This window comes from Lytechinus pictus, chromosome 2, assembly GCF_037042905.1.
Source record: "Lytechinus pictus isolate F3 Inbred chromosome 2, Lp3.0, whole genome shotgun sequence".
Classification (NCBI taxonomy): domain Eukaryota; kingdom Metazoa; phylum Echinodermata; class Echinoidea; order Temnopleuroida; family Toxopneustidae; genus Lytechinus; species Lytechinus pictus.
This window is the reverse complement of record NC_087246.1, coordinates 60,142,868-60,202,146: the sequence shown is the minus strand read 5'-3', so window position 1 is coordinate 60,202,146 and position 59,279 is coordinate 60,142,868. Positions and strand designations below refer to the sequence as shown.

Here is a 59,279-nt window from a genome sequence, read left to right as displayed (position 1 = left end):
TGTTTTCAACCAAAAATCATAAATGTATGATTATTTTTAGTTTTGCTGGTCTAAATGTATTTATTTTATGCTGTTTATGATCTGAGAAGAGTCCCCACCAAATTTCATTGAAAAAACAATGAAAAACAAAAAAATACATAAGAAATTGCAATAAACAATATAATATTTAAGATATTGATCTGATATTGCAATTTTTTCATGTACACAGGCTAAGAACACCACTAAGAGTTCCATACCAAAAATTAGAACATTTGGAGCTTTATTTAGAGAGTTAAAGGGAAAAGTATGATTTCGTATACTAATTGCGCATAAATTTGCATAATCACTTAATAGCAATTTGCATGAAATAAACTACTATAATATTTTGTGGATTACGTTCCCAACAACCTGCGTGCCAATTTTCTGCGCGATCGCGCAACCAACGACCGAGATCTCAAGGGGAACCTGGGAGGGCCCCCCCCCCCCCCCCCCCCGCCATATGAACTCCCAAAATACCCTGGCCTAGATAGGGATAATACCAAAAAGTACAAGCATGTCGACTTTGACCCGTTCTGTTTTTTTTTTCTCATCTAATAAAATTATCTTAATGGGGATACTAGAAGTGGTCTTGGAAGTGATCTTATGTGGTCTTCCAAACCAGTTTGAAAAGCTTTAAATGTTTTAAGCGTAGGTGAAGAGACAACCGTTCTTCAGGAAGCAATCTTCACACTGAAGTACGAGAGTGTGTGCATGTTGGGCGCGCTACTTAGTACAAAATGTTTGTAGAATACCTACACTGCGGTTTCAAATTTCTCACGGAACATGTGACTCCACTGAAAGCATTACCATAGCAACAAGACTACTTTATGTGAAGTGATTCTGGAAACCAGTTAAGGAGATGGTGATGAGGAAGGTAGCAAATGATCTTCTAAACTGGTTTTCTGTTTTGGTTTTAGAGGTATTACCAGTTCAAGAAAATAGATGAAAACCAGGGGCCTGTTTCATAAAGAGTTACAACTGTTGTAACTTTGCCATTATGGCAAGTACCATTATAATAGGGCTAAGCAGCCAACACAATCAAGGTTACCATGGTAGTTGCCATAATGGGAAAGTTACAACAGTTGTAACTCTTCATGAAATGGGCCCCAGGTCATAGACTAAGCCACAGAGAGACTATGCAAATCATCTGTACATACAGTCTGTCAGCTCAAGAACATGGCTGTGAGTTGTACATACATATGAAGCAAACTTTGTGAAAACAGGTAGGGCTCACCAGATTTTCATCAAAGGTCGCTCTCTCCTCCAAATTTTGTTCCTAACCCACTTGATCTAGAGGGATGGCAGGAGAGAGTTCTTCATGACAGGTCAGACTGGAGGATATGGAATTCTCTTTTACCTGGAAGACCAATAGGTGGTTTCAAACCGCCTCGATCATAAGAATCCCTGTTAAATTACGAGAACTTTTTTAGGCTAAAAAATACCCATTAATTATTCCTGCATTCACACTGCCCCGAAACATACCCTTCGGGATAAGTTCCTGAAGTTACGAGCATGTGCAGTATGGTCTGTATAAGAAGGCAAGGTGCGAGATTCAAAATCACTAGCCCAGCAGCCACCCACGGCGCCTGCGCCCAACGACACGCTGGGCTAAAAGTTCCCGTAAATTGCTTTCACATTGCCAAAATACCTGCGACCTTGGAAAAATCCCCGCGAAAGTTCTCGTAATTTCGCCAAGTACCTACTATTTAGCGGGTATTTTCTTTCGGGGAAATTACGCGTAGTTTGCTTTCACATTACCAAAATACCTGGTATTTTCTGATCGGGGTAAATTTCCCGATCAGAGAATACCTGGAACTGACGAACTTCGAGGCGGTCTGAAACCACCTAGTGTGAACACAGATTATTCTCCTGTTAATGCATTTTCCTAAAATCCTTGAGCACCTATTTTGGACTTTCGTTCTTTAAATCACCCCTGAAAATTGCAATAGCATATCCCTTGGGAAATTGTGAAGAAATTAGAGGAATTTGATACAAGGCTAGGAGGGAGACGCCAACACATGTTTGGACGAAACAAACTAAATTGGTCTGAACTAGCAGACTACTGGAAACTGAATGGGAATTTTTGATATTGTACATGCATGGAAGTGGGAGGTTAGAATGTAGCTTCTACATTTACACAGCACAGTGGAATTTGTACTAGTCTTGTTTGAAAACCCACTTATTGTTAAAAGTCTGAAATGCAGACTAGGAGGGATGAGGATATGGTAGAGATGGGGAAGGATGTCATCAGGGGCCTGTCTTACAAAGACTTACGATTGATCAAATTAATTGTAGCTCTATGGAAATCCATCAGTGTCAAAAAAACTTCAAAAGGAAATTTGCAAAATGTCCTTTGAAAACAAAGGAGAACACACCAAACTGTCAAGAAATCGATGAATTTATGAATATACATCATATCTAGAATTTTTTTTTGAACAAACATGCATTTTATATGTTGACTTTGCTGGCTTTCCATAGTTGCGATTGATCAGATCAATCGCAACTCTTTGTAAGACAGGCCCCAGATGTGTGTGTGGGGGGGGGGGGGGGGTATCCTTCATACATGTATGTCATGTGATAATATATTAATTTGATAATCAACATAAACTGAAATTCACATTTTACGATGGATATAATATGAACTATCCCATCTGTCCTTTCCATTTACCATGCAATATAAGGCACAATAGTGTATTATTAGCTGCTCCTGGTGAATCAGTTAAATGAATAGATCATGAATCTGTGGTTTTAATCTTGGTGATTTGTTTTAATAAAGTTGAATTGTTTTACAGGATGTGGGTGACAAATTGAAATGCATCATGTTTCACGAATTGGAGAACTATTCTCCAATTAAATTAATTTAACTTGGAGACAGATATTCCCAACTGGGGCATATTAGAGGTCCTCTTTCTGTGTCACTGTAGCCTTGTATTTGAGCTAAAATAGCTATTTTTTTCAAGATATTCTAGTTCTAGTTTATGTTGTGTAGGCTTACATGTGACGTTTTTTCTTTGAACGCAATTTAGTGTAATGGATTCAAATAAATATAGCCATTTAAGCATCTCTTGCAATCATAGTTGCAAACCTTTTATCATTCAAACAGGAATTGTTATTCATTGAGTTAAAATACCCTTAAAATCTCTGTAAGACACACCTTTTCAGATTATCCATTTTATTTTCTTCACTTCTAACACATAGAGATATCATAGATATCTTTTCCTGCTAGTTTGAATCGATGAAATCTAATAGCCTTGGACCACTTTTTGCCACATTCTATTTTCAACTTATTTGGCGCAGCTTTTCAAATCAATCTGCATTCAGATTATGTGTAACAACTCTTCCTGACATAGCAGCTTAGGCCCAATAAGAACAAAATAAAGAAATCACAAAGAAATTTGTGAAGAGTTGTAGGATTCCATCAATTTGAACACTGAATAATTTTCAGTGCCATTTTCTTCTGCAAACTAAAAAAAATGAATTCATAATTTGAAAAGCAGAAAAATCACTCAGCGTTTCCGTGTAGAAACCTCAATAAGGAATCACAATGCTTCTAACGTTAATTCAATGTGAAGTCTCGGTCTTGAGGCAGGTGAAAAGCACAAGAAATCTTAATGTCAAAACCCATTAATTAAAGCAACAGTGCTGTTAAAGATAAATTCCAGTTTTGGTAACGATCTCAAAATGACTTTTTACAGAATCTAATATAATGACCACCCAAGTGTCTGTTTGTATGAATACAAAATATGTGCCAAAGGATTCTGGAAGAAATTGTGTAATTGCGGAGAAATAAGCAAAATAAGCGCGGATTCTGTCACTTCCGTCGGGTCTTTATTCCAGCAATAATAATACACTGTCCCACGTGCGCTTATCTGTGTTGGTGATCTTCAGTGTGAACATTTTTCAGCGTAGATTTCAAGATTTCACAGAGTTCCGTTTATGTAACTGTACCAGATCTAGATCCTCGATGATATACTGACAATTAAGCCTGGTTTTACAGACTTTCTAATGAAATCAGTGTTTACTGCAAATACTGGCATTTCTCTTTAAGCAGTGAATATGCATAAAACTTACATTATTTTAATATGTAGCTTATATATTTCTCATTTGTCATTTTCACTTTTAGCCATGTTCTGGGTCTTAAAAGGTATTTATTAGCAAAGATAAGACTAAATGGATCGGGGGGCGGCAGAAAGAAACCTCTCTTGCAAACCCTCTTCATAAAAAATGTTCCAACAACATTGATTTTCATGTTCGCTATGAGCCTGCTCTCCATACATGTAGTCTTGACCTCAGGCTAAAGTGTGCCACACTACTACAGAGAGAATACTACGATATACACAACAAAGGAAGGAAACTGAATTGTGTATTAAGGAAAGCCCTTGGAATCATGGTTTGTATCTATTAGTTTACATGTTCATCGCACTTTTCTCATATAAATATGGGACATGGGTAAAAAAACTAATACTGTTCCCGTTTTACGAATGTTCTCGTTCTATGTAAGTTTTATGTAACTTGTATCCTGCAAAAAGGAAAGGTTTGTGACGTCACCTATTTACTCAATGCATTCATTGTGGCATGTGTATTTCTTCAAGTTTTTGACAAACTAGAAATTAGATAAATAACTATGTATTATTTTTCATCATGTTATATGAAATTTCAAGCATTTTTCTTGTTTAATTTCATGTATTCGATTACTCCAAACCCCTCCCCCTTGGGCTACCAAGTCAAAAAAAAATGTGCATTAGAAATTGGCATCATTATGTCCAGACCCACATGATATTTTCCTATAGCATGAACCGCCTTTTATGGTCTCCATTGCATTACCTATTAAAGGGGGTTCAAAAAAGCAACAAAAAAATAATAAAAGCTGCCGCTCTGCGGCTCGCGGATGATGGTCCCCTGGTCAACTCCACCCTCCTTGGAAAAAGGCTAGATCCACCCCTGAGACCTATAATATGCACATGCTGGTTTCTCCCATTTTCATATTAATAAAGTTTTTAATTAAATTTTATTCCTCTCTGAACATGTGTACTTACTTGTGGACTTACCATTAATAACAGTTTGTGGTTTATTCAAGTTGGTTCTTTATTGTCAACTATGTAAGAATCTGAATATTAAAACAATAAAAACAAAAGAAATAATCAGTGAGTGATATCATTGACTGTCTCATTTGCTTATCACAGAGTTATATCACTGTTTTGTGAAAAATATAAAGCGAAACCTTCAATGGTCATAACTTTCTTATTGTAGATCAGTTTTGATGAAACTTTCAGCATCTTGCTTGTTTGATCTTCAAATCAACTTATTTCTTGGGTGGACTTGACCTTTAATTGTACTCGAGTATTATCTAACCATGGAGCTATAACATTCCGATATTACAAGGCATGTGCATTCATATAATCTAGTATTATGAGTTGGAATAGTGAGTGCACTTTGGGGGATTTACCAAAACAAAAGATAAGCTTTTACGATTCAGTGTACCCGTACATATATAGGAATATGAAATACCTGTACTTTACCAGGGGTATATGTCTGTTTCTGCAAAGATGAGAAAGCGCTGTTCTTACTTTCTGCTAGGCCTGTTACCAAGGACGTTTGGAGTCAGGGTCGGAATGCAGCTATTGTTTGATGAATGACTTCATCCTAGATAACTGCCAGCTGATCGCTGCTATAGCTTTCACAGGTGGCCAATTAATTTCTAATTCTATTTCAAGAATAGGGCATCAAAGTACTTCCAGGCAAGCTAGGCTAAAGAGACATGGGGAGTGCTTTATAAAGCACCTTGTCAGTGATCTTGTCAGTGAGTTTCACTTAAAAATAAACCAATGAGGAAAATATTTCAGTAGCTTATAGCAGTAGTCATTGAAACCATTGAAAATGTTAGAACAACAATTGCTAGTAGGTCCATTGAACAACCCACTATTAAACAGTGCCAAGAGCACCAAAAGAGACAATAGAGAGCCTTAAAAAGCAGTGAATGAAAACCGCGTACTATTTGACTGACCATGTGTGTCAATGTTGTCGTCTGCCCATGTTCACTACAGATATAAATATTTTAGATATCAGTCAATGCGTACATGTACGTGTATGAACCTCCATGTGAAACAGCGAGATAGCGAGCAGGTAGTCTGCAGGCACAGACCCTGATTGGAACTTTGATCAACAAGTGTGCCTCCACGGCCACGCAAAGACTAGCACATACAAAACTTGCTGTTCCAATACCTGAGCGAGAGAGCCTTCAGTACACAAGGCATGAGTAGGCTGCACATTCAGACCCTTAACTGGAGTGAAGGGTTTGCCCAGCAGACTAGCGAGCAGGCCACATGCACATCGACTATTGATGTAGAGTTCCGCAAAAAGATGGTGGCGAGGTTCTCAATTCCAATAGTCAGCGAGGGTGAGAACGTGACGCATGCACAATGCCTAAAATTACGTCATCTCATTGTCAGTGTATGTAAGGGTGTGTTCAATGTTGATTTTCAAATTTAAACAGCAACATGAATCATGATTGAAAACTCAATTACAAAATACTGAATGCAAACACGATCAGCTGTGCACCGTTCAGTGAAGCCGTTTATATTTGTGTAGGCTTCCATTGTGAGAGCAAAGTTAAAGACGTTACAATCAAATAGTTACAATACTCAATTGTGTTCAATGTCGCATTCGCGATGCTCAAGGTCGTAAAATTTGAGCTGATCGCGTTTGCATACGCATCTTTTTCAACGTTTATTTTTTCCGCAGAATCATGATTTGAAAGACGTTTACTCATACGACCATGAATGGAGGACATTGAACACATCCTTTGTTTCTCATTATATCCACGTTTTGTAATCAGTTGCATGTTGCCATTTAAATTTTGAAACCGACAATGAACACAACCTAAAACTTCCTTATGTATATATTTCTTATACATACAGGTGCACTATGTAAAACTTGTCTCTTTTTAAATGGGTACTCCAGGTATGTGTTTGAAGTCAATTTACTCATTTATGTTCAAAGTAGAATGTTTTCAAGTAAAAAACAAAAAACAGGTTATGAGATATGATGAAGTGGGTAAGCTGTTTTATGTTCCTTTCATTCCTTTCATTTTTCATCATTCAAAGGGTCCACTGTACGGAGTATAAAAGTGAATCAAGTGCAATTTTTTTCACAATAATTTGGTTCTCATACTATAATGCAAGGTACCATTTCAGTGCTAATAAGATGCACTTAAAGGATATTTGTTGTTTTCCAATTTCCAATTTTAATTTTTTTTATTCAATTAGTATAATATATATAAATGTGTAAAGAAAAATATGTAAATTATTGAAAACTTTGCCTTATATCTCACAAATAAAAAAAACTATGAAGAGAGACCTACAAATGCAAATAAAGAAGGACACTGTGTAACATGGTGCCACAGTGTCAAGGGGGTAGAATGCATGTGTATTGGTAAGGTACATCTGCGGATGAGACATGATGTTTTTTTAATTTAAATCATAAATATCTTGATATATATGAATGGCAACTGTTTGAAAACTCATGCCATTCTTGTCAGACCTAAGGGTTTTCTATAACACTAGGAGGTGAAGTAGCTGTGGGGGGGATTTTATTTTGAATCTTTGACAAAAGTCAAACTGCCTTTAACTAAGACTGGTGAATTGTTTATTACTTGTCAGTAGGATCTATTCTGCACTGACTATTCTGTCAACTAGTTTGAACCATCAAAGGTGGAAGTACCATGGCCAGACTAAATTGTCCCTCATTCCTGTGATCCATTTACCAATGTAGAATCAATATGGGCTAGACAAATGTTTATCCAAGTTTGATCTCAACTTTCAACACTTTTAGCTGGCCAACATCAAGAGAAAATTGATAGTCCAGGATCATTGTACATTAACCTACTTTCCACATTCACCCATAAGTTTTGTTCCTCTGGAAGGAATACGATGGGAAAATTTTGATGAGAATCACTATCTGTATGGGTTAAAATTCCTGATGAACTACCTAACACTTGACCCTGCTGGTATAATTCTGTGCTAATATGACAGGGAACAACTTAATGAACATTCCCACCTATGACAGTTTCAAGGGTATGGCACTTTTCCTCCTTCAAAATGGACAGAGTTGTTCCTGAAATGGCAAGAGGACCTCCACCCCTATCAAATTGGGCAGTTCACCCTTTATATAGGTCACGTTTTAATCTATGTTCAATACATTCTGTTTTCTATTTTTCCAAATGTTTGTTTGCTTTGAAATGTGGAATCAGCACCTTTTAGAGGTGTGAGAATGATGTAGAAGATGTTTTCTCTTGGAAGAGATATGGGGATTAGAAATAAATGGAAAGACACAGTTTCATATGGGCATTTTCACGGTAACTGACATTACACGGCACAATGTTTTCACACCTTTCATTGTGTGTATCTCTAAAACAACAAATGATGGGAGTTTGCTTTTGATAGAGTTAATAAAGTGAACCTTGCTGTATACTCTGATACTAAGTTTTCTTATGTAACCACATTTTTTTACGCATCAGCAAGCAAAAATGTGTCGGTAACTGACATTACGCAAAAGGACATGCAATTTCAGGGTGTTCATTAAAATTGAAATATCTCATGTCCCTGAGTAGATAGAGTAATAATTTGAATATGTAAATATACCTCCGTTACTAGGTTAAGATATGTCAAAATATTAAACAATTCGTTTTTGTCTTTTGAGGACTATGATAATATTTCCACAACCATGCTGGTAACTGACATTACGGTAACTGACATTACACTTAATTTGCCATAGAGATAACACATGGAAGTCAAATGTGTGGAATCATTGCATTGTATCTTCTGTGCAGGGCTTCACATAAAAGTGAGCTTGATGTGGAAGTATACCCGAGTTTTTAGGAACATTTCAATGAAAAAACTTTTTCCTTTTCTTAATTCCTTTCTTTGATTTGAACATTTTTATCATTACTTGTAGGTAACTGACAATACACATTAACAGTTACCAGTGCTATATGATTTTCAAAGGCATAATTTTCTTGGTACTTATATGTAAGGCTTTTTAAAATCATAAAAGTTTCATAATACTTCACATTTTTAATTATCCAAAGATAAGAAATGTATGTTTTACTTACTCGGGGGGGGGGGGGGGGTGTGGGGTCATAGCAGCTACATGTTTTCCTATAGTAATTTAATATTGCATTGACTGTACACATGGATTTTTCTGACTATACACCCATAATATATTCATCAGTTTAATATTGACTTTTTAAACCTTTTCCTTCTCCAACCTCCCCCTACCCTCAAAAAAGGCAAAATGAATAAGGGTCTCCTCCCCTAGGCTACATGTACCCCTCCCCCAGGCTACATGTACCCCTCCCCCAAATCTCACGCAGCCATGTAGTTTTATTGATTTCTATTCTGGTCAGTGCAAGCAATGCTTGTTCATATCTGTCGGATTTCAATTCTCTTCATAATTTGTTTAATCATTTTCTTTGCTAATTTCTTTTATAAGCTGTCAACAAAAAATAAACTCCAGCTTCTAAACTGAAACTGAACTATTTGTAAATTAGAAAAAAAAAAAAAAGTTTTAGTAGATCCATGCAACATTGATCAGAACTGTCAAATTTCACTTTTCATCTATACTTGTAAACCAAAAACAAAATTGTATCACACATCCACACTACTAACAGGTATAAAAACCAGGAATTTACTTTTAGCGAGGCAATGCTCAAAAGAATCCTAGAAACTAAAAAAGGGACCCTGGAAATCCCCTTCATCACAATGTTAAGCTTAAAAAAATGTTGCAGATTTAGGCAATAGGTTAGAAAAAGTACCCCCTACCCCCCCAAAAAAAACCAAACAAAAAATTGTCTGATACAAACAATTAGGTACTTGGTAAGTGCATGTACAAAACAATTTCATAGTAATTTTTTTTTTGCACGATGGGAATGCAACTTCCTTCATAATTTCATATAGTATTCCTTGTGAACTTTACCTTTTAAAAGTCAATAGCAAGCTCCTTCTGGTGTGACTTTTAAAGTGAAAGACTTAAATAACAAGTATACAATATTTCTTCACCATAAAATTGACCACATATTTGCATTTCAATATTGGTAACCAACGTTTTATCATGGTAACTGACATTACATCTCGGTAACTGACATTACATTTTCCACTTGGTAACTGACATTACATATATTTAATGGTACCCTATGGCTTCATTGTTAATTGGTAATCTTTAATTTTGGTGTAGAAGGGAGGGGTGTTACCTAGAGAGGAAATCTACCAAGTTTCATAAAATATATCCTCTTTTCCAGGAAATGAGAAAAAAAAGTTCATGTTTTCGGTAACTGACATTACATACCATATCACATACTTCATCAATGTTTTTTTATCAGATGAATGAATTACTGGTGTTTCTTTCTGTGGGATTTTAAAAAGTGTTATAATAGCAAGCTAAATCACAGGCGAAAACATCATGATCAAACCTGTTCTTTAAAAATCTGTCAAACCAAATATGTATCAATATACTATTTTCAGCACTAATTTGTATCCATACTTTGGCAGCCATTTTGAAATAAAAAATGGCTGCCAGAGTCGGAAAAAATTTTTGTCTCAGAAACTTCAGGTCTTGTTTTATTAAAAAACATTCAGCATTTGACATGAATATCAACTTGATTTTTTTGCCTCTGTGTCCATCTGTGGTGAAAATGCCCATATGCAATAGTTGTGTAGAGCTACTGAAATTATTTTGATTGGCTGATAGTAAACTTGTTATGAAAGTAAGAAAGCTATGACATTATATAGTTACGCTTGATTTCACAAAAACCTAATATGCACATACTAGTATGCAAATGAGGGGACCGATGACATCACCCAATCACTATTTCTTTTGTATTTTATAATATGAAAATTTTCCCCATGGTCGTGTGAGACTTGAGTTTTTTTTTACTCCCGGAGAACGTGGAAATACCATTGTTTTAACATTTTGTGGTTAAATCAAGAGGGTCCTTATGTTGTCAAATCTGTAGAAATTGAAATATTCTATAATTTGCATACTAGCTAGGATGTGCATATAAGTCAAAGTGAGTGGGTGGCGTTATCAGTCCACTCATTTGCATTCCGACAAGGATGTGCATATCATTGTTTTGTGAAATTAAGGGAAACTTTAAAATGACATGACCTCCTTATTTTACATCCGATTTTGAAGAAATTTTCAGTGATATGCTTGTTGAATTTTTCTCTTTTTATCCAAATCAACTTTTCTTGGGGTTTACTTGCCCTTTAAGAACAGTCAGTCAACATATAAAAAAAATTGATAAATAAATAAATAGATATTTCAATGTTTACTGTCATGTGCTCATTGCAGTTTCATGAAGAAATTCATCATTTTGTTTAAAAAATGTACTATTTGACATAATTGGCATATATGTATACAACCATGGACTTAGTTGGATGGTAGATGGACTTGGGGGACCTGCATGTTATGCTGCAGTCGGAGGTCACATGGTTAGGTCAAAGGTCATTTTCAAGTCAACGTTAAAGTTGACATGCAAGACTCTCTTATGACACCTAACTCCGCAAGCATAAGTCACTTTTCAACCAAACTTGGATGGTAGATGGACTTGGGGGACCTGCATGTTATGCTGCAGTCGGAGGTCACATGGTAAGGTCAAAGGTCATTTTCAGGTCAATGTTAAAGTTTACATGCAAGACTCTCATATGACACCTAACTCCGCAACTGTAAGTCGCTTTTCAACCAAACTTGGATGGTAGATGGACTTGGGGGACCTGCATGTTGTGCTGCAGTTGGAGGTCACATGATAAGGTCAAAGGTCCCTTTGAAGTCAACGTTAAAGTTGACATGCAAGACTCTCTTATGACACCTAACTCCGCAACCGTAAGTCACTTTTCAACAAAACTTGGATGGTAAATGTACTTAGGCCACCTGCATGTTATGCTGCAGTCGGAGGTCACATTGTAAGGTCAAAGGTCATTTTCAGGTCAAAATTAAAGTTTACGTGCAAGGCTCTTATGACAAGTGTAATTCCATCCCAGTCATTTCACAATGAAGTTTTGATACAATTTTGTTGCGTGCCCTCGCAAATCACGATATTTCTGGTTATTTTCATAAGTGGGCGAGACACAAAATTGCTTTTGCCTTGTGTTTTATTGTCATATTTAAAGGGGATACGTCACTATAAATAATTTTTTACTTCATTTATGTATTCTTTCTCTCTCTATTTCTTTATATGTGTCTCCCTCTTTCTATCTCTCCTACTCGGGATACAATTGTTATTGTTTTTCAGAATTACGGGGGTGGGATTTATTTTTCTCCTTATAACTGTTCACTCTCTGTGTCTCCCCTGCTTTTTTCAGATTGATTCTCATTCATTTACTCTGCTCATTCTCTTTCATTATGAATTAGGAAGTAATTCTTTACTGATACTGATTCAGGAATTGTGGTTTCACTGGGTTTATTTTTCATTGGATTTTATGTGGCCTCTGTACTTTTCAGAATACCCTATTTTAAATGGGGTATTGAGTCACGTAAAAAGGTCAAAAACTCAACCAATATTGTTAATGTTGTCCTATGTTCAAGAACTGTTGCTCTCTTATTCTACAGTAATATAAAGGCTATAGGCAGTAGGCTACATGGTTTTTGCACATCTCTTTTCAGGTTAGAACATGCATGTATGATAATGATAATAAAGTTTGGTAGAATTTGTGTTAAAACCACTATGAACCAGCAGCCTTGTATAACACCATCTCAAGTCCTCAAATCTAACCCATAATGCAACATTTTGAGCAATGTAGTCTTAAAAAATAACCCTTTTTGAATGATAACGCTATAATTCATTATTTAATACAGTACATTCAAACCATAATAATTATGTTACCATTTATACCAAGTAGCAAAACTAGTATTCTTTCCCTCAAAAACATTTATTTTTCCTATAAAAATGAAACTGTAGACTAGATTATACTCTGCTCTCTAAATTTTGTAGATTGAAAGTCAATCTAATAAATTGTGTCCAGGAACCAACCCAAAATTGGATCAAAAGTTTCAATCAAATAAGATTGAAATCTTCAATCCAACTTTGGATTGGTCCCAAATTGCAAGCTATTTCAATCTAAGGAATTTAGAGAGTGTATTTCAAAATGTTTATTTAGGATGTATAACCCACATTCAAATTTCAATTGGAAACCATGTACAGTGTTTGCTCTCGCTTTAAAGAAAGGTCCACTAGATTGTTTCATTTTGAAAGGTTAATTATCATAGTTGAATATGGTTCCTGAAATGATTATTGCATGTCAAGAGTAGTGTGGTCCATTGCGGTGTCAAGGTTAGATACTTGCAATCTATATTTATACTCTCAACAGAGTATGGCATGAATAAATGCATAAATAGGAAATGGAGATTATTCACCAAGTGTAGGCTACATTAGGTTTTAAAAAATGTGTATGCCATTCATGGAGTCATTCACACTGGATGAGGCAAGTTGAAGTGTGCATTGATTTGAGCATCTAGATTGTGTGACGTCACGTTTTCAGAACAATAACATGGCCTGTATGTGAAGGTGAAACGTGTGATGATGATTCCTCCAAACATTGATTGTTTTGTCTTTCACGCTGCCAGTCAAAACTTAAAGCTTGTGTCCCGTCTAGACGACTGACGACCTAAACAGTGTTGATTACTTCCGATTAGTACCCCTGATCACTTCTCTCTCGACCTATATTGTCTTTTTTGGTGATCTTTACAAACTGTAAATACAGTTTCACTATTAAACATGGTAAATAGGTAGCCCATATAGTTGGCACAATGGTTGTAAAGAATGCAAATGTGTTGTTAATCATATTAAATGAGGGGCCCACCCAAAAGTCAGCTTTATTATGAATTAGGAAAATAATACCTGTTTCGTGAAATCACCTTCAACCAGTACAGATTGTTTGCAGATCAGAATAATGCGGCATGAATGTAATAAATGAAAATTACATTCATGGTACTATTAGAAACAGTGCACATTATTTTCAGTAGTACGGCGAGAAAATAGTGCAGTTTATCGTCACGGTAAGTTAGTCCAGTGCTTGTGAATGGGGAAATGAGATCTTAGAGGCTGTTCTCACTACGTTCCTAAAACTAGTTTACTGGAAACTAGTTTAGTGGAAACTAGTTTAACGCGTAGTGAGAACGGTCAAAGCGGTCTTGGAAGCGATCTTCCAAACCAGTTTGGAAAACCACCTCGCGATGTAGTTTTCAAGATCGCTTTGCCTTGTTAAACCGTTCTTCGCACATTTTGAGCGCGCTACTCCACACGACAGGTGTAGAATGCCTATGCTGCGGTTTAGAATTTCGCGCGAAACGTGTCACCCCACTGAGAGCATTTCCATAGCAACAAGAGCGCTTTACGTGAAGTGATTTTGAAAACCACTTTCGTGTGATCAAGTGGGAACGCTAGCAAAGCGATCTTCCAAAGTGGCTTCCTGAATCGGTTTCCAGTAAACTAGTTTTAGAAAGCATAATGAGAACGGCCTCTATATCCTCATTACTTGAGAACTCTGTTCATAAACTCAATGCTGAGATGGAGTGTGGATGGAGTCCTAAAAGCAGCACTCAAAATAATGCATCTTTTTCTGGTCTTTGATCTTTCATGAATTGAAAGGATCCCATCCAGGATTCGCAGCCACGAATTCACGAAAAAGGTATAAGGACATGACAAAATATTTTTTGAAAAATAGAATTAGAAATGTGAAAGTAAGGAATGCAAAAACTGTCATCATGCAAATTTAAACCCATCTTTGAAGGTAACAATTACTTGAGTGGAAGATTTTTCTATTATCTTTCATGAATGTAGAAGACTAGTCATGACATCAGGTGATTTTGTTTTGCTATGTGTAGCACATGTTTTATTTTCATTTCTTTGAGTCTGTGGACATTCCTCATCAGTAATCATCATCAACATGGGAATAATCATGTAGGCCCCACCCCCTATTTGAAAAGTGAATTCCTCCCTTGAGTATCATTTGATAAAAGAATATGTATTTTTTTTACTAATCTTTTTTTTCTAAATTATGAAAGTTGTGGATATTTTGAGGCACTATTTTTTATACATGTTTTATGTTTTAGTTGCAAAAAAGTTCACTTGATCTTGGTTGTTTATGTTCCAATAATACATGCATTGTACATGTTGACTATATTCCAGGTCAAATACTACACAAGACAAGCCCATGAGCAAGCCTGAAGGAGATGCAGTCCTCGTAGAATATGTCTCCATCACTGCAGATGATAGTGATGATGTTGACACTCCTGAGGCCGGCTCTGAAAGTGGAAGTATGCCCTCTTTCATTGCACTGGATAGCGATTCTTATCAGTCGACTCCTGAGCACTCAACCCTCAAGAAAACCTCGCCCTCAGGAGACGGTAAGTGTTGATATTCTGTATATACTGTGAAACCTGTCTATAAAACCCACCTACCAAGCTAATGGTCTTTAATGACAGGGTCCTGTAATGCCTTGAAACTTGTATATACAGTAAAGACTACAACGACTACACCAGGGGCCTGTTGCATAAAACTTTTTACCTGAGAAAACTCTGGTAAAAACTGAAAACTAAGGTTAGTCTGATTTCTGCAATTGACTTTAACACAGGGCAAAAACTCCGGTAAAAACAACCTGAGTTTTCTCAGGTAAAAAGTTTTATGCAACGGGCCCCAGGGAGACAAGAAAAGTGTAGGCCTATAATTGAAAACTATCCAAAAATAACAATGTTTGTGTTCATGTTTTGATTCATGAAATCTTTGTAATTCTCTAGCCTAAGAAATTTAATGTATGGCACTCCTGGGTCCCGTAACACAAAGGTTTAATAGTGATTTATCGTATGCGTGATTTTCACGATTGAATGTACATTGTAGTCTATGCAATCAATCGTAGAAAAATGCTCTACAATCATTACTAACCTTTGTGTTACGGGCTTCTGGTCTAGTTCCAACTGATTAGGCCTATAAGTAACTCCACAGAAAGTACCCCCCCCCCCCCCATTGGAAAGATTTTTTTTTTCTCCTGCAGACAATCCACCCAAAATTTATTTCCTCAGAGGGATATGTCAGGGATCCCCTTAACGGGGCACTTTGAAAAGCACTATGAAAAGGGCGGTTTATGGAACTACATTGCCATAGTTATGAGTCTGCATGTGGAGACTAGTGACCACCTGCTATCCCTTGGAAACTGAAGTTGACAATTTAATTGACCTTTGACATTTATGGACAATCTATTAAAAAAACCTTTACCTTGGCTTTCAATGAAGTCAGTGCAGATAAAAAAGGGAGATTTGATATACTGAAGTGAAATTCTAAGAATTGCCAAATTTATATGGCTTGGAATCCTAGCAATAAAATGATATTTGGTTTTTCAACATTGACGATTCCTGGGAAAGAGAGGTGTGATTAATTTTTAGATTTACAGAGAAAACATGTTGATGATTTTTTTTTCTTTCTTTCAAATCTGATTGCTTACTGAATTTAATCACTTTATAACATTTGACTGTAGGCCTACATGAACACCTATTTATATTTGTTCCCAAAAGAGGAATAGACTTGCCTTCTTGATGATACAATCAAATTTTGAATTTATTTATTTGAGTATATTTGAGATTGTGAATCTACATGTAATTGTAAAGATTATTGACTTACAAGGTCAGAGGTCATTGACAGATAGAGTGAATGATTAGGCCTGTTTCAAAGCAGTGTGAAAGAAGAGAGGCCTACTTTACAATCAAATATGTACACGGGTTGGTGAAAATGTACTTTCTTTTGGTATGAAATCACCTTAAACTCAGGCATGATATGAGAATTTACTTAAAGGAGAATGAAACCCAAAATGTAATACCACATAATATCATTGATAAGTAAATGATAATTAAAATGAATCCACTTATACCCAAATCCGATTTCCCAGAGTGGAGTACCACCTCTTCAAAGTTGGGCTTCTTCACGTTCAAAGTCTCTAAATGGAGATCGCCATTGTTGCGAGGTTCATTCAAAATCGTGACGTCAGCGACGTACAACTGCTCTCGGTACTAACTTCCATGTGCAGCTAGTCACAGGCTGAAACCAACCCCGAGTTTGCATATTATAGATACTTTTTTACAAGATATGAATATAATATACACATAAAACTCTTTAAATAATTATCAAAAAGCTATTCAAATTATTTTATGGTTTAAAACACAAATTGATGAGTTTTGATGAAAATGTTTACACATTTATTTACGATATCCAAATTGGCAAATTTGACAAAGCTAAATTTGTTCGTAGACAGTACAGCCACCCACTCATCACACGTATTGCGAGGTTAGTATATAGCTAGCACCGTGAACCGCATTTTTCGGTGGATTTCTATCTAGTGGGTCGCGCGTGCTGGGATCTTCCTTCTGGTGTCCACAACACACGACTTCCATGGCTTGATTTTTCTGTGCGCGGCAGCATGTAATGAACACTTGAGTGCCGACCGCCGGCCCCTGAACCGAGTGATCGTGTTGACTTTTATGGTGGAAGTTTGGTTGTTTATCCCGTTTGAATATCGTTAAATTGTTAATTGTGCTATATTTCAATATATCTAACGTTGTTTATTATTTGTTACCGTCGATTTAAGTATTATCGGACGTTTGTATTGAAATAGAACTTAGTTAGAAGGCCTGAGAGCCTACGACTTCGAGCCCCAATACTCAGCCGAAGAAATCGGTAAAATGCTCGCTACAAACAACATCATTCCTCTTGAATTTGGAAGAATTGTAGTTTTTTTCCACCTTTAGTGCAGCCAATCATTTTTAAAGAGATTTCTGGCCTCTTCTGCGGATCAGGAATTTGGCAAAAGCTGCATTTTGTGCCCCTTACTGACCTACTTTCGGCAGCCAGATCCACTCTGGTCCATGTATTTTATGCTAGCAATCAAAGGCGAGTGCCGAGGTCGGACACCGAGTTGTACGTCGCTGACGTCACAACCCCCCACAGAGATATAGGGAGGATGAGCAAAATGGCGATCTCCACGGGTCTTTCAAAATCAAAATATTGATAACTTTGACTTGGCATATCATGGGAAATAGGAAACCGTTCTGCCTCATTTTAATTTTATTTTAATCAGTGAAATGTAATCAGTTTATGACCAGATAATAAATCTATCCTTTCATTTTCCTTTAAATTGTGATGCAATATCAGTATGAGCCTTTTGATCATAGGCCTAATATTGTATGTGACCAGGTGGACTTCAATGGGCTTTTATTTCATTTCAAGAAAAATGACTCGACTCAAAGACGGTGCCAATTCGTCTCTTCAACAGTCAAATTTACATTTTCTTATAAACGAATTGTTTATGGATAAATTAGAATATTATATACTTCACTTCATGCCTTTGTAGAATTTGACAATTTGAATGTTGATATGAAAATAACTCAAAAAGGTGGTTTTGGAAACCGTTGTTTGAACCCATGGTTTATGTAGATTTCCTGTATACATTATGCTTATTAAAAATGTCCAATACTGATGTACGCTATTGTCACAGTGTGCCAAATTTATGCTTGTTGCCATGGTTGAGCACGCTATTTTATTCTTGATTCCATTGTTTTGAATACTGTATGTGAATCAACTGTTCAAAACAGTGGACTCATGAATAAAATAACATGCTCAACCATGGCAACAGGTGTCAATTTGGCGCACTGTGACAAAAGCATGCATCAGTTTTGGACATCTATTTAAATATATGAGGTAGTTAAAGTGTAATTTATCATTTAAAAAAAACAAAGATTTTCAGAAATCAAAACCACCTTTGCGAATTTGGACTGTCCAGTCAATATGCCAGTCAATACGCATAGATCTTTTTTAATGGTGAAACTGTGTCTTTAGAATAATAGAACCAATATTGTTACCATTCTTATAATGGTTTGTATGAAACTTGTAGACTCATCTTTAAAAACAAGTATTAAAGAACTGAAAATGAAATCAGAGAATATCTTCAAGAACATGTTACTAGTCATTAGAGAGAATCTTCATGAAATTCCTTTAGTGACTATACTTGCAACTGCTTTGTGATAGAAACTGTAAATACTGGTACAAAAAAAACATAGGAAGCTGTTGAAATTCATACCCTCTTGAAGGCCAGAAAAGAAATAAGTGCCCAGCTGGACAATGAGAAATTAGGTTTCGTTGGTTTTCAGGGAATTCAACTTTACAACTTTTCAACACTTAAAATATTTTACAGTTTTCAATTTGAGGTTGGTCATTTCAGGATATAGTAAACACTCCATTATTTTGTGGCTTATGCATGCACACCCATCTTCACTTGGGACCGTAGTGCACCTGCAAGACACTATGCAAACACTAGATAGTTTACACATTCATGTGCAAGCGCATGGTTTTCGTACAGAGTCTGAACGTTGAGACTACTTTCACTTTATGCACTGTGTTTAATGTTGATTTTCCAATTAAAACAGCAACATGAATCATGATTGAAGACTCAATTACAAAACATGAACACAAAAGTGTTGAAAATATAAAGCTGATTATTTGTCGATTGTCTTTAAATTTCCCGCTTTCGTTAGCGCAGCATTAGTGTGTGATGTATGACCCATCACAAGAAAGATCAATTCTAGCACCTTCATGTGTTGGCCTCTACTGCAAGAGAAAATACAAGAAATTAAAAGAGGTTTCAAAACTCAATCGTATTCAATGCCGAATTCTGATTTTAGTGTGCTGAAGGTCGTAAAATCTGAACTAATCGCTTTTACAAACGCATCTTTTAAGACATTTAGAATTTCCTCCGAATCATAATTTTGAAGATGTTTAATTTTACAACCGGGAATGGAGGACATTGAACACACCCTTTGTTTCTCAATACATTTGCGTTTTATTATCACATTTTCAATCATGATTTGTGTACATGTAGCCTTTCAAATTTGGTATCCAATATTGAACACACCCTTATACCCCTTTCATAAACTCAATAAAACCCAATTATGCGGCTAATAGCAGCATAATTTGGTCGTAAAATCAGAGGAGGACAAGAGTTATCCGCATTATTCTGATGCTGCTATTATCCGCATAATAGCAGCATCGGGACAAGATTTTGAGTTTATGAACGTATTTCCAAATAATGCGGATAATTGCCATGGTGCGGTCACAAGGTCACCCTTTTCCAACACAACCGCATCGGAAGGTCACCCTTTTCCAACACAACCGCATCGGAGGGGGCGTGTCCAGTTGTCATGACGATTATCCACCTTTTTCAGGACGGGCGCTCGTAAAAATAATGCGGATAATTTTCGGAGTTTGTGAACGCAATTTTTATTGAATTATCCGTATTACTCTTAGGCGGCTAATTGGAGGATAGGTTTTATTGGGTTTATGAAAGGGGTATTAGCTTTTGTGAAAGCAGAAAAATCAAAGAATAAGATCAACAAAAGTTTGAGTAAAATAGGACTAGCAATAGAAGAGTTATGAGCATTTGAATGTCGAGATCACTAATGCTATGGAGATCCTCCCATTGGCAATGCGACCAAGATCTATGATGTCACAGATGAACAACTCTCCCCTTTTGGACGCTGAAAATATACCCCAAAACATCTCTTTTTGCTCATTCTAATCATACATGTATGACAAATGATTCATCAACGATATAATATTGTGAAACCTCTGTACTTGTCCTCTCATAAAGAGAACACCTCACCTTGTGATAGACTCTATAAAAGTGAGAATATAAGTGAAATAAGTACTAAAGTAATGAGGGAGTTGTACGTGTGTGACATCACAGATCTTGGTCGCATTGCCAATAGGAGGATCTACATGGCATTAGTGATCTCAATATTCAAATGCTCATAACTTTCTTATTATTCATTCAATCTTCCTCAAACTTTCAACAATATGTTTCTTTGATTTTTCTCTTTGATATGGATTCAGCTGGTTTCAAGGGTTTCATTCTCCTTTAAAGACTAAAACACACATCAAAATTGGGTTGTCAAATATAAAATTTCACATAACAGTTAGGCATACACATACAGTACATGTATATGCATGCACATTCTGGCTTGTATGCAAATGAGAGAACCATTTATGTACTCTTTTTTTTCAATACATGAAATATAAAACAAAGGTTTTGTATCTTTTTAACATGTTTATTTGCTATTGTTGTAACGATTGTGATTGAATGAAACTTGTTATTATTGCCAAATCTGCAAAAATAAAATATTGTATAATTCAAACAAAATACAAAGAAGTAGGGAGTGAGTGACATCGGCTCTGTCATTTGCATCTGACTGTGTTGTGCATAACTGTTTTGTGAAAATAAGTAAAAGTTTTAAATGTTATGACCTTGTTATATTACATTCAATTTTGATAAAATCTTCAGCGTAATGCTAGTTTTATTTTCTCAATATTAAATCTATTTTTTGGGGGTGAACTAATGAGCAAGATTTCTTAGGCTATAATCAAAGACATAAACAGCATTTTCACAATACTAGTATTCACATCACTGAGTTTTTTAACTAAACATGCATCTTAAAAAGTCATGTTTTTCGATTTAAAAAGTTTTGAATGAATGCAGGCTTAGTTTTTAACTTCAGGTGGTGTTTCATGAAGCTGTTTGTAAGATATTTGGGCAACTTTACGAATGTCTGGTAATGGAAGCTTAATGACACCAATGAAAATCAGTGCACATAATTGACCACAAGATAAGGATCACTGTTCTACGTAAAGTTGCGCGTAACTTATGAACGGCTTTAATAGGAAAACTTGGGTTGGGTCCATGATGAAACATCCACCCGATAAAGTTGCGCGTAACTTATGAACGGCTTTAGGAAAACTTGGGTAGGGTCCATGATGAAACATCCACCCGATATTGCATAATGTTGTACCTTCCACTTCCCTAGTCTCCAGGCACAAACCCTTGGTCTTCACAATTCAAATCTAGTGTATAATCATAATGCAGAGTCTGAAGTACATGTAGTGAGACTAGATTCACTATGTAGGCCTATATCTACTTTGGCTTTAATAGGGACAGAGAGTTTGGCATCTTGTCTTCACCCTCGAAGACAAGTTAGAGGCTGTTCTCACTACGTTCCTAAAACTAGTTTACTGGGAACCGGTTCAGAAAGCCAGTTTGGAAGATCGCTTTGCTAGCGTTCTCACTTGATCACACGAAAGTGGTTTTCAAAATCACTTCACGTATAGCGCTCTTGTTGCTATGGAAACGCTCTCAGTGGGGAGACACGTTTCGCGCGAAATTCGAAACCGCAGCATAGGCATTCTACACCTGTCGTGTGGAGTAGCGCGCTCAAAATGTGCGAAGATCGCTTCCCGAAGAACGGTTGTGTCCTCACTTACGCTAAAACCACTTTTCCGATGCGAAGCGATCTTGAAAACTACATCGCGAGGTGGTCTTCCAAACTGGTTTGGAAGAGCGCTTCCAAGAGCGCTTCGACCGTTCTCACTTAGCGTTAAACTAGTTTCCACTAAACTAGTTTCCACTAAACTAGTTTAAGGAACTGAGTGAGAACAGCCTCATGGTCAAAGTTTCAAATATGAGCCTATGCATAAAAGCAAGGAGCTTCCAAAAAGCTCCTTGATAAAAGCCATACCACAATACAGCATTTCAACACAGAGTCAGCACCCCACCCCCCCTTTCTTTCTCTCTCTCTCTCTAGGTGGTTTCAGACCGCCTCGAAGTTCGTCAGTTCCAGGTATTCTCTGATCGGGAAATTTACCCCGATCAGAAAATACCAGGTATTTTGGTAATGTGAAAGCAAACTACGCGTAATTTCCCCGAAAGAAAATACCCGCTAAATAGTAGGTACTTGGCGAAATTACGAGAACTTTCACGGGGATTTTTCCAAGGTCGCAGGTATTTTGGCAATGTGAAAGCAATTTACGGGAACTTTTAGCCCAGCGTGTCGTTGGGTGCGGGTGCCGTGGGTGGCTGCTGGGCTAGTGGTTTTGAATCTCGCGCCTTGCCTGCTTATTAGACCATACTGCGCATGCTCCCAACTTCAGGAATTTATTCCGAAGGATATGTTTCGGGGCGGTGTGAATGCAGGAATAATTAATGGGTATTTTTTAGCCTAAAAATGTTCTCGTAATTTAACAGGGATTCTTGTGATCGAGGCGGTTTGAAACCGCCTTCTCTCTCTCTCTCTCTCTCTCTCTCTGCATGTCTTCAAAAATAGCATCTGTTCTGTCCACCTGGTTTTCCCAATCAGTCCTCCAATTTGAAAAACAAGTTAATCTTTATGAATTTGCCCTTTTATTTTGACCAGACTGTGTTATTAGTAGCAATAATATGCTATTTATCAACCTGTCTGCCAGGGTTAATCTCAACCTGTTGACAATCAGAAAAATGTACTCTTAATGGATTAATGCCATGTGATTGGCCAGGATAGGTTAATGGGAGTGGGAGTCTTGTGTCGGTCACCATGGTTACAATCTCTTGATGCCTGTTGGGGAGATGGGGGAGATTAGGGGAGGGGATGGAAGGAGAAGGGAACTATGGAAAAACTTTCAGGGAGCCATGATAATTTACATTAGGTGGTTTCAGACCGCCTCGAAGTTCACCAGTTCCAGGTATTCTCTGATCGGGAAATTTACCCCGATCAGAAAATACCAGGTATTTTGGCGGTGTGAAAGCAAACTACGCGTAATATCCCCGAAAGAAAATACCCGATAAATAGTAGGTACTTGGCGAAATTACGAGAACTTTCGCGGGGATATTTCCAAGGTCGTGGGTATTTTGGCGGTCTGAAAGCAAATTACGGGAACTTTTAGCCCAGCGTGTCGTTGGGTGCGGCGCCGTGCATGGGTTGCTGCTGGGCTAGTGATTTTGAATTTCGCGCCTTGCTGCTTATCAGACCATACTGCGCATGCTCTTAACTTCAGGAACTTATCCCGAAGGGTATGTTTCAGGGCGGTGTGAATGCAGGAATAATTAATGGGTATTTTTCAGCCTAAAAAAGTTCTCGTAATTTAACGGGGATTCTTGTGATCGAGGCGGTTTGAAACCACCTTCTGTGTACCACCATGGACCTACTAAAACCCCATGGTACCACCATAATAGCTCTATGGTACCACCATGGACCTGTCCTGTAGGTCCATGGATCCCCCAAGGAGTTACCAGTACCGCCAAGATGTTTTTGGAAATCACTGTCATTATGGAAACCCATGCCAATTCTTGCATGTTGTCCTATTTTTTATATGCATTCAAATTACATTAAGGCCTATAGGTGCCCAATTTTGCATATTAATTTGGATAGGACCTTGTTGGTGTCATGTATTCCATTTTATATTGTAGGCCTGTCTCTTGACACATTAACATTCTCATCATTTTAGAAGAAATGGGTCTGGGGAAGGTGCAATATTGCGTGAGCTCTTTCATTTCATATACAAAGATAATTATAGGCATAGTGAAAGGTATCACTATGCACTCTGTTATGAATGGTAATTTTTTTAAGTGCATCATTCATGTTTTATTTCATCACACATATTCAGCTGATATAGACAAAAAGTTGAATGCAACCTCTGTGGTTTGAATACCCGGCTAGAACTAAACACATTGAAACAGTGTTTCTAGGGCATAAAGTGAACGCAGCCTTGTTGACTTAAAGATGACTTTAAAGGGAAAGTTCAAGCCAACAAAAAAGTTGATTTAAATAAATAGAGAAAAGTCAAATAAACTCAACGCTGAAAATTTCTTAAAAATTAGTTGGATGTAATAACCAAGTAAGAAAGTTAAACACTAGAAAGCATCACTTTATTTCACAAAATGGTTATATGTGCACATCCTGATCGGTTTGCAAATGAGGGAATCTGACATCACCCACTCAATTTCTTTTTTAATCCATTATATGAAACATGAAATATTTTAATTTTTTCTTCTTTTTTTTTCCTCTTCATGACATGAAACAAAGTTTTATTCATCTCTGAACGTGTGGTATTGCCTTATAGCCTATGGAGAATTTGATCAGCATTCAGGAGTGTCCTCATTGTCAAAGCTGCAAGAATTGAAATATTGTATTATTCATACAAACTACAAAAAGAAAAGCAAGTTATGGACTTTTAAAAGCCTTGTACTATGGGGGATCCTCAAATTGGATAACATGCTTTAGTTTAGAATGGCAGATTTTGTGGACAACTCCCTGTTTGTTTTGTACAAATTTTCAGATTTTCCCCATTATCTTTCAAATTGCATCTTGCCTCCTTCTAAGAATAACATATGGGAAAATATAATTCACACCACATATATGTCAAGGATAGGAGATAATGTGAAATATGTAAAATAATGGGGAAAATTTGTGTACAAAACAAATGGAGAGTTGTCCACAAAATCAGCCATTTTGAAGCATGTGTGCCAATTTGAGGATCCCCTTAGAAAGTACAAGACTTTTCAAACTTCCATATCTCGCTTTCTATAACCGAATTTGATGAAACAAGTTTTAGATTGCTCTTCTCATTTTATTCTTTCTGATACAGATTGATTCTCTCCTTGTATTTTTGTTTCCTTTGAAATGTCATAACTTGTTTATTCTACATCCCATTTTAAAATTTAATAAAAGATAAACTTAAAGCTGTAGGCCCCCTAATTAAATTGTGTGATACAAAATACAATGAAATATTGTATTTTTCCCCTTCTTTTTTTTCTGCATCATTTCTTTCCTTTGTTTTTTCAGAAAGTTGATTTGAATACATCAAAAAAAATCTCTATTTATTCAAATCAACTATTTGTTGGGGGAGACTTTCCCTTTAATAGTAATATTTCCTCCTACAGAAGTGTTTTGACCAATGTTTGACCTTTTACTCCAATTTGTGGTGACAGGTTATGTAATCTTATCTCAAGCAGTAGTCCTGCACATGGGTGATTTATACCAGGGTATTATTGTTTATAGTAGGGTCCATGTTTATACATACCAGTCCTAAGCCCAAAGCCATGTCATACCCCTTTCAGTAAGCCAGCGGTCCACACCTGTTCCGTGCAAAGTCAGTAATTTTTTTTATATATAAATGGAACAGTTGGGTCAAAAGAGCTTGCATAAGTCTAGCTTATATGAGAACTGGTATAAAAGTGTGGGCGAGGTTCAGACCAGACCGTGACCGGAGAATTACTGAAAGGCATATAAGTGATAAATGCGGGCCGCATTCATTGCACAGTCATCAAAGGTCACATGATGAGCATGTGTATGAACTATGAATGGCGTCGCTAAATAGTATGAGCGCTTGTGACAGTGGAAGATGCCATTGTGTAGGGTATATGTCCAGGCCTATACGTTGGCCCGAGACGTTGACATGGGTTGGCTCTAAGACACCGTTCTCACTACCTTCCTAAAACTAGTTAACAGGTGGGTGTTTCATAAAGCTAAAGGTAAATTCCAGTTCTGGTAACGATCTCAAAATGACTTTTTACAGAATCTAATATAATGGCCACCCAAGTGTCTGTTTGTATGAATAAAAAATATGTGCCAAAGGATTCTGGAAGAAATTGTGTAATTGCTGAGAAATAAGAGAAATAAGCAAAATAAGCGCGGATTCGGTCACTTGCGTCGGGTCTTTATTCCAGCAATAATAATACACTGTCCCACGTGTGCCTATCTGTGTTGGCGATCTTCAGTGTGATCGTATTTCAGCTTAGATTTTATGATTTCACAAAGTTCAGTTTATGTAACTGTACCAGATCTAGATCCACGATGATATAGTCATACTTAACCTTGGTTTTACAGACTTTCTCACGAAATTAGTGTTTTACTGCAACTACTGTAATTTAGCTTTAAGAGCAACTTTAAGAACGACTGGTGATCCTTTCTTGTTGTAAATGGTATATTCATTGGCGATGCTTTAGCGCGTAAGAAAGGATCACCAGCCATTCTTAAAGTCGCTCGTAACTTACGAACAGCTTTATGAAACCGCCCCCTGGAATAGTGGAAACTAGTTTAACTTGTAAGGAGAATGGTCGAGGCGATCTTCCAAACCGGTTCATAAAACCACCTCGTAGTGCAGTTTTCAAGATCTCTTTTTTGCCTCGTTAAAGTGGTTTTAGCGTAAGTGAGGACACAACCGTTCTTCGGGAAGCGATCTTCGCACATTTTGAGCGCGATACTCCACAAACTGTGTGTAGAATGTCGACGCTGCGGTTTCAAATTTCGCGCGAAACATGTCACCCCACTAAGAGTGTTCCCATAGCAACACGATCACTGTACATAAAGTGATTTTGAAAACCACTTTCGGGGGATCAAACGGGAACGCTAGCAAAGCAATCTTCCAAACTAGTTTCCAGTAAACTGCAGCCTGCTTTGAATTTATACTGGAAACATTTTTCAATGTTTTGCATGGACTAGTTTGCCGAAGTGGAAAGAGTCTGAAAGGGTATCAGTTTGGAGTTACATGATTGATCATTGGTTAATGAAGGGAAGCCCAAATTGCTGTTGTTCTTCCAGGGTCTAAAGCCTCTAGGAAATGGGGAAAGGTTATTCCCTATTTATTTCTTGGAAATCCATTGTGATTGACAGTTTGTATAGACCTGGGGTTGTATATTTTCATAGGTTCATGGTAAGGTCCATGCTAAAACCAAGGAGCTTCAAACCATGGACCTACATGTTCAAACACACTCTGTGCTAAAACAATGGTTGTTTTGTTTCATCATGGACCTACAACAGATGGTCAAACTAATAACCTAGGCCTAAGTTACTCCTTTCATGAATTCACCCATGGACCTATCCAGCCGGCACCAAAGTGTTTCCACTTCTCCCGGTATTCGAAATTCTGGGAAATTTTGACCTTTTTTCCAGGAAAAGAAATGGAAAAAACATTTTGGGGAAATTCCAGGATCTCCAAAAAAACAGAATCACACATTAATTGAATGTAACAGGTATTATTCTAGTTATCTGAAATAATTATTTGCCTCCTTATGACAGTAGCTCAAAATTTTTTTGCTTGTGTTCCGTGCTCGCCTGATTGATTTTGCCCCTCTTTTAGGAATTATGTGAACTAAAGAGGCCTTGAATTCCTATAGTTTTGGTCTAAGTTCCAGCACTCTGTATTGTTAGATTTTTTATTCAAAAACGAATTTAAAGATTCCTGGAAATGCCTCTGAATATTTGGAAAAATTGTTTTCGAGCCATGGAAACACTGATTCACACTAAAACATTCTGGATTGAATGCAGATCAGATTAAAATGGTTTGACAAACAATACAACCTCATAAATACATGTAGTTTGCATTATTTGAATTACAAGTGGAAAATCCACTGCAGTGCCTGTGCATGAGAAATGATAACTTTGACTGTGCACGGAATAGCCCGCATTAATCGAGAATACTCTTCATGCATTAAAAAATGAAATTAAGTGCTGATCGAGAGTACTAAAAGCAGCAATCAAATAATGTGGTTTATGCTTATCCTCAATGTTAATGAATGGAAGCCCCATCTGATCTATAGAGGTCAAATTTTAGGACAAAACAATGTCTTCCCTTTTGCATGAATATATTTAGCCATATATGTCAACTTAGTATTCAGAGCACCATCTGCCAAGGCTGTATCATTCTACATTTTAATGAAGTCTTGGGACCTAGTTATCTTGAGGGTTGAAACTTAAATTCTGCTTTCCAAGGCAAAGATATGGTTTCTTTATTCATGTCATACTAGTCTAGAGACCCAGGCTTCCATTTTCTTTAATGCTAATTCTGTCTTTTTTAGTGTTCTAAGCATCACAACCTCGTATTTCAGTGACATGTACAAAATAAATGATAAAGCAATTGTAAACGTTAAAAATCTTATGTAAGTTTCCATGCAGATAAGAGCTTGACAAACCCATTTCAAACACTGCGAACAGATTTTATGCGCAGTTTTGTTTTATTTGTCTTTGCTTTGATTTTGATAATTTTCATTGTATTCTTTTAATATAAATTCAAACGTTTTAGCTACATGTATCCTAAAAATTTGTGTTTTCCGTGAAATTTTCTGTTCTCCCTGAATTCTATGGGTTTTTTTCTGTTTTCTGTTTTGTGAAAATATGGATACTCTATTTGAGGAATTGTCTCACTAAGAATTCCCTTCTCGTTCATACTAGTCCAATTCTAGCAAAAGAAAAAATATACATCTATTAATAAGCCCTACATGTTTTGCACTGTATGAAAAAATAGGGGGGAGAAATGGGCAAAACAGCTAAATATTCTATTATGTATTTGTATCACGAAAATCCAGAATCAAACATTATGACCACTCATCAGTTTAGGCCTAGATGTGTATGAATGAAAAATATACGTTATCAATTGATTCAGGTTGAAATGACTAATTCCAGAGTAAGAAAATAAGCATAGTAGACAGGTCTTTTTCTAATACACACACATGTGTGCTTATCTGTGCTGGCTATTGTAAGTGTATTATTTGGGTTTTCATTATTAGATTCAATTAAGCGTACATGTATGTCACAGCATTTGGTATACATCTATTATGGGATTGTAAGAATGAACCATGATTTTAAATGTTCTTTTTTTTCTCAAACTTATTGCTCACCGATAACACCTCGGCTTTCCAGATTACATTTTTGAAAGATGTCCAAATACTTGTCAACGAGACTTTCAGTATTTCAGTAACGTTAAATGATCTGAACAGCATCCCCATCTGTTTTTCTGCTCTTCGTCCTACAGGTGGACGACCAGCCTTGAAGATTCGCCCCCTCTTTGCTCCATCCATGGGAGCTTCCACCTCGCATCAAGGCCAACACAGGGACAGCAGCTCCTCCAGCTCATCCCTGCAAAAGACTTCTGTAACCATGGCAACAGGATGCTCTTCAGAGGAAGAGGACGCTCACCCCTAATGCGACCGACCGAGGCGGAGTTCACAACCCCTGCTTCCTCTCAAGAGAGAGTACATCTTGGGAGTTGAGAAACGGGGAGAGGGTGTTGGTTTAGAACCAGGAATGGAAGTGGCCTTTGACCTTGATGAAGCAATAGATGGACCAACTTGATAGCAATAGTATGGACTGTATGATGTGAACTGAAGTGAAGTGCAAGCCAATGGTAGAACCCCTCCTGAAAGAATCTTGAATCCAAGAATCCATGGATGAACAAAGTAAGAGAACATCTAGATGTCTCATGGCAAGGGGGGGAAAGGGGGTGCTATTATACACAGTCAACAAGAGATTTTACTCCAAATTGTTTTTGTTGTAAATTTTACCATCTAAATGATTGCACTGCAGCCCCCATGAAACATTCTCCTAATCTCAGGATTATTATCACACAAAGATCCAGACAAAAATGGGGAAAAGGATTCCTTTAATATAATTTGATAAAGAATCGTACCTTTCTTTTCTTATCTTTTTTCTTTTCATTTCCTTTTTGTTGAAATTCTCACTCATTCTTCTGGGGGAGGGGGGTCAACTAAATCTACAACTCAAAATTGTGTAAAAATGGTAGCTTTTGCTGATTGGGGCAGGGTATGCATGTGACATTTTAAAGATGTTGAAAACACAACAAAATGTTTATGTTCCGAAAGTATAAGCAAAACTGAGGAAAGAGCTATAGGCCCCTGTTGTATTTTTTTTTCAGTCGCATCATGTTGCTAGGGTATCCTTTTTCCAGAAATTGTTTTGGATATGGTGCAACTATAAAAGCTTGATCAGGTAAAAAAGGGTCTGAAAGAAATCTGCTAGGGTATATTTGTCCAATACAAAAAGAATTATGAAAATTTCAATACTAATAATTATTATATCATTATAAAGAACAAGTATCTTAAAATATGTTATGGCTATATATTCTCTTTGAATGAACGCTTCAAATGTCAAACAACAACAATGAGTTTAGGGGTGGTTTTGATTCATTGTGGCTTTCAATAGTTAAAGGTTTAGGGTCTACACCAAATTTTAATTTCATGCATAGATTAGCATGATTAATTATCAAGTTTGAAATTTTTCATACAGTTACAATGTACATTGTGGGTGACATGCGTGCACATTCTTGTCATGATTATCAGCTGAGATCGGGGGGGGGGGGGGGGAGTAAGTCCCCCCTACAAGGCAATGTCATGTCATTTCAAGATAGCATGGACTTGGAACCCTGAAATAAATGATCCTGTACTATATTTTTCTGTCATTTTTCAATCAAGGTCCTCAACGGTTGAATCAAAATTTAGCAAACAGTTCCTTATGAGGTCAAATGATTTTGATGAAATACCATTCTGCTCAATGGTAATTTAATTGTCATTTCATGATTGTATTAACCTTGTTGCAATGTTAGAAAAGAAAATGGAAAACAGATCTCAATTCTGTGTTTATACTCGGAGCCGCCCAAAATGGTACAGATCACATTATTGATAGCTCGACACCAAGCAAGGATTATTTAAAGACCGGTGTTATTTTAATTTTGGTGCTGTGCTGGTGTAGAAACTCAGCCCAACTTCTAAAGGGCAACACTAAACTTGAAATCACTCATTGTGTTTGAGCTACAGATAGTCCCCGTGATAAATACACGAAAACAGGTTACCGCTGTAAGAATTAGGGTGTGTTTATGCTTCCTTTAGGTAGGTACAAAATCAGCGTTTTCGAACGTAGTTTCAAAATGCCGATCACAAACGTGATTCTGGAGGTGCTGTTTATGCTTAATTTTTCAGAGGCGAAATCAAGATCTGTAGCTGGCTTTGCATCTTAATTTGCGTTGAGCAGAAAAGCCAGGTCAAATTGGGTGTGCCCTTTTTCGAAAGATTTTTTCTGTGTGCTGTTATGGTCGTCTATTTTTTTAACTTCGAACAATTTCCGATCTTTTAGTAATTGCATGGAACTACTTGACATAGCCATAGAATCTCCACCATGGTGAGGATAATAGTAAGACAAAATAAAGTATGTAAGAAAATAAGAAGACATCAATCATGGTTTTTGTTTATGCTACTTGGGATAAGCTCAGCGATGTTTCCTCATCATAACTCATGTTCCAGGTTTTTTTTTTTTAATCCTTCAACAGTCATCGTGATGAAAAATTACAGGAGTAAATGATCACACATGCAAATGTACATTGGTCATTATTAGAACCAGGGAGTTTAGAGATAATTCTGTGAAGGTAATTCCCTGTTAGAACCATGCAACTGTATTTGCACGCGGATTTTCATCTCACCGGAAGCATTACCAAATGACGTCATTTAAACACGTTAACGATTGTGGTTCTGTTTATATTTTCCCAGAAACCCTGATTCTGGTCACACAATGTTTTGAAACGTACCTTGTAAGTTTACAATCGTCATTTTGAAACGTCATTTGAATGAAAACAAGCATGGACGCAACCGTGTTTTGGACTAATCACATATGAAAATGCTGATTCTGGCCTGAAAAGTGGAAGCATAAACACGCCCTTAAACAAACCCCAAGTCCCATCATTAGGCAGGAGAAAGCTCTTACAGGTTGATTTCTTAAGTTAATTACCAGACATTCCTCATCACCCCAATGAAAGACGACAACGTGGAGGCATAAGGAACGTGACTCAAGAATACACAGCGAATGGTTTCTTCATTACAAGCTGCATCATTTCTTGATTTGTAATCTTGCGAGTGGGAGTGTAAATTGAATTTCATTCTCATATGAAGCAGAATCTATGCAGTTTTTGCAAATCTTCCGTACATTTTTGTTTTGGTTTTACCCTATCAGCTCCAGGGGGGGGGGGATTATGCCCCCACCCTGACATTTTCACAATAAATCTGTAACATGCCACATGCAACATCATTTTGTAACCATTTCTTTCTACTTTCCAGTCTGGAGCAACTTTTGAAATCTAACTTTTGCGAGCCCCTGGGTTCATGGTTTTAACATTATGCAAAATGTACAGGTCAGACCCAATTCTCTTTCTACCCAAAGTTCCTAACTGCCTCATCATCTTTACTCTTTCACTGATCTAAATCATGGATGTTTTTTATCAATGAAATATTGAGCCATTGCTCAAAATACCCAAGCCTGAGGACTGTTAGGGTTAAAACACAGATGGTCCAAAATATTGCATTACTAAGTCATGCTCTGATCAGGGACATGAGATGTATAAGTTTTAGTTCTGTAGTACAGTGGATCTTGATTACTGCCCATTGCCCCCTCCCCCAATTTGCCCTCTTCTTAATTTGTTTTCACTATTTCAATCCATTTTGTTGGATCTGCAATGTATACACGTAAATACAATTATTGCTAGGAATAGGTAGTCAAGTTTTGTAGGCAGCACTGATCTGTGAAAAAAAATTGAAAGAAATTTAGAATGATTCATTAAAGAATGCTGAGCTAAGCAAGACACACCAGGGAATAATTTCCTGGGCTCACTCCATCAAGACTCAAAATAATAGGCCTGTTTTGTGTGCTTTTATTGTCCAAAATAGGGATTAAGAGGCAGGGAGAGTGGATGACATGGTCAGAGAAGGCGGTGCTGCACCAGCCCGAGTTTGCTCCATCTCGAGATTTTAGCCCGATAGGCCCTCTTCGCGATTAATCTCGAGATTCAAGAAACCCCATCTCCACCAGCGCACGAAGAGCAATTCGTGCTCGAGCGATGCATTATGGCGTGACTCCGTGAATAAATAATCCCGAGTGCGTCTGCACCTACGAATTAGTGGGATAATTCGTAAATAGCGCGCTATTTTGCAAATAATCCTAAGTTGACTTGGGATTGCAATCTCGAGATTAATCCAGCGAACTATCCCGATGATTGCGTCTCCATTACAAATAATCTCAAGATTGTTCAGATCGGGATAATTTGCCGGATCAGAAATAGCACGCTAATTTGAAAACTCGGGCTGGTGCAGACGGCCCTAGAGAGTTAGCGTGTGAGAAAGAGCATGTAGGTCCATGGGAAGAGAAACCTTCAGAGAAGAACAAAATCATACAGTATCCATGTGATTACTGCTACCATGGACCTAGGTCCATGCTGCTATACCAAATCAACAACAAGTATCCGGAAAGAATAAAATATCAATCCAAGAGAGGTCTTATAAAACAGGCTTACATCTCAATCCAGCAAGGTATTTGAAGTCATGCCTCTGCTTATCAGACTCTTGAAAGAGGTACTTAACAACGGGACAGGTGCGAGTATTTATGGGCTAAATGTACTAGGGCATCTGCTCATTGCTCAATCCTTACTACCAAGAGAATGATCTTGTTTTTCATTGCCATAATGACCTCTTGGTAGTAGTCCCCTGATGGGGAAACCCTTGGATTTGACTCGACCTGGCGTTTTTATCTGGGTCAAAAACTTTTCAAAAACTTCCAAAAAACAGCTTCTCATGCTCGCCATTGGCTTTGCTTCTAAGGTTGGCTTAAGATGTCAGAAATGTTAATACTCTCCTAAAAAATCAGCCGCACGGCATGCACTGCACCATTGCAGTAGGCAAGCACTTTCTTGGTTAAAAAAAAATGTCTACCCCCACCCTTTCTCCTATTTGAGGACGAGTCCACCCTAACAAAAAGTTTATTTGAATAAAAAGATAAAAATCCAACAAGCAAAACACTGAAAATTTCATCAAAATCGAATGTAAAATAAAGTCATGACATTTTAAAGTTTCGCTAAATTTCACAAAACAGTTATATGCACATCCTGCTCTTTATGCAATTGAGGAGACTGATGATGTCATCCACTCACTATTTCTTTTGTATTTTATCATATGAAGTACGAATATTCGAATTTTCTCCTCACTGTCAAGTGAAACGATTAATTCCTTCCTGAACATGTGGAATTAGCATTGTTTAATATTATATGGTTCAGTCAAGTTTCAAACAATATAAAACAAAAGAAATAGTGAGTGAGGGACATCATCGACTGTCTCATTTGCATGCCAATGAGTTGTGCATATCACTGTTTTGTGAAAAATAAGCGAAACTTTAAAATGTCATAACTGTCCTATTTTACATCCGATCTTGATGAAATTCTCAGTGTTATTCCACTTTGATTTTTCTATTTATTCAAAGCAACATTTTTCTGGGGTGGACTTGACCTTTAAAGTAGCATTGCCTACATCCGTTGGACAACAGGTACTACACTCTCACTTGGTCCATTATCACTTGGTCTTATTAATACTGGTATTTTCCCAACAACCATTACAGCTGTCTAAATCTAATTACCACTCTAGGTGGTTTCAGACCGCCTTGAAGTTCGTAAGTTCCAGGTATTTTCTGATCGGGAAATTTACCCGATCAGAAAATACCAGGTAATATTGGCAATGTGGAAGCAAATTAGCGTAATGTCCCCGAAAGAAAGGTACTTGTCAAAATTACGAAAACTTTCGCAGGGATTTTTCCAAGGTCGCAGGTATTTTGGCAATGTGAAAGCAATTTACGGGAACTTATAGCCCAGCATGCAGTAGGGCGCGGGCGCCTTGGGTGGCTGCTGAGCTAGTCTCGCGCCTCGCTTGCTTATCAGACCATACTGCGCATGCTCGTAACTTCAGGAACTTATCCCGAAGGGTATATTTCGGGGTGGCGTGAATGCAGGAATAATTAATGGATATTTTTTAGCCTAAAAATGTTCTCGTAATTTAACAGGGATTCTCATGATCGAGTCGGTTTGAAACCACCTTCTGACTGCTTTTCAGTATGTCCAAAACAAAATGGGCAAGCTCTATATTGCTAGAATGAAAGATGCTTGGACAAATTCAGATCGGGTCTTCCCACGAGACCGAGGGTCTACAAGGCTGATTTTTTTATATCATGTACAGTGACTTAAACTGAACTTTGTGAAATCTTTAAAGTTAAATCTAAGCTGAAAAAATAAAATCATCACAATACAGATAAGCACATGTGGGACAGTGTATTGCTTGGAAAAATATATATTTTGCTTGAATCCCATGCTTTTATTTTACAGCAATGATTTTCTTCCAGAATCCTTTGGCACATCTTGTGTTTTATTTATGCAAACAGACACTTTGGTGGTAGTATAGTTGGATTCTGCAAAAGTCATTTTTAAATCATTACCACAACTAGCGTTTATCAATAAGAATCACAACATTTTAGCAGTATACTGGTTGTTGTTTTTTTTTGTTTTTTTTTTTGTTGTTTATATCACAATATGATGTTGGGGTGAACTTGGCAGTTTGGACTGCTTTTCATACTGTATGACCGTTACAGTTCATGGCTTGCGTGGATATCTTGATTTTGATTTTACCCAGTTATCATAGATTCTAGTAGTGGATAAAGCTTTATGCATTGGCTACTGTAAGCAATTAACAGAACTTGTTTTGAAGCATCCATCTGGTAACAACATTTATCAATGATTTATGGGGAAAGCGTATGGGGGGGGTTAGACATGACTTGAAGGAAAGGGGATAAATTGGGGTCATAAATTCACTTTTGATCCCAACAATAATTGTGGATAATATGGAAACAATGAGAAATAGCAAGAGTCACTTTGAATGGAACACATCTTGAAGTATATAGCAGTATAGCAATTAGGAATATAGGCTTGAATGGTTGTTATGTTATGTACATGTATTTATATCTATATATATGTTAAATAACCATTGTACATGCCTATTATTTATTGCAATGTACTGTTTGGTTATCTTTTCATGATCATGAAAATTAAAGTGTAGGATGAGAAATTTTTGATTTTTTTTATTGAAAATCACATTTATTTCCTTCAAACAGATACAAAATAATATTTGACATAGTAACGAATACAGTATATATTTCGACACAATTTTGAAGGAGGCGAAAACCCGGAAAGCAGAGCTTGAGTTGGGGTCGCCAGATACAAATAAATAACAAGTTACGTACTGTAATGACATCATATGTAATTGCATATAAGTTAAGAGTAGAAAAGAAACATACAGTAGATGGAGAAGAGGGAGAAGAACTGTAGGCATTAGAAGATAAGTTCATTTGAATAACAGAGTAAACTGGTCGCAATTACGTAACATTGGTACATGTATAAAGAGCTTGACTGACATTTGTCTAGCATAGCAACAGGTAAGGCATGTGCATTAATTAACAATAGAAATGGAAGGTAGTTCAAGCATGTCAACATGTCAATGATCTCTGTCAGTGACCTAGAATCGGGAGGAGACACTCAACTGGAAACGATGATATAGAGCACCTGGAGAAGAAAATACTGTATGTTTGAAGAAAAAAAAAGGAATCTTCCAACACATGAGAAATAAAGAGTTAGTAGTACCATGGACATATACTCCCAAAAGTGTTCCTGTAATTACTATTAAAAAAATAGGCATTCTTGTATTTAAATACATTAGTGACATTTTTTGATAAGTAAATGAGTATGATCCTTATTTAGATTCCAGTATATTATTTATTACAATTAAATGATGTCCAATATGTTCTCTTAACTTGGTAGTCTATTTTGTTTTGCTTGAGTTGAGGTCCTGTCCTTCAGAGTACTATGAGGAAAAGTTAGTTCAGTCTTCCTCTCTTATAAATCGTACCACATGCTAAACAGGGCATTCCTGTAATCCAAGCTACAAAACATTTCATGTAATCAAAATTACAGGGGGGGGGGCAGTCAAATGTATTGCTGTACAGACGCGTGGCCAAATTATTTCCAAACACCCCCTAAACGAGTTTTTCTCTGTGTGCAAAATAACCCCCTAAACAAGTTTTTCGCGGGCTTTATTTACACATTTTGGCCCCTAAACAAGTTGTCGCCAGATTATGACCCCGAGGAAAAAGCTTGGGGAAAAAAAACATACCCTAAACACCGTTTGGCTAGTCTTAAAAAAAAGCTTTGGAAAAATAAATACCCTTAATACGTTTGACCTTGCGATTGACCAGTCTTTCAAAACTACTCCTTTTTTTTTAAATCGGTGTTTCTGATACCCTTAACGAGTGCACGCGCGGCCCGCGTCCAAAACTAAAAAAAAAAAACCCTTTAAATATGTTTTTTGGTCACGCGTGTGTACAGCAATATATTTGAATGCCCCCCCCCCCCGGGCATAATTATAGACTATGGTGTTAGACCAGTTGGATCTTAAATGAATCGAGTAGGCCCTATAAACTGGAAATTAGACAATATGGTAAATGGGCTGAATGGTCAGTACTGTAGACAAAACTGGTTGCAGACCGTATGAGATAAAACTAGTGTCGGGGGTTATTTTAGAGAAACTTGTTTAGGGGTGTTCACGCATGCATGTGTACAGCAGTACAGCAATACATTTGACTGTCCCCACCCCCGGGAAACCAAACAATCAAGTACTAGTAATTGTGTAATTGATTGCATAATTGATTAGAATGATCTATTCGTGATTGATCAGTTGGTTGATTGATAGAAAATTGTGTGGTTGATTGACTTATTTGAGTGAATGCTTGGTCAGTAGATAACTTAATGAATTGATTGGGTTTTGGGGGGGTTAATTCAAATGATTGATTGATTGATTGATTGATGGATGGATGGATTGATTGAAAACAAATATTAAAACATTTTAAAACATTGTTGCGAAATGTTCTACAAAAATGTTTTCTTTACCATATTACGACCATACACGTTGACATTTATTTCTCGCCCACCGGAGGTGAAGGCGAGACTTAGGGATCCAAATGTCGTCCGTCCGTCACAAACCCCCGCACAAACCTTATGACACAAAACTCCGCAACCGTAAGTCACTTTTCAACCAAACCTGGATCATGAAGCTATTAGCTTCATGCTTGGATGGTAGATGGACTTCGGGGACCTGCATGTTATGCTGCAGTCGGAGGTCACATGGTAAGGTCAAAGGTCATTTTTAGGTCAACGTTAAAGTTTACATGCAAGACTCTTATGACACCTAACTCCGCAACCGTAAGTCACTTTTCAACCAAACTTGGATGGTAGATGGACTTGGGGGACCTGCATGCTATGCTGCAGTCGGAGGTCACATGGTAAGGTCAAAGGTCATTTTCAGGTCAACATTAAAGTTTACATGCAATACTCTCTTATGACACATAACTCTGCAACCGTAAGTCACTTTTCGACCAAACTTGGGTTGTAGGTGTACTAAGGAGCCCTGCATGTTATTGTCTTCGGAGGTCATATGGTATGGTCAAAGTTCATTTTAGGTCAGCATTAAAGTTTATGGGCAAGACTCTTATGACAAGTGTTATTCCATCCCAGTCATTTCACAATTTTTGATACAATTCTGTTGCGTGCCATCGCAAATCACAGTATTTCTGGTTATTTTCATTAGTGGGCGAGACACAAAATCGCTTATGCCTTGTTAAAAAATGTATTTATAGCCTCTTGCTAACATTATGTTTTTTCCTAATGGTTTGGAAATGTAATTGGCTTGATTTGAATATCATATTCACTAATGCTATGGAGATATGTTGGCAATACGACCAAGCTTTGTCATGTTTGTGATGTCCCACGAGTACAATTCTCCCCAAGTACACTAAAAATGTACATCAAACGTCTTCTCTCTTTTTTTGGCTCATTCTAATGAGAGTAAAAACTTTTTGCCAATTATGTATTTTATGAAACCTATTATTTCCTTCTCTGAAAAACAACACTGATCTAGGGATAGACTTGATAAATGTGACAATTTATGTAAAATATGCAGAAAAGTAATTTTACGATGTGACATCACAGATGTTGGTTGTATTGCCGATTGGAGGTTGTTATCTCAACATTCAAATGCTCATAACTTTCTTATTATTTGTTATTTTGTTCTCAAACTTTACATTGATTTGTTTCTTTGATTTTTTTTTGTCACACAAGCTAACTTGTTCTCAAGGTATCATTCTCCTGCAAAGGGATGTCTGAATTCTCAGAGTTTTTTCTTCAAACTGAATATTTGACAAAGATCCATCAAAAGCCCGGATCAAAAGACTAAACAGGGTTCTGGATTGCCAAAGATTTTTTAATGTTGTGAGGTCACAAACGAGCAGCAGTCCCATGTGCCGAGGTCATGTCAGCCTACTAATTTTATAACGTATCCCTTAATTTCAATTTAATGGATCATAATGACTTTTAAAAAAAAAGGTGACTTTTGTGTCATTCTATTTTGAATGTACAGGTGAAATCATTTTCGAGACGTCACAACCTTAAAATCTCAAAATCGACTTTTCTTGACAGGGTGACTACCCCCCCCCCCCTGAATAGGTCGTCTGTGGAGGGTAGGATGACTCAAATGAACTTTTGACCTATGCCATTAACCCATTCTTATCACTGCGCCTTGAAGTCTTATTACATAATGACCCTTTCCCTTCCACATTCTTGATGGTGAGGAATGTCACCGTAAACATTCGTAGAAAATCCTCTCGAGAGCCATGCATGTAGCACAGGTGGGCAGGGGCGATGCCACAGGAGGCAGGGGTAACCGCCCCACTCGTCATGATTTTTTTGTCTCACCTTCATAGCAGAGTGAGACTATAGGCGCCGCTTTTCCGACGGCGACGGCGGCGGCGTCAACACCTTTTGAAATTATATCATAACTTAAAAAGCATATGGACCTAGTTTTGGTCTTTACTTCAAAACACTTGCCCGACTATAACTTTTACTTGCCCCGGGCAATCGGGCAAGTGCTTATGTAGCACCCTGCTTATTGGTCTAGTTCATAAAACTTGGGCATAAGAGTAATCAAGTATCACTTATCATGCGAGTTTCCGGTCAGATGACCAAAGTCAAAGGTCATTGAACTTTGGCCATTTTGGAGTTAATTATTAGATTGCTATCATAACTTTCAAAGTTTATAGATATAGTTTATAAAATGTGGATATATCAAGTATCACTGACAAGTCTTAGGTTGCATGATCAAGGTCAAACGTCATTTATTGTCAATGAATTTTTTTTATTCATATAATGATTTCATCATAATATGAATGGTGTTTTTGTGAATAATTATTTTATAGTAGTTTTCAAAGTCAGCACTGCTGCTATATTGAATCGCGTGATGCAGGTGAGACAGTCAGAGGCGCTCCACGTGTTTTATTGTGGGGGTTGGAAAAAGAGGGAGAGGATGAACAAAATAATGTGAGAATAGTATCAAAGGGAGAGGTTTGGGCCGTGGCATTCGATAATACCCAATCACAATAAGTGACATTACATTTGTTTCGTTGCACCCTCCCCCATCAAAATATGTATGGAAATAATGGTGCGTGTGTGTGCCTTGTTTTCGATGCATTTTTCTCAACGATGAAACGACATTATCCTTTTACCTACTAGGTATAGAGGACTGAATGGGATATGGATGGTCAAAATATGGACCCTACAGGCAGGGGCGGATCCAGGATTTTTGGAATAGGGGCACATTTTCCCGAGGAAAAATTGACAAGCAAAAAAAAAATTTTTAATTAAAAAAAAATAGGTCTTCATTTTAAAAAGGGGGAGGCGCACTTCTGTTTAACGGCATTTTTACAATACAAATATTAATTGTGCCTCTCAAAAGGGGGGGGCACGGGCCGGCTGTGCCCCCCCCCCCCCCCCCCCCCCTGGATCCGCTAGTGCCTACAGGGTCCATGGTCAAAATCAGTGCCGTACAGTGAACCAAAAATGTTAAAGGGCAGTCGCCAGTGAGCAATAATTTTGACCTACTATAATGAGTCTATTTTTTGTGATGGATTTTGACAATATTCAGAAAATAATGTCACAATTTTTAATTTTGTTCACATTTGCTTTTGTCATAGAAGGTGTCCAGATTTTATGATTTTCTGTTCAGTTCGCATGGTTCGACGGACTTGACGACCGTGAGATGCGTGGAGAAACGGAACCTCATAACTCTGGATTATGTGACAGAGCGCCACCTGCGACAAACTATAATGTTTCATTTCCCATGTAGCGAGAGAGCAAATTCAATACTGGGTCGAGAACTGTCTTGTCGCAGTTCGTCGCCCGTTTCGTGATCACAAACATTCCGATCAGGTTGCAGTGGTTTTAGCTCAGCGGTTGCGGTGGAATATTCATCTTGATTAAGATTAAATCACTACGCTAAATGAAATAGCCTTCGAGCTTGCAGGCTAGTTGTTAGATTGATAAACACACAACCAACAACGCTCAGGCGCTGCGCAATCGCGTCCAGACGTTGTAATGAAAGTCTTCTCTTTTTTATTTGAAAAAAATAATATTATTTCATTTAGCTCTTAAAGATATTGACTGCAAGGAAAAAGCAGTCCCCAACTTATTAAAATTGATAACTGGTCATTTTAATTAGTTTCAATTTCAATTTCAATTAATGATGGTAATAGGCCTACATGCGATTAATATAGTTTAACAATGAACGGTGTTCTACATGCGCAATGAACTGATCACTAACCCCAATTCAGACATAAACGAAACAATGCATCTACATTGCGGAAGAATATCAAACCTGCGTGGATTTTAACATCACCCAAGTTGAAATTAAAACATGAATATGAAACACGAGATATATGCAACATACAATCTGACCGAAATTTTATTACTCCTGAATTAGTGAGCACCCGTCTGCACGAATTAGTAGAAAGCTCAAGGTCGAGGAATAGATCATGATTATGAGAAATTTATACAAATAATGGAATAAAATTTGCATACAAAAAAGACCTTTATGGTAGGGTCCATGATATAAATAACTTATCACAAAATATCGTCTGCTGTGACGGCCCACTCATTTTCGGCGCATCCTTCCAACATCTAGCGTGCTTATTCGGAAAGAGATTTTGATTGGTCAAAAGTCTACCTCGCGATCACGCGTGATTGGCTGACTAGAACGGCGGGGCGGGGCTTATCCCTCCACCTGCGACTATGATCAGCTGTGTGTCGTTAACTACCTGTTACGTTTTCGTGTATGACCTGTGCGAAGCCACCGCCATATACCACTGGTAGGCAGGCCAGTAGGCGGGCGGGCGGGAGTGCATTGGTAGTGATCCGTCACACGGGCTGTTAAAAACCACACTAAGCCTCGGGGGATTCTGTCAGTCGTTCTTCGGTAACACAACACCAGGAAAAAGTGGCTAGATCTCAGGTGTATGCGTGTTTGCTCCTCTATCCTCCTCTCCTCAAAGCCAATGCAACCTCAACCCAAAACCGCTTGGAAGACAGCGTGTGACATCATAAGACATATAACCACCGTCTGGGGTGGGAGTATTCTGGTGAGAATGAGGAGGGGTGTTGACAGTCGACAACTTCATTCCATCTTCGAAAGTTTTCTGGACTAGACACTAACTAATCCATACTGCGGGATCTAACTTTTTTTAGACACAAACTTCGACTTTACTTGGACAGAGATAATGAGGAGAACGATGTGAAACCTGTTATTTCAGTCTGTGGAGTTCAAACAGATCGCATCTCTCTTTTCAACTCGAAGAGGCGTGCCTCGATGTTTATCTTCTAGAGCTCTACACTTTATCTATGGATTGAAGTTGGACAATTCTTCTCAAGTCCTCTGTTGACTTACCCACTCAACGCCTCCTTTTCGATAATATTTACTCAGATTTGAAGTTTGGAACTGAGAACTAATTGTTCCTGTAGTTTCTTCAGTGTAAAGATATTTTGTGAAGTTTTTCTAACATCGTTTGCATAGTTTGACAGCGGTTTGTTTTGATATAGCTGTGACGAACTCTGGTTGCAAATTGGAGCGCAATGGCGGAGTCCGCCGACGGTTGCGGTACCTTCAACGATGTCGATGCCCTAGCAATGGAATATATCAGAAATTTTGATTTGAGTCTTTGGCAGCTTGGAGCTGCCCTGAAACGTGAGCCCGATATGGATTGCGACGGTGACCAGACGATGTGTGAGGTGTTCACGCTCGCCCAAGCTCAGGGGCAGCTTCAACGGTGTTCAGCGTACCCTGAATTGGGCCCGGCCGAACAGGAGTTCATCATCCAGCACAGCCAGGCCCATGGTCCGCGGAGTATGAGCAGTAGCAGCAGTATAAGCAGTACGAGTAGTGATGACTGGAACACTAAACTACCATCGTCCGGGTTGTGCTCGCCCGACAATTACACGAACACCATGGCTCCTATGGTTGAGCTTGTCCAGCCACCTTGCCCGAGCACGTTAGCAGCGATTGCCAATACCACCAATATGTCCAACAATATGTCGGGTGCTGTCATGCCCATCTCGCCTTGCCTCGCCAATAGTGTGCCACCCAGTCCAGTAGAACTCAAGCCACTTGAAATAAACTGGGTACCCACGGACAACAAGAAACCAAAAACTCGAAATAGGAAAGAAAAAACTGTGTTACCTAAACGAGAGGCGATTAAAATGCGAATGGGCTCGATCAATGAAAGCGACGACGATGAAGACGAAGATAGTGATGATGATGATGAAGACAATAGTGATCGCGATAGTACAAGTGGAAGTAGCATGGGTGGGGATGCCGACATGCTGGATATACCTAAAGAAGACATTTTTAACATATTCACCGACGAGGAGCTCGTGCACCTCAGCGTGAGGGAACTGAATCGACGACTACGAGGCTACCGAAAAGACGACGTCGTACGGTTGAAACAGAAGCGACGCACGCTGAAGAATCGTGGTTACGCGCAAAGTTGTCGAACGAAGCGTCTGAAGCAGCGACTTGATCTGGAGAACGAGCAGTTGTATCTGAGGACGGAGCTATCGAGATTGAAAAGCCAACTTTCCATCGCCACCCAGGAGCGCGACCACTACCGCAGACAACTCGAGAACTTCCGAGCCAGCATGCAGGGAGCAGTGGTGCCGGAAAGTCAAGACTCTGCAGAGTTCTATCTGTGATAAGTTCAATTTGCCAATATGTGTTTTGCACTGCTTTCTATACTGTTTATCGCAAGTTGATGAGACCATGGACAACAAAACTGCCAAATTCATCCACATTGCGGAGTTCTATCTGTGATCAGTTCATTTTTCCAATAGGCCTATGTCGCATTTGTTTTGCATTGTTTTTTTTTAAGTTAAAAAGACTTCAAATGTTAAATTCCACCATGATCATTCAGAATGGTTTCTAACATTGGTGTCAATGGATGCACAGTTTATGTTAGTACTTATATTACAGAGTATGGCTATGTTAAAACTATCAAATCTCATTTCAATGCATGTTCTAATGTTGTGCCGAGTGGATGCACCATGTATGAATTCCTAAATCGAAACCTGTAGGTTTTTCGACACCTGTCAAACATAAGATGCGGAACCATACCACCATCTTCCACTTACAATGGAGAGAACGGTGGAGAAAAATCCACATTCCTCCTAAATCACCTGTCCATGTTTGGTATTCCGAGGCTTGAAGATCCCTCCGTGTTTTGTCAGAGGGCTCAGAGAGGTGGGATTTTCCAATATCAAGTGTAATCCACGCGACTTCAATATTGAACCATCTCGATAACAATTCCCTGATTGACTCAATGTGTTTCACACGTGAATTGTATCGGGATGTTATCACTTTTCAAGACTCCAAGGAGGGTATCGAGATGTACCATGTAAATGAAACCTGAGTCCAGATTCGGGATTTTCCATTTTGAATATTTCAGTAAAGAGTGTACGCTAAGACGAATATGTGAAGTTGTTTGTATCTTGACAAGTCATTTTGATCCAGCTATTTTGTGAATGATTTCCTTCGAATTTTGTTTGAGTGTTACCCATGCTCCATCTTCTTTCCAATGCTTTTGTTTTATCTTATGTATATAGGGAGTTCAGTACGATAAGTGTGAGGTCATTCATAGCTGGATCAACAAAGTTCGATTGTCAATATACAAACAAAACCTTGCAAGCTATACGCCAGAAATATCCGGATTGCACCCGCCGCCTGTCCCTCTGTCACGGAGGGTGGGTACAAGGTTCAGCATCGAAATTTGGTTTACAGCTTAGTTTAAACCCTAAACTAAATCATTAACATAACACGGAAGAAGTCACACATTACAAACTAATTGTAATGCTTTCTATTTTGATGAATGTTAACTAACGCATTTGTAGATATAAACTGCCCTTGAAATTATTGCTGGCAAACAATTAAACCCCCTCTAGAGGGATTTGATGATTGTGAATAACATTCCTAACCCTTTTCATTGTTATCGTAATCGTTACTAAAACAAGTTAGGTATAGCATTAATAAGCCATGATTGTTTGTGATATCGAACAATAAATAATGATTACAAGTATTACTAGGTCTAATCATTCAAATAAAATGACTTTCGGAAAATTGAATATTTCATTCCGATGAAAACTTGGAAGTAAAAAAGATTTGCGTTGGTTCTTACGTCATATGTATCGAAGAAATTGGAGTCTTTTCGAAATTGTGTATATCTAGCAATTGATTCAATATTGATATTTGTAGTTAACTTTTATTCCAGAATTGCAAGTAGATTTTAGATGTTGATTTTGTGTTGCTTAAGTACTAGATAACATACAGATTATATACATTTTCATGATTTTCTATGATTGTTTTTAGTAGGTTAGTGAAGTCTTTGTTTCATGAAATAGAGTTATGCATTATGAAAGATTTTGTAAAGATTTATGAGAGAAATTTATTGCTATTTCCGTTGTGGAATTGAAGAGTTTTAAGGGATTATTTTGCAGTGAGGGATAGATGTCGTTTTTGTTTTTTGTTTTGTAAATCTATATTGCGATCGATAAATCATGGTAGAGATGCGTCAGGTGTGACGTCACTGAAGAGATAGGGGAATGGGTCTTTGAAAAGAGGAAAATATCAGTACTATATATATACATATTATGTCAAGAAAGTTAAAGAAATAAAATGTGAAATAAACTTTGCGTAATCTTTCAACCCAAGAGAACAATTATAATGATCTCAATCGACCCTATGCTGTATTGTTATCAAACAGGAGCCATCAATCTTATCGAGTTTGTTTTTTCTCATCAGAGCAGTAGTTTACTTTCGAGAGTGGGATACAGATCGGTGTGTTCCTCCATTGATATGTCCGTAGTCCCTCTGAACTTCCCTATTGGTTCCGTTTCCAGACATTTCTTTTTTTCGAAGTCTCGAGAGGAAAGCACATTATTCACGGTTTGCAATCACACGAGATATTGCCCAGTATTTAACCCTATAGTTATCAAGAAGTGTACAGGTCTGGAAAGTGTAATCTATTAGTAGCAATACGAGTTAAGCAAAGTTTACGTTGCTGAGTTGAGTCAACTCAAAAAGTCGACGACTTATTAATGCTCGATCCTTTTAAGGGGGGGTCCTCTTTCTTTCTTGTTGAAAAATTATACCTTACTATCTGCCTTTTCAAATATCTTGAAAAAATGATTGGTGTATTGACCTCGACATTTATTTCAATATCGATATTGTTGATAATAACGTTCAAGCTGGAATTAAAGCTTTGTAATCACGTAATCATAGGCTTACTTTGCCGGTAAAGATGCATGAAAGATAAAAAAGGGTGGACAGATGTAAATAGTGCAAAATCGTACATGATGCATTTCCTAAGTGATATCATTCAAGCATGAGCAGGAGTCTTTCTCAGTCCTCAATAAAGCGGTTTGTTTTGGTGTTGTCTTGACGGAGACTTGAGAAGAAAAAAAATCATCTGTGATCATGATTTTCTTAACGGGATTTCCTCCTTAGAAGTTATGTTTGTATTTTATGACTGATCTTAGACGTCTGCAATTTCCACCCCCCCCCCCCCCCCCCCTCCTTTCAACTGGCGGTTCCCAAGGTCTACATCACCCATCTTGTCGCTTTGATGGAACGAACGACGACTAAGCGATGCGCTGATTGGTTACCGGTTCTGCGTGACCCGTTGACAAAGGTCAAATCGCTCCAACTTCTGACAAATTAGATTAGGGCGACGGTGTCGGAGAAATGCGAACCAACTGTTCTCGGTCGTTTGGGTGGGTTTTGGGATAACAGCATTGTTCAGCTCGTGGGACGATGTTCCTCTTCCAAGAGTTAGACTCGCTAAACCTGTAAAACTTACAATAAATTGTTCGAATCTTCTAATTTATCACGTCGGCGGTTTGCCTTGGTTAGAATGTGACCGGAGCAAGGGCTGTCATTCTCAATTTTATTACACTTTGTTGCTTCATTTTGGCAATTTCATTTGAAATTTTCATTTTTGAGGGAGATGCATATCACAAAATCTGCCTGTAGACGGTGACAAACATAATGAGGAATTTGTGTTTAAAGACCTCTTGAAAGAAAAATATATACCTTGGTTCTATTTGGCGTTCTTGTATTTCCTGCGAGGGATACGCTTCTCGAAACGCTTAGGCCAAAACATCAGTCATTACTTAATTCTTGTTGAGAAAATTGTCAGTGATACAACAGAATGTAAACCTTATTCGTTACTGAAACGACTATTGATGCTATTTCTCGTACGACCTCCTCTGGTACCATTATGTAGTGCAAATTCCCACCGCGGTAGGGGTCATTTTTTTCCGGTGTGTGCCCGGTATATATCGACTTCTTTTTTTTATCAGAGTTTGTGGTCAACTCCGTATTTATCCAAAATATGCCAAGGATAATTGGATAATGATGTTCTATGGAGAACATGACGAAAACTATTATATCGCATAAGGGCCATGGACTTTCTTGACACAGTCAAAGCTAACCAAACACCTATATGGTTATAAATAGTGGGTCGCGTCTGCTGTTGCATGAATCATATAAAACTGTGGTGTTTAATTTTACTCGATACACTGTAAAACAGACACCAATTGGTTTCCCTAGAGGACCGCACATCGAAGGTGTCAAATTACACCCAAGGTATTGAATAATACACCAAGTAGTGTAAAAGTGGTGTTGAAATAACACATGTGTGTGTTGAACTAACACTGTAGATTTAACATCAGAGTAAAATGACTGATTTCATTGTGTATGAGGAAGACACCAAACAATCACTTTAAACTGAAATTACGCTACGCGGGCGAAGTTCTACCCAAAATTTAGGCTCCCTTGAAATTTATTAATCAGTAATTGTGTGAAGACGCAAGTGTATTGTTCATACATGTAGGCATTTGGCCTGTTAACAAATCAGCTATTAATGTGTTATCTTTTATTGTACTCGGTCTCTCGTATAGGCTAGACGTGATAGGCTATTAAGTGATCAGAGAGCATGACCCTAATTATGAGACAAAATTAACAGTTCATCGGTAGTGAAGGACCATTTAATTATCAGACAGTCTGATATACTTTTATAAGGTCGATACAGCTTTCTTTTTTGTACAACTGGACTATCTAGGCCAATATATAACGATAAAACTTAATGACATGTACTTACGACTAATTGACAATTAAAAAGTGAACGTACTTACTGTATTGATTATAGTGATTACAATGCTGCAGTCCCCGAAATCTTTCAAAATTTTGTACAAAATGCCTTGATGATCTTTACTTATCATTCAAATATAGGAGTGCTGTAACTTAATTTATTGGTGTGATAAAGACAAAAATGAAGAAAATTCGTCTTCCAATTTTATGTTTTGGCAGCGACGATCTTTCTTTGATGTCGTTTTAGGGTGTGCTAATCATCCGACATTTCGTTTGTGTACTGTAGATTTTGGATTGTCATTTGCTCTGAATGAATTTAGCTATTACTAATCCAATCGGAGAGCAAGGTAATATACAAACAATCATACATACAGAAAACCAAACGAACAAAAAATATTCAAGGTGCCTTATGTCTAAGTATTTTACTTTTTTTTTATTTTTCTTACCTGTAAATTTTAATCTCTCTTTTTCTTTTTCAATTTGTCAGGCTTATCCTCTTGGATTATGCAAATGTTATGTTACTTGATCATAGTTCTGATTTAAGGTTTCTTTTCTTTTATTTTAAAAAAATTGATGAAACTACTTTTGGTCATTTTGCTGAAGTTGGAAGAGCTATCATTCTTTTGGATACTTTGATTGCGGAATGTTTATCTTTATTTTTGTATGAAAAATGGATTTGTAATGAATATTCCTTTTGAAGATGAATATCCATGTAAACGTACATTCTTTTAATGTCTGAGTAATGTGAAGATAATGAAATCCCATTCCGCCTTTTCGTTGGCTTCCATATTGTTGTTATGTCCAGGACTGAACTGTAACGAACAAACTTGTAATAAATCTATTTTTCTTATGTATGCAAAGAAGATATTGCAGTATTCGAGTGTTACAATTTTATTTACTCGTTACATGTTGTGATAACATAAAGTGGATTGTGCTTTGTTGAAATTGATATGAGAGTGTTATGTGAGGGGGTGGTGTAAGATATTTCACACGTATTCAGGCATAATAAATACCATTGATAATTTTCATTGGTACATGCACATGGAGATTGCATAGTTCATGTGAAATATCATCATATCTTTATGACGAGATGAAAATGGGATGAAGGAGAGGGGGGGGGGCTTGTGAAGGAAATGCGAAACGATAGTTAATAGAGGAGTAAGGCAGGGGGATCCACTCTCTCCATATTTATTTATTATAGCGATTGAATTATTAGCTCATTATATTAGGAGAGATGTTAATATTAAAGGGATAGAATTTGGGAAACGGGAAATAAAACAAGTGCTGTATGCAGATGACATTACTTTGTTTTTAAAAGATATGAATTCGATCCATAGAGTAAAGAAAATATTCTCAGATTTTGAAAATTTAAGTGGATTGAAGATTAATATGGATAAAACAAACTTTTTATGGTTGGGAGAAGAAAGAGATAGACCTGGTTTACCACTTCTTGGACATTGGTTACAACATATTAAAATCTTAGGGGTATATTTCGCACGAGATTGTAAAGTCAAAGATGATTTGAACTATAAGGAAATCTTGAGTAAAATTAAAAGACTTATTGGTTGGTGGAAACAAAGAGATCTTACAATGTATGGTAAAATAAAACTTTTGAAAATGTATGCTTTTTCAAAATTAAATTATGTTTCTTCCCTCATGACAGTCCCAAAAGACGTTTTTAAGGAAATAGAAAAAAATTCTTTCAATTTTATTTGGGGAGGAAGAGATAGAATAAAACGCAAGGTTCTATATCAAGACTATTCTGTTGGAGGACTGAGAGCTCCAAATTTTGAGGTCTTTGTTAAGACCCAACGAATAATGTGGATTAAACGTTTACTAGATGGAGGGAAAAGTTCGGGTTGGAAAGCAACCTTCGAATATTTTTTTAGCTCCTTAGGCGGTCGAATCATATTTTTGTGTGATTATGATACTATTAGAATGAATTTGAAAGGTATACCATTATTTTACATAGATATGCTGAAGGCATGGCACGAATTGGATAAGTGTAGACATTTTGGAGGGAAAAGTAATCCCATTATTTTTAATAACAAGCGTATATGCCTAAAAAATAAGACCTTTTTTGATATTGAATTATTTCAGAAAGGTATAGTTAAGGTCTCGGATATAATAGTTGGAGGTCAATTAAGACCAGTTTCACACTGGTATAATCAAACATTTTCATCTGAAAACTTGCTCAAAATTCAAAAGATATTTTCAGTAATAACAGAAGAGTGGATACAAGGTGATTTTATGGAAATGGATACAGATAACTTTGAAATTCAATTGATGATACGTGGGCATGTTCAGAAACTATGTGATATAAAATCTAGACGAATATATGACTACTTCATTGAAAATTTTCAAATTGATTATGTATTTCATGTTACAGATGGGCAATCCGAATATGATTTGGGAATGGGGGAACTGAAAGAAGTATTTCTGAGACTGAAATGTGCAATGCTATGCAATAAACACAGAGAATTTCAGTACAAACAATTACAAGGGGCTGTGTACACGAAAAGGGAACTTTTTAAATTTGGTTTTGAGACAGATAATTTGTGCTCCTTTTGTAAAAAAGAAGTTGAGTCTTACCAACATTTATTTTTTTATTGTCCTGAAGTTAAGCGATTATGGGAAGAGATGAGTAAAATATTTCAACTGAATGAACTTGGCAGTGACAATTGGAAAACAATTTTCATGGGGATATCTGGAAATACTACAAGAGTAACTTTAATAAACTGTATTGTATTCTTAATCAAGTATATTATTTTTAGTTCAAGAAAACAGGGAATATTGCCAACCGTACAGAAAGTGGCAAATTTGGTTAAAGAGTATAGAGATACGGAATATCAAATAGCGTTTAAAAAGGGGAAGCTGGGGGTGCACTTAAGAAAATGGGAACAAATCAATGCACACCTTTCTTAATACTAATGGATGTATTGGTTGCTTCATTTTGTTTCTGTTTTGTTTTGTTTTGTTTATTTGTTCAAATACAAATAGTTACACCAGAGCAGGATGCATCGTGTGTGGGTGTACGTGTGTAGATGGATGTGTGAGTTCTGTGATGGGGAAGAGGGGGGGGGGGGAGCTGTGGGTGGTTGTGAGTTTGAAGTGAGCTTGTGTGAGTGTCTGGGGAGAGAGATGAGGGGGGAGGAGGGGATATGGGGGTAAGGTGAGTGTGTAGTGACGTTTTTTTTTTAAGGATAATAATCTTCCTCTAATTAACCTTTGAAATATTTTATCCCTTTTTTTTAAATCTATTTCTTGTACAATTAATATGTTCAAAAGAGATTTATTTTCTATTCAGGGAAAAAGTCATCTTTTGCAAATAATTTTTTTTTTGTCGATTGAGATGGTTTTTTTTTTTTTTTTTCTCTCTGCTTTCACAATGTTATAGAAGAAAAACTTGGCAGTTTTAATTTTATTTGTAATTTGTAATCATTTCAAAATATTTGTAATCTCATTGATATTGATATATTTATTTGTTTGATTGTTTATTGATTGTACATTGTATACATGCAAAGAATCTATGAATTGTGATTGTAAACTTGATTTGAAAGAGGAAGAAAATAAAATATTATTCAAAAAAAAAAAAAATAGTTCAGGATTTAAGCGAATGATAAAGGTCTCAACAGAGATAGGGGGACTGGGCAGAAGGAGAAGTGGGTACGCACAAGGGGTACGATGTAGATTGTGGTTATAGAAAAGGGGGTGGGTGTAAATAAAGCCAAATTCAGATAGAAATACGGATTATAAATAATGTAATAGCAGCCCTTCCGCCCCTCGAGGGGGATGGGGGCGGATGAGAGCAGCATCTGCGTATACGGGAATGGATGTGAAAGTGTGTGGGTATATTCAAAATATTCATAAATGGGGGGGGGCTACACTGCAAAAACGACGGTGTTGATTTATCACCAACCCGGTATCTATGTCCACACAAGAGGAGTATTGAAACAACACCAGTTTGGAATCAAACCGATGCTGTTTTAAAGATAATTGGTGTATAAACATCTGGTGTTAGACCAAAACCAAACTGGTGTTGTTTAACACTTCTCTGGTGTTATATAGATTCCGGGCTGGTGGTAAATCAACACCGGAGCTTTTGCAATGTAATGTAATTAATGATGATGATGATGATAATGATGATGATGATGAAGATGATGATGATGATGATGATGATGATGATGATGATGATGATGAAGATGATGATGATGAAGATGAAGATCATGATGATTGTGATGATCATAATGATCACGACCATGATAATAATAATGGAAATAGTGATGATGATAATAATAATAAGAATAATATTAATAATATATTTTCAAAAATATTTACACAATGTGTCACTGCAGTGCACGATGTCTGAAAATAATTACCCTAATTATCAAAAAAAGCTTGAGCACGAAAATTCGGCAAAAAGTGTTCCTATACTCAACGAAAAAAAAATACAGCAAAATGAAAAATCTCCCCTTTTCATCACGTGATATTACAAGAGGGTGACGCATGACGGAAGCCACCGATGTAACATGTCGGTCTATCGGCTCACGGACCTTTAGGCAAAGATTGCGATCATTTTCTCAAACGTCTTGGATGCATGCCGGAAAGGCAAGAACGAGGCCAGCGGAAAGCCAGATAAGATTGTCTTTGTTTTGGTCTTAATCCAACCCATATCTAAAGATGATCTGGAGATGATCTTGCGACGAGATAAAGGTGAGATCAAACCAGAAAAAGAACAATAAAAGGAACAAGGTAATAAAAATAATGGACGGTTTTGTTTCCTTGGTAACATGCACGGTTTACTTAAATATTTGTCTTACCCTTTTTCTGTTTTGGATGGAGGGCATGTGCCCTACATTATTTTCCCATCATTGGCATAACAGAAATGAAACGATTGTCATCTTAGATTATCAGTTTCTCGCAGTGCACCAACTTCCCTCTTTTATATCTCTCGTTCTCCAGATCCCTTCGCTTTCCCACTTCATTGTTCAGACATGTTTAATTCCCTTTCCGTTCACTCTACCCATGGACATGCTCTACCTCATTCCTCAGGAAAGGCATGGTAAATTCATACGGTTGAATACCTTCATTAGAACTAGAAGGAATCGAATTCTCAAAATGATACTTTTTTGCAGTGGACATGTATGCTTGTTCTCGACCGGATAGAACCGATTCTCCTCGGCCTCCCCTCTCTGACAGAGAAAAGGGAAATGGAACGGAGAATAGAAAAAAAAAATGGAGTGATAACGGAAGAAGAGAAAGAGAGACATGGAGATGGTGGGAGAGAATATTGAATATTCTTGAAGACATGCACAGAACTATATTACCAAAATAGTGCAAAACTTTACCTTCATAACTTTGTAATTCCTTGTCCGATTTTGATGAAAGTATTCAATGTTTTGTTTGTGTGATTTTACTTCATCTGTTCATAATCGTATATATCATTTTCAACCTGGGATTCCCCTTTCATAATATACACCACTAAATGTTACCCATAATAGCCATTGCAAAAATACAAACTCACACTTTCAAAAGAAAACGTGGCTTCATTATTATGTACAGGTGTTTTGGCTCTCAACCCAGGTGTAGTAAATGGGTATCCGGTAGGAAGGAATTCCTTGAAGGTGACACGACATTTGCTCCTGTGACAAGTGCTCAGGGCTTTATTTCGTCTAAGATGTAAGGATAGGGTTAGGGTTGCAATAGGGTTTTATGTTAGGTTTAAAATTTTCATGAATATGATATATATCTCACCAATCGAATAATGCGAGGCGCGAGCTGAAAATTTGTGATATTCCAACCTGAAAACTGGACATTCTAAGCATTTTTTTTTGTAATCAGGAACAGAATGAGTACCTTACAAAACAATAATTGACGCGAGCGCGAAACTCGAGCCAAAAATCCGTGATATTGCAACCTGAAAAATGGACGTTCTAAGCATTAAACATTCTTGTAACCATGAACAGGATGAGTATCTTACTAAAATAAAATAATAATTTACGCGAGCGCGAAGCGCGAGCTAAATATTTGTGATATTCCAACCTGAAAACATTCTAAGCATTACGCATTCTTGTAACTATATGTACAGGATCAGTACCTTACTAAACAATAATTGATGCGGGCGCGAAGCGCGAGTCAAAAATTTTGTGATTTTCTAACCTTAAATGTATTGCGTTTATTTAAAAAAAAAATTTGGAAAAGGGCATTTTCCATTCTAAGCCTTTTTTGCAACCAGGAACAGTATGAGTAGGCCTACCTTACTAAACAATATTTGATGCTAGCCCGAAATGCGAGCCAAACATTTGTGATATTCCAACCTGAAAACTTGACATTATACGCATTCTTGTAGCCATGAACAAGATGAGTACCTTACTAAACAATGATTTATGCGAGTGCGAAGCGTGAGCCAAAAAAATTGTGATTTTCTTACCTAAATATATTATTTTTTACTTCAAAAGGGGTATTTCATTTTGTAACAGGGCACACCTCATTTTGAAAAAGGCACTTTTTCCTACGGGGATTTTTTTTTGGGGGGTTGCAAGTGCCCCCTCACCTTGCCTCTCGAATCCGCCGCCCCTGGTTATATTTGGGTGAAGCAGTTGTACAATGCATGTTTTCATGAATTGGCAATGAGTAAGCTGATGGTGTCTTATCGGATTCCCACTTATTTTTTTGTATCATTTATATGTTGTTCTCGAAGAATAGAAAATATTGGATTGATTGTGAAAAAATAATGTTTATTTCCCCCTGTTTAGGCGATCAGTAAAGGGTAAACTATTGGTTCACTCTTCTCTCATATGGGAGATTGCGTACTATTGATATTGCATTGTACTTCGGCAGTACAAGGTACTCACGTGGACCTACTCCGAACGCCATATTCATGCCGAGAACTACTGGGGGTACAATGTCCACGTGAAATATTGTCGAGTCAGCATATTCTGAGATGATGAAATGCGTGTAATTAGAAATGGCTATAATTATGAATATTCACCCTTTAAACATTTTAAGCTGGAGTTTAGCATTAAAATTTAGCTTAATCAATTGCCTTATGTGTGTGACAATATCTAATAAACTAATGTAGGCTTGGTTCAAACATGAAAACAAGTACAGCTCACAAAAATGCGTATTATTGGAGCCTATAAACAAAAACTTGAGAAAATATTAGCCAGGAAAGACTAGAACCGTTGCACTGTATGAAATCGCCCACCCCTTTCCGTGCACTAAAAACCAAAAAAAAAAGGAAAGTGAAAGAGAAAGAGAGAAAAAAAAAACATGAAACCCACTTCATATCACTGCCCCTGCCCTTTAAAATGAAATTAAAATGTACAGGTCTAGGTTTTGAACTTTGAATTTAAAACAACGCTACGCTCCCTTTATTAGAAGTGCCCTTTACTACATTGCCCTTTTACCTAGGGTAAAAGGCTTGTGCCATTTATCAGGTTACCTGTATATTGCGTCGGGTCGGGCAATCATTATACCCGACCATTCGAGAAAGGGCCCCCTGAATTCCCGAAACGTCGGGTCCAGTTTGCCAGACCATTCTAGAATTTTGCTACAATTTTCGCAAGACATTGGGTAAACTGGACCCAACCTTTCGGGAATTAAGGGTGCCCTTTTCTTGAATGGTTGGGTAACTGGAACCGACTTTTCGGTATTTAGGGTGTCCTTTCCTCGACTGGTCGGGTAACTGGAACCAACTTTTCGGGTATTTAGGGAGCCCTTTTCTCGAATGGTCGGGTTTCGCGATTGCGCGACCCGACGCGATAACCCGGTGTGATGACACAAGCCCTTCAAAATGCTAATGGTATACGTGAACAGCCATAACCTACTGTGAGGTATAGATGTTTTAATGAGTGCTAGCCCTACATTAGTTTTCCCTCACAATTCTGGCATTTATACAGATGCCCGTTTTGTCTTTATTTAATATGATAAAATAACTTACGACAGATACAGCCTACATCTATCACTGATTGGCTGTTTGATAAGCTCTTTTTTTTAATACAATTTTTAGGGCGGGCTATATGACTGCACAAATGACAAAATGCTCGAAAGATGAAAGGTCTAAATAGAAAAATCCGGTGCCGTTTCTTCAACATTTTTGTCACCTGACACGTTGTCAGATCTGAAAACATTCCTTGATTTTGATTGTGCTAAGAAGCACAGTTCCCATGATAACTGTCGGATAAAACAGATTTTGTCAGGTAAAACATCCGACAAATCATGAGACTTGCCCGACAAAGCATTTCAAGCACTCAAAAAGATGACATCAAGTCCCATGTCTGGGCCCCGTTGCACAAAAGTTTCTTTTATAGTAACTTTGCCATCTTAATGTAACTATGACCACGGTAACCACGCTAATCAGCCAATCAGAATCAAGGATATCAGGGAAGTTACCACTGGATGGCAAATTCACTATAGCGGGGTCCTGGCACTGCAAACACAATAGTGTTTAAACTCAGTTGGTTTTGATTGAGGATCGCAGAAAAGAATTTTTCACCAGTGTTAAATTCATTGTGTGATTTTCAACACCCAGCACGGAACGGATTTTATATACTAGTAGATACTGTTCGGTGCTATAATCAAAATCCAATGTGTATTTCAACACCTGATGAGGATGCAGCCCCCTGACAACACCCAAATGTTTTATTTTTAACACCGTCGGTTTGGTGACCAAGATATTTCGCTCGCATTCACTCTAACCTCTTTTCATTCTAAATGGCAATTCATGTGAAGGTTTAATGGAGACCGTGCACAAAATGTTTATCAAAGGGACCAAAACTCCAGACCAAGCATGCATTGTCTATCATCATGAATACAATTTTTTAAAACGCATCGATGATTTTTATATATCCGCGCCCCAATGTTTGAATAACAGAACAATTGGGGCCGAAGTCTGAGTAATATATCGATTCTTTCTCTTCTATTTTTTTTTCTCTCGCGCCATTGCCCTGGGACATGTGGGAAGCCGAGTGCTGTGTATGTTATACACCATAGACAGCACCCCCTGGAAATTTCACCAAGATCACCTTCAGTTTGAAGCGAAAACTTTTTTTTTCTTTCTTTTGCTTGCTTGTCAAACATCACCTTCATTTTTTGAGTGAAAACTTTTCTCTTTTTTTTTGCTTGCAGATTTTTTTTTCAAAACCTGCACCCCTTCTTTTTAAAAAAATGATCCCAGGGCCCTGTCTCTCGCCCGACAATTACTAGGGTGATTGATGGTGGACATGGTGTTTGGTGTTCATGGAGAAGAAACATGATATGGAAATTTACAAAGTTATTTTTTGGAAGGAAAATATAAGAACTGACATGAAAGTGACCGACCATTCGCAATGTTTAATGAGAAAAGTATCATAAATGGTCATCTCAATTTCAATTTTTGTCCCAACAAAACCTTAAAATGATATGATTGTAGTTGTACGGTTTCGTCCAGGCATTCTTCGCCTTATACACTTCGTATCCGTTGATCAGAATGAAGGATGAATTGACTGAAATATCGTATTTTTCTTTCATTTAACGTGAAATGAGGCGAAACTGAAGCTGAATTTATACAAACTGGAAAGCCGTGATTCTTTTCGTACAAAAACACGTTCATTCATCCTCTGAACGCATGGTATTAAGGAAAAATGGGTTTTGATTCGAACCCTCAACTTTACCATTGAGTGTCAAGTAAGTGAACCACTGTTCCCACGATCATCCCGCCATTTTCACCGGGGAATGAACCACTTTGACATCCATGGATGATGTATCCATTAATTTTATTGCCCCTTTTTTCTTCTCGTTTCTGTGCTTTTCAACATCCGTGCGAGTTTGCGACTATATTATTGTTTAAGAATGGACGGTTTCTGGAGGTTTCGACTAAAGACTGAACTTCTTAACCCAGTTCTCCGGGTGTGCTCCAAGTTCAAAAAGTCACGCAATTGATGAACGCCTTGTAAACGTCATTTTTTAGCTTAATTTATGGATCTTCCAGCGAATCATTAGACGTTCTTGATCACGCCACAAAATAACAAAGGATCACGTAAAAATCACATCACTATCATTCAAGCAAACTGTAAGAAATATAAAAATATGCAAAACCTTCAAGCAAATGTTTTGGAATCATAAAATCGTGTCTAATATTATTTATCTTCAAACATGATAACTGAGATCGCATCCGTTAAAATCTCCATCACAATCATGATTCCTTCGTGTTTGCTTAGCACCTGAACCCAG

The 59,279-nt window shown here is 37.4% G+C and overlaps 1 protein-coding gene across 1 annotated transcript; it reads left to right on the top strand.

Annotated features, from left to right (window-relative positions):
- The first annotated feature begins 41,541 nt into the window (after window positions 1-41,541).
- Window positions 41,542-49,926, top strand: LOC129253869 (uncharacterized). Its single transcript, XM_054892306.2, has one exon. It carries the CDS (start codon window positions 43,505-43,507, stop codon window positions 44,618-44,620), a length of 1,116 nt encoding a protein of 371 aa, XP_054748281.2. The 5' UTR covers window positions 41,542-43,504; the 3' UTR covers window positions 44,621-49,926.
- The last annotated feature ends 9,353 nt before the right edge of the window (window positions 49,927-59,279 follow it).

Coding starts and splice junctions, on each gene's coding strand:
- LOC129253869 (XM_054892306.2), top strand. CDS start 43,505: ATGGCGGAGTCCGCCGACGGTTGCGGTACCTTCAACGATGTCGATGCC.